The 72,089-nt window shown below is 36.0% G+C and overlaps 5 protein-coding genes across 6 annotated transcripts in view; 2 read left to right on the top strand and 3 right to left on the bottom strand.

The window, feature by feature from the left end:
- Positions 8,252-9,322, top strand: LOC18784683 (phospholipase A(1) DAD1, chloroplastic). The gene has a single exon (XM_007219309.2). The coding sequence runs from the start codon at positions 8,264-8,266 to the stop codon at positions 9,320-9,322; it is 1,059 nt and encodes a 352-aa protein (XP_007219371.1). The 5' UTR covers positions 8,252-8,263.
- On the bottom strand, positions 16,103-27,671 carry LOC18785048 (protein VASCULAR ASSOCIATED DEATH 1, chloroplastic). The gene is made up of 18 exons (XM_020557559.1): positions 26,948-27,671; positions 26,597-26,656; positions 24,481-24,531; positions 23,637-23,702; positions 23,189-23,284; positions 22,963-23,064; positions 21,225-21,322; positions 20,946-21,133; positions 20,454-20,494; positions 19,918-19,999; positions 19,700-19,786; positions 19,499-19,553; positions 19,100-19,166; positions 18,822-18,921; positions 17,597-17,658; positions 17,472-17,511; positions 16,909-17,213; positions 16,103-16,618 (listed from the first exon to the last, which is right to left on the bottom strand). The coding sequence occupies exons 1-18, from the start codon at positions 27,140-27,142 to the stop codon at positions 16,370-16,372; spliced, it is 1,944 nt and encodes a 647-aa protein (XP_020413148.1). The 5' UTR covers positions 27,143-27,671; the 3' UTR covers positions 16,103-16,369.
- LOC18786787 (hydroxyproline O-galactosyltransferase GALT3) lies at positions 28,414-29,427 on the bottom strand. The gene has a single exon (XM_007220992.2). The coding sequence runs from the start codon at positions 29,404-29,406 to the stop codon at positions 28,552-28,554; it is 855 nt and encodes a 284-aa protein (XP_007221054.2). The 5' UTR covers positions 29,407-29,427; the 3' UTR covers positions 28,414-28,551.
- Positions 38,922-44,497, top strand: LOC18786992 (serine/threonine-protein kinase D6PK). 2 transcript variants are annotated; one of them, XM_007220177.2, is made up of 3 exons: positions 38,922-39,319; positions 40,109-41,561; positions 42,959-44,003. In XM_007220177.2, exons 2-3 carry the CDS (start codon positions 40,156-40,158, stop codon positions 43,833-43,835), a joined length of 2,283 nt encoding a protein of 760 aa, XP_007220239.1. In that variant the 5' UTR covers positions 38,922-39,319; positions 40,109-40,155; the 3' UTR covers positions 43,836-44,003. The 2 variants fall into 2 exon arrangements, with proteins under 2 accessions (XP_007220239.1, XP_020413353.1); XM_020557764.1 differs by lacking the exon at positions 38,922-39,319 and adding an exon at positions 39,381-39,763 and having other exon boundaries at positions 42,959-44,497.
- LOC18784832 overlaps positions 67,018-72,089 on the bottom strand; it is a 5,769-nt gene continuing 697 nt past the window's right edge. The window contains exons 1-4 of the mRNA XM_007220199.2: positions 70,901-72,089; positions 70,479-70,663; positions 69,201-69,424; positions 67,018-68,076 (exon numbers count right to left, since the gene is read on the bottom strand). The exon at positions 70,901-72,089 is cut by the window's right edge and continues 697 nt beyond it. Of these exons, the coding sequence (XP_007220261.1) occupies positions 67,287-68,076; positions 69,201-69,424; positions 70,479-70,663; positions 70,901-72,089 (2,388 nt within the window). The 3' untranslated portion in view covers positions 67,018-67,286. The remainder of the gene's footprint in view (positions 68,077-69,200; positions 69,425-70,478; positions 70,664-70,900) is intronic.

Here is a 72,089-nt window from a genome sequence, read left to right as displayed (position 1 = left end):
TGGTAATCTACACCAACGACAGTTTCTATGAATGAACGCGTTCATTCTTGACTGATGGAAATGTCATACTCGGTTGCAACGTGCTTAATTAGCTAGCAAATATAGAAGTATAGCAACTTATTAAATTAATTCATCTTTTTTTCTCTCTATTATTTATCAAATAGAAAAAGAAAAAAAAAATCAATTCTACGTCCCGTAGCGATTGAAATTTTTATCCAACGATTTAAAACATGTCAAATGCGTGCGCTTCATTGAAATACTAACTGATAAGTGTCTGAACACTTTAGTGTACCTAGTTTATACTTGTTGGTCCTAACAAGAATATTTTCACATTCGAAACAAATTTTTTTTTTTTTAATGAACATTGGAAACATTTTTTGCAAAACACTGCAATTACATGTTCTTTAAGCAATTAAAACTACTTCAAAGAGGAAGCTACATGCTAGCTTCTCGGTATAGTGATTGGGCTCTACAATATCAATACAAATGCTGTTTAGGCTCATCGAAGAGTCACTTTAGAAAACTGACAAATATGCAAAGCATTGGTTTCAAATCAAGGACAGCTGCATAAAGAGATGTAAGATATGTTTGTACTACCAAAAAGAAACAGGAAATACAGTGGCTGACTTAATTGCGGCCCGTTTGATAATCATTTTAATTTTAGTTTTTAATTTTTATATTTTGTGTTAGAGTATAGAGGAAAATGAGAGTGAAGATGAGATTGAGAGAGAGAATGAAAGAAGAGGATGGGAGGGAAGAATAACAAAAGTGAAAATAATTTCAAATAGATTTCAATTTTTTTGTTTTTTTTTTGTTTTCATTTTTGTTATTTCTTCCTTCCATCCTCTCCTCATCTTCCCTCTCAATCTCATCTTCAGTCTCATTCTCACTTCCATTCTTCCTCTTTTTCTCTTTATATTATAATACAAAAAATTAAAAATTAAAATTGAAATGGTTATCAAACCGACCGTGTGTCTTCATCACAACTCAAACACAAGTTTTTGAAACCTAAATAGGTCTGTCAAGTTTCAACTATATATCAACTTTTTGATCAAATATTTACGCTCTCCACATATTTCAAAGCAAAGAACAAAAAAGAACTTAATTCAAAATTTCAACGCAAATATTTCAAGACTTTTCCAACTTCACGCCAACTTAATTTTCTTGTTATTAAGAACAAAATTCAGAACTCCATTCAAACGAAATATAATTAACTTAGAAACATTAATTATACTGAATATTCTTTAGCAATAAATAAAGCTATTAATTGTCAGGGTTACTTCAGAAAGTCATAAATGCTAATTGGAGAATTTTCGTAATTATTTTTAGAGTTGAGGAACGAAACATGTAACTACGGACATACCAAAAATGTTTGAAACAACAATAATCAAGAACATCCAAAGACTCCCGAAACCGGCAGACACGTGCTCAAAATACAAAGCAATCGCCGAGCAATTATAATTTTTTTATATTAATTATCTGCTATTGATTAAAGCTCCATGCCTAATATCACCTTCTTCTTGAAGTCATTAGTTACTTGTGTCATCCGGAGAATAATTTTTCAAAGTAAAGCTAACACGCATGAGTATGTAATGGAAAGTAACTGAAGCTCTCTGATAGGTTACATATATCTTGGGCTCAGGCTCAAAGTATTTATTGGGTCTAGAAAGAAGAAACTTTTAAGCGACTTAAGGACATAAGAAACTTTTAAAAAAGTTGAGGCTTCATCATAAAATCAATTGGCACGATTGGAGTAGCCAAACTTCTTCTAAATTCAGGCTAGGTCTCTTAACTTTTCAATGCGAGACAAACACTAATTATAAAGTAATTATAGTATAATTATACCGTAAAAGTGAAAAATCTCAGCTATTATACCACGTTGTATTCCAATATCATACAATAATTTCTCGCCATCATCATAGATCGAAAGAACTAATTGCTCTAGCCATTATACATCTCACTGTTCAATTAAACACTGGGCGGAAAAAGAATCATGTTGATTGAAACGTATATTCTTTAGGCTAAGAAATTATGAATCGGGCCCCATAAATAAGTGGGCCAAACTCAAACTTCCATCTGTAAGAATTGCTTTAACATTGGGTCACATTTTTGTTGCATGGTGCTTACGAATATATATCCACATCAACTTGATTTGAGTGGTTACTTTCTTTACCAAAACAGTTGGAAAGAGAAAAGAGAAAATTTTCCGGCACATTGAATATATATCACATGATACACATATCATGGAATGGAAAACAAAAAGGTCGAAGAGAAAAGACAAAAATAATATAAAAAAAGAGCTAATCAAACCTTATCAAATGTACATTTACTTTTGAGAAAATAATTTTTATATATCACTTTCCAGTACAAATAGTATCACATGAAATTTACTTTGGATATCCTCGTGGGATTCTCTTATTCTTTTCTTTTGTGGTTTGATGGTTGTTCGAAAACATTCACAGTAAAACTTTGGTTTTGACCCCTTACCATTCCATGATTCCCAAAAAAAAAAAAAAAAAAAAATTCGAACACCGGCATCTTGCCCTAAACTTTAGGGGAAAATCAATAAAAAGAGAAATTAGTAGCATGAGGATTCGAAAATAATATGTTTAGAGTTTGGAGGTAGTAGGAATTTTAGGGAGCAAGCTATTTGGACTGTGCACACGAGGAACATATGTAGCTGAGTTTCAAGTTCTTTAATTTGCCAGCGGCATATTATGTCACCATCAATTCAGAAATGCCCTTTCTTTCTCATGGGAATGGAGGCTCCATTTTGGGTATGATACATGATGCTAGGATTTTGGTGGAAAGTTCAAATCATGCATCGATGTCCATTCATTTTTCACGATTTGCATGCATGACGTAAACTGCAAACCTTTTCTTGGCTTGGCTGGTATAGTTTATCCCCATCCAATTCGTCCATCGTTTTCAAGTTCCTGTAATTAGTAGATGATGCTTATCATCATTAATCATTAGTAGCTTGGACTGTAAGTTAACCTAACAAATCTATGTGTGCACTTTTCTCGTAAGGTTTTGGTTTGAGATATCATTATTCAAGATCCTCATACAATTACGTGTCAGCTTATCTAATGCCAACATGCAAGTCAAGATTTTACATTTTAAACAAGGAAATGATTAGCCCAACTTACGATAAAGCAGAGACATTAAGGAAACGCATATACCAAAGATTGGGGCACACAACTAAAAATGTTTTTATTTTATTTTATATATAGAGAGAAGTGATAATCGTATTTATAAATTAAGCACAAAGATTATAAGTCATGAGTAGAGTCGGTTTTGAGATTTTGAAGGTTCCATGTAAAACTTAAATGGAACCCTAATCTAATCCAAAAACACTAAAAATAATCATTTTTCATAACTTAAGGTCATAAAACAATTTTTTTTTATAACTAAAATTCATCATCAACAATGGTAATCACAAATTTTGAGTGGTCTTTATGAATTTAGGAATTAGAATTTTCATGTTTTGGTGTTGAAATTCTTGAATTTCAAAGAAAAACAAAATTATCAAATGATTGAACAAAAGAGCCAAAGAGATTGATTAATGATGATGATTAAATTTTTTTATTTCCTTTTGGTGTTGAAGAAAGCGTGTGGGTATATATACTGTTGGATGCTAAGGGCTTAAATGAACAGACAGGTGTTAGATTTCCATATATGTGTTCATGGTCTGTCACATAACTTGAAATACATAGAAGACATATCTAACGTCATCTTCCTTGAGTACACGATCACAGAACTCATTCAGTCGTAGCAGCAGCACGAGCAAAAGGCTTAAGACTTCTGCTCTATCTCAGAAACTATTTCAGCTCTCTTTTTATGATGAGATTAGGGTTAGGCCATCTCCAACCCAAGGGGTGGAAACTCAAATTTTGAGTTTTGAGCCCAAAACTCATCTCCAACCCATGTATTTTGACGGGTGGAATCTGGAGTGGAATACCAGTCCAAGGTATAACCTAATTTAAACACTTATTGAACCTGATGTAAGTTAGTATCCAGTGCACCGATCTAAATAGGAATATAACATTCTCTCTCTAGATCAAGCACTAGAACACTAACTTCTGTATTGCAAAAGTTTAATAATCTTTATTGGCAATGAGTTTAAAACAGTTAAGTCCTTCCCTTCAAGTTACAGTGAAAAACGATTGGACAAAACGAACTATAGACAAGCACTGCTCCCCTTTGCTAAAAAAAACAGGCCATCTATAATCACATAATGCAATCTCAAAACACATGAAGCACCTACAAGTGCGAACCTTAACATGTACTGATCCGTAATGTGAATCTTTATGCTTTTCAATACATACACCCTTCCGCAATGTTATTAAAACAATAGTATCTCAAAAGAGACCATAAACTCACATACATAAATAAAATGCATAATAAGTTTAAACAACTAAGTAGTCAAAATGGTAGAAATTATTTAATAATAAAAACTATCAACCAAAATAACATCCTTAAATGCAAATCCATCAATCCAGAAAGACAACAAAATAAAACATACTAGAAATCTATCAGAATGGGAAAAAGACTCCCACGAGATTGCAGCATCAAAGCTAGGAAATAATCTCATGCTCTCAACATGTCTCATAAAATCTTATGAAGGCAAAAACTTTGTGAACAGATCTGCAATCATATCTTGAGTTCTGATATGATCAAAATTGACTAGTTTGTCTGCTACCTTCTCCCACACTATTAAATACTTTCTATCAATGTGCTGAAGTCCAGACGACATCTTGTTGTTCATGTAATGAAAAACAGCAGCAATGTTGTCATTGTATATCTGTACTAGTCTTGAAATCAAGTCCAACACCTTAATGTATTTGATACAATTCCTTAGCTATACTGCATGAGAAGTGGCTTCATAGCAAACTGTGTATTTTGAAAACATAGTTGAACCTAAAACACCAGATTGTTTAGCACTCTTCCAAGCAACAGTTGCTCTTGCCATCTTGAAAAGAAAACATGAAGTAAATATGTAATCATCCTTTGTTTTGCAAAGATTCGCATTAGCATAGCCAACAAGCTCCAATTCTCTGTACGTAAGTAAATCAACATATAAGCCTTTGTTCTCTGTAGGTACCTTAGAATTTTCTTTCTAGCTATCCAATGTTGCATTCCCGGATTTGACTGAAATCTCCATATCTTGCTGATGCACAAGGCTAGGTCTGGCCTTATACATACTTGTGCATACATAATGGTTCCAACTAGAGAAACATACAGCTTGTTCCTCATTTCAGCTTCTTCTTCTTTATTCTTGGAGCAATGCTCTTTCTTTAAGTCTCCTTTAGCTAATGAAACTTTCTGTCCAGGACACATACTCATGTCAAAACATTTGAGTACTCTTTCAATGTATGTTTTCCGAAACAAGCCTAGCAGACCTCGAGCTCGGTCTCTCTGAATTTCAATGCCTAACACAAAAGCAGCTTCTCTAAAATTCTTCATTTCAAAATTGTTTGAAAGTAACTCCTTACTGTCTTTCAATAAATTGTGATAATTTATAGCCAAAAGTATATCATCGACATACAACACCAGAAAAATAAATATGCTCCCACACTTCTATAGATAAATGCATTGATCAGCTATGATATTTTCAGAACCATAGGATGAGACGGTTTGATGGAATTTTAAATACCATCTCCTGCTTGCTTACTTTAGTCCATAAATCGCTTTGTCAAGTTTGCAAACCATATGGTCTTTTCCCTCCTTTGCAAACCCTTCAGGTTGCCTCATAAATTTGCTTCTTCAAGTTCATCATTCTGGAATGCAATTTTTACATCCATTTGATAGAAAAATAAGTCAAAATGCATCACCAATGCCATAATTATGGAAAAAGAATCTTTGGTGGAAACTGGAGGAAACGTTTTAGTGTAATCAATTCCCTCCCTTTGGGTAAATCCTTTTGCTACCAATCTAGCCTTAAATCTTTCGATTTTTCCATCCTTATCCTTCTTTGTTTTAAATATCTATTTTGAGCCTACTAATTTCTGGCTCTTATGAGGTTCAACTAATTCCTATACTTGATTCTTCTTCATGCTTTCGAGTTCATTCAACATTGCTTCCCTCTATTTTTCTACATTCTAACTCTTCATAGCTTCTTTAAAACTTGTTGGATTAGCCTCATCTCGAATGTCAAAATCTGCTTCCTATAAATACATATAATTTCATGCTTTCTTGGCTCCCTCCTTGTCATGACATGTTGTCATAAAAGTATTGATATCCTTAGCAGGGAATGGGTCAAGCACCACTATCTTCCTGCTAGTCGTGGTATTGAAATATCAACAAGTGATTCAGAATGGGGCGTAGGTTTCACAGACTGCACTAGGATATTCTTGTATCGAAGTAGCTTATTGATGTTTCGTCCTCTCCCAAAAGCGCATACATCGAGCTTTAAAGTGATCCTGAGACTTCTGAGACTGTCCTTTGTGGCCGTGTACCTCCATAAAGTCAACGTCGTGGCTGGGCCTTAACCTTTTTCTGCTCCAATTCATTTTCGTTCCGTTTCTTAATTTGCTCCATTATATTCTTTACTATAATTCCATTCATGATAAGTTAACATAAGTGGCACCTATTAAACGTCAAATGTTTCTCCTTGTTCCTAAGCCTTTGGAGTCATACTATAGGATACATAAACAAAATGACTAGCTTGAATTAAATACAATCATGAGTGAGATCATACTTGATCTCATTCATTCCAAGAATAACTTCAAAAAATCAAACTTCCATCGTTTGAAGTTTGATCCAGTGAGTATTTCAATTTGCAAGAAATTGATTGAGGAAGGATTCGATGCTGTAAGGATTTGCAAAAGAAAGTATAAGTACTTCCTAAAAAATCGATTCTCAATTTGTTAAGAGAAAACAATTTTTCAGTTTAACTTTAATTCACAAAACTAACAAATAACAGATGTAAGCTTTCATAATTAAGTATCACACCTTTGTGGCAAGAGATTACTTATAGCTTACATACAAATTACGTGTTATTTTGTGCCATCATAAACAAATTACAAGATAGATTCTATTTGTTGAAGAAACTTATCAAGTAATTTAGGTATGATGCAATTTTGGTTATTTCTTTAGGTTTGAGTATTTATGTTTGGTTTTGTTATGAAAAATTTGTTGATTCTTAGAACAAAAGCAAGTTCCTGTCTAGCACAAAAAATAATCAAACATAACACAATCTAAGAGAAACCCCTAAAATTACCGTGAATATTGTTTTAGGGGTTTTCGGTGTTCATTTTCGATCCATTATACCTCTCCGAATAGGGAATGACATAACTAATAGAAGTCACTGCTTTGCAGTGTCATAATGCCATTTTAGGGTTTTAAGGTCATCTAGTAAGTCAAAAATGAGTTCAAAGTTTTGAACAAATGAAAATAATCAATTAAAACATGCTTTTTTTTTCTTCAAGCATGAAGTTGTTCTTCAAGGGGCGTGCCTTCTTGGATAAGAATTTGAGCTCCTTTTAAGAGGTGAGATATGGTGGATAATCAGTTAGAATGAGAATAGGTTGATGATTTGATTTTCTCCATTATAATAAAAGAAATTGTAATTTTCTTTTGCACTTTAGTAAGCAAGAACTAAAAATATACCTAAAGCAACTGAATGCGAGACTTACCTATATATTATGCAATGAGAGCATCATCTTGGGCGGAAAGGAAGATTTGTCGTTATCAAATATTCTAATTTGATTCATTGAATGGGTTCCACCAGTCAATTTCTTTTCATTCCCAAGTCTCATATTCCTCTTTGCGCAGCCTTAGTCCTTTTACTTCAGTGACTTCATCTTTTATCTTTACCAATCTACCTCATCTCCCTACTTGTTTTAGTGCATGCACCATCGTCCATTCTCTCTCTCTCTCTCTCTCTCTCTCTCTCTCTCTCTCTCTGAGTTTGTGAGGCATGCAAGCTAGCTATAAAACCAAACCATGCATCTCTCGGGTCCTGACAAAACTTGCAAAAGAATCAAGCTTGACCAACCTCTATATTTGAGAAGAAAAACCCCAAAATATGAGGGTTGCTTTTGGTTTTAGAGCTTTTGCTAATTCACCCACCTCACCACCTCTTGATTCTCCAAACCTTTCTTTTGCCACCAAAACTGATCGTTCAGAGAAATTTAGGAAAAACTCCAACTTAGCATTCTCAGCTGCCACTTCATCGTCATTAAAGCAGCTTGATTCGACATTTATGCAATGCAGTAGTGTGGACACAACCCAGCCGTCACCAAAACTGGGGAAGAGGTGGATGGAATATCAAGGAAGCAATAACTGGGAGTGTTTGCTAGACCCTCTTGATCATACCCTTCGCTCTGAAATCCTTCGCTACGGTCAGTTTGTGGAGGCTGCCTATCGCTCTTTTGACTTTGATCCCATGTCTCCAACCTATGCCACATGTCGTTTTCCAAGAAATTCACTCTTGACCCGATCCGGGTTTGAGCAGACCGGATACCGGGTAACCAAAAATCTACGGGCCACGTGTGGAGTACAAATGCCGCGTTGGATTGGAGGAGTGCCAAGTTGGATGTCTACTCAGTCGAGCTGGATTGGCTACGTGGCAATTTGTCAAGATAAAGAGGAGATCGCAAGATTGGGACGTCGTGACGTTGTGATTGCTTTCCGGGGCACCATCACGTGCCTGGAATGGGTTGAAAATCTACGAGCCACCTTGACTGAGGTGCCGGATTATGTGGGACCCAAAAGTGGTGGGCCGATGGTAGAAAGAGGCTTTTTAAGCCTTTACACTTCGAGAACTGCCACTTCCTCTAGCTTGCAAGACATGATTAGGAGGGAGATTTCAAAAATCATCGAATTGTACGGTGATGAGCCACTTAGCTTAACTATAACAGGTCATAGCCTTGGAGCAGCACTCGCCATTCTGAGCGCGTATGATATAACCGCCACCTTTGCGAAAGCACCAATGGTCACAGTGGTATCGTTCGGTGGGCCCCGTGTGGGAAATAGGAGCTTGGGATGCCAGCTGGACAAAAGTGGAACCCGGATACTCCGAATTGTGAATTCGGACGATCCAATTCCCAAAGTACCTGGCTTTGTATTTGAAGACGGTGATGATGTGGAAAGCACAAAGAATGTCCACGTGGCAAACTTGCCAAGATGGATTCTTAAGTGTGTGGAAGACAGGCAATGGGTATATGCTGACATGGGACAGGAGCTGAGACTTAGCAGCAAGGAGTCACCGTATCTCAACAAAAGCAACCTCGCCACATGTCATGATCTGAAGACATACCTCCACTTGGTGAACGGCTTTGTTAGTTCCAAGTGTCCTTTTAATGAGATGATGGCATGATGTAATTGCTAAAGTTACCAGGGGCTATTGAGCAACTTGGTTTTGAATGGTGGACTTGTACACAACGGCACATAACACACATACAATGAATCACCCTTTAATGAAGTGTGGTGGGGGTGTTCTCATTTTTGTAGGGCACGAGTTTTTAACTTTTATATACAATTTCTGAAGTCTATTATTCTTCTAAGTGCTGCTTGGGAGTGCTTATGAAAATTTCAACATCTATATATATAAAGCAAAAGACAGAGAATGGTGAAACATTCAAAATACCAGAAAATACCCTTTGTTAATTCAAACATTAAGAATTGAAATTATTAATTAAATGAGGATAATATGGTAAATTCATATTTTTTAATATTAAACAAATTAAAATTAAAAACAAAATAAGATAATAGGTCCTACTTTTATAGAACATAACTACCCTGTTATCTTTTATTAATTCTAAAAATAAAATAAAAAAGAAAAAGAAAACCAATTGGCACATGCGTGAGCATGTGTCAAAGGGCTAGTTATTATAATAAATACGTTTTTACTAAAAATACTTATGAGCATAAATACTTCTTAAATAAGCAGTTTTGAACGAGTCCTTAATAAGAGGACTTCCATGTAAATAATCTCAAAGCACAATAATATTTTAATAAGAGGGCCCTAATTCTTTTCCACACGGAAGTGTCTCATTAAGACTTCCATGGTTCACGTGTGAAAGTTACTACCTCTTACTAGGCTTGTAGTTTAAGTAATTAAAAATATTTTTTTCCTGCACCCGAAGTTCTAGATTTCTCTTGTAAGAAATTTTAAAAATTTTAAAAAATTAGTTATTACCCAAAATCTCTTTTACAGAGGTTTTTTTTTTAAAAAAAAAAAAAAATCTTAATCTTTTCCTTTTCGAACTACCCCCTCCTCTCCGAGGTTTTCACACATACTTTAATGCTATATTATGCTGTGTTTTAAAAGGAAATTTTGTATTTGATTAAGCTCATGGCATTCTTGAATGTTACTCTGTTTCTAGTTTGTTGCGGTTATTTTGGCCTTTTGTTTTCTTATTAGGCCTTCTTTAGTTCTTTCTACCATTAGGCTTCTGTGTGTACTTGTTGTAAATACTTGTCTTGATATGTGTTTTAATTTTTAATATTTTTTTATTGGAGCTCTAAGTCCCCCAAAGTTATAAATTCTAGGTCTGCTTAGCAGGGTTTTGAAAAAAGTTACTTATCCTAGTTTTTCTCCCGTCTTATGTACACTCCATATCATGGTGAACAATAATCTCATATAACCTAATGTCATATAAGTTGGCAAAACAGTTAGGAAGAAATACTTATAGTGCTTTTGGATGAAGAAATTTAAAAGTACAAAGGATTTCATAAATGACGGAAATTAATGTTCAAGAATTTGTAAAATTTCTTGTTTGAGTAATGGATTTAAAACACGGAATTTAACCTTTATTTGTAAAGTTATCTTTTTTTTAAACTCAATCTCTCTTGGGATTTTAGAAATAAAGACTTTTAGATATAATTTAAAGTTGGGATTAATGACCTCCAAATTCCATGTTTTTTCCCCTCGAGGAATTTCTAAATTTCTATGTTTTGTTTATCCAAACATGGGAATTGGTTCATGTCAATTTAGAGATTCTGACTTTCGTCAAAATCTCAAGTTTATTTCCCTCATCCAAACACGGGCTTAAGGTGTATATCAATAGATTCTTTTTTGTTTTTTATTTTGTGAGTATTTAGTTCAAGATCCACATTATACGGATGGAGGACTTGAGTTTAAGTGGTAGAGCACTTATGAACATCAGTTTAATTAATAAACAAAAAATCGTGGACACTACCATGGGTTAGGAGGACATGCCACCATAGGCCTGAGGTGGCTGTGCCCTTGCCTTTGGCTCCATGGTTATGTCACTGGCACAAGTTGGTGCCATGCCTGCTATTGTCATGGCGAAATTCTATAGTGAGGGTGTCATATATGAACTTCTCATGTGGACCTTCATATTAGCCACATGATAATTTCATTAAACTTAAAGTGAAGGTATTATTCAGATGAATTCATGTGACTAATATAAAAGTTCACATCGATGACTCGTATATTGCACTCTCACCATAAAACGACTCTATAGCCATGACCATGACACTTTTAACGTATGTGTTGATAAATTAGGCCATTGCGGTCTTCACGAACCCAGACAATCATGATCATCAAAAAGAATTTATTCATATTGAGAAGCCAACAAAATAGGTCCCATATTATTTTTATGATTATGGGGTGTAGAAAAATCAAATAAAGAAAATTGATTTTTATAATTCCTTACTATAAATGTATAAAGAAACATTTTATGTATGCAAATAGAAGCATCCAATCACGTCCTCTTATTTTTGGCAAAACACACTCCACAAATGATGTGGACAGCCGCCGTTAAAATCCAGGAGACTAAAAATTTCAAATGTTGCACTATCAGGGTCTTTATCTTCTTCAGAAAATTTAATATCCTCTGCAAAAAAAAACAAAAAAACAAAACAAAACAAAAAAATGTGGAACATGCCAAACCAATCAAAACCTTGTTATGAAGAGATACAGCAGCTTTATCTTACCTTTGGCCCCTACTTCCCCCATCAATTTTGGAATCTTGGTACAGATCAGCAATTCTATTTTGTTTTTGGTGAGTATTTAGAGGATTTAATAATTCACCTACCCAGCAACAACAAGAATTCCATCTTGGGTTAGGAGCACCTGCCACCCGTGTGCCTGAGGTGGCTTCCCCCTTGCTCTGCAGTGATGGTACAATTTGCCAAAAAAAGAGCTGTCAGCTTGTCAGATTGGTCGATTTCGAGCATTCTAATCATGTCTCTCGATGCAAATGTATCTGGGAAATGCATATAAGCGTGAAAACACTTCAGATTCATGTTCTCAAACATTGAGTCACACTCTCCTACATGAAATGAGGTGACTCATATAAATTAATTGGTACCTCTTTGGTGAAGTGTACAATCCAAAAGATGCATAGATTCGAATAGGTGTAATGTAATACCTGTTCAGGAAAAGACTCAAATATCTGTACAAACAGAGATGGAATCTCTGCAAGTTTGATATAGATCAAGAAAACACAAGATTACCCAACATTGCTTCTCCATTATTCTCACAAATAAAAGTCTAGATTTTTTCGGCATCTTTGTACATCTCTTAGTGTGTTTGGGTTTGTCCTTGAGTGTGCAAAACATTCACAAGCACCTAATTCATACGTGCCTTAAAGCAATCTTTCATCCTCTCATAATCATTCCCACATGCTTCCATAATCCATTAAGAATTTATTCATGTTGAGAAACGAACAAAGCATGCCAATATTATTTGTATGATTATGGGGGTGAATAAAAAAATATATAAAAAATTTGATTTTTTTTAAAAAAAAAAAAAAGAGGAAGGAAAATGGAATAATGAAACATTTTATGTATGTAAATAGAAGCATCCAATCCACAAATGATGGTATCATTCTGGGAAAGACACCACCTCAAATCAGGTCAAGTCAACTCCACAAATGATGTGGACAGCGGCCGTTAAAAACCAGGAGACTAAAAATGTTCAGACACTATCAGGGCCTTTATCTTCTTCAGAAAATTCAATATCCTCTGCACAAAAAATAAGAACAATGTGGAACATTGCCAAACCAATCAAAACCTTGTTATGAAGAGGCTAAGAATAAATCTTAAAAAGATACAGCAGCTTTATTTTACCTTTGGCCCCTACTTTCCCAATCAATTTCAGAATCTTGGTAGTGTACCAACCAATCAGCAATTCTGTAGAACCAAAACAAGCAACCACAAAACACCAAAAAGGAGAGAGAGAGAGAGAGAGAGAGAGAGAGAGAGGGAGAGAGAGAACTTGTAGAAAATCCATTGGCTCTCTAACTTTAGAGGTCGGTGGTGGTCTTCACCAATTATGAGTGTCATTATGATATAATGAAAGGCCAAGCTTTTTCGGCTCATTCTTGTATATTTCATGTGCACTTATTCAATATCCAGAGTGCAATTCCTGAGAAAATCTCACAATGATGTCTGTTTTGAATTTTGGCACCACATCGTACAATTCCTGAGAAGATCAATGAATCATGATCAAAATGGTAGGGTACGTAGGTTTTTTGGATCTTTTGCAATGATCTTATTTGCACAATTTAAAGAAGGCTAAGTGGCAAGGCCGATAGGATTAGGGTAGGGTCTCTGTGATGTGCTTGTTGCTGTGACTCAAAGGCGTCGTTCTTTTGAACAGTATTGCCCGTTGGCTTATACATTCAAATTTCCATGATGAAAACAACATAAATATTTATCTAATTTGGGGTTACATCCATGAAATATATCATATCCATTTGTTTTGTTGTAGATAAAATGGGGAAGATTCATATCCACAAACAAAACCCACTTCTAGATCTCGCTTCTGCCTAACTATTCATAATTGCCCAGTAATTTACTAAATACTGAGAAAAGAAATATAGGAAAACCTAGGTGCATGAAAGGCATGCGCAAGATGGAAGGGGGCACCACATCATATTCTACCATGTTCTGTGAACCTGGATAGACCTACTGAAAATGCATGAAGAAGACAAAAAGATAAAAACAAAAACAAAAAAATTGTATGGAGATTTTTTTTACCATTAATTATGTCGTAGTGGAGTGTATAGCACGAACCAGGTTTCCTTGGCTTCATTTCACTGAGCACGTGAGGTTTGTTTTAGACTGTCCATATGGTGAATCAATCACATTTCCAGTTTTAATCATTTTTATTTTTATTTTAAAAAAACTGAAAACTTTGTTGGGATTAAATTGTGAATTTGATGTCGTAGAATGAAAGTGAATATTACAAAGAGTTTGTAATATTTTTCGTTGAATTTTGTGGAGTTACGATGAATTTTCAACGAATTTTGGATCAGGAGGTCTTGCAGCTAAACGCAAGAGTTGAGCGTCCATGTCCAAGTACCGAGTTTTGGTAACGGGAGTGCAATGTATATGTGGTAATGTAAAATTAGTGAATGAGAAAGGAGGACAAAAAAATAAAAACGAAAACTACAAACACTTTCACGTTGTTTCCAAAAATAATGGTGATGTTAAAAATTAGTTTCACTTTTTTAAAAACAGAAAATAAAATTTGTTACCAAACATGTTTTCAGTTTTTTTTTTTGAAAAACGGAATAAAAAGTGAAAACTTACAGGCTTGAAAGTTTTCTATAGCCTTTTCTTTTTTGGAAAATGATGGTGTTTTCTAGAGATGTGCATTCAAACTGGAAAATTGGAAGAGCAACCCGAACTGGGCCAAAAAAAATGTATTGACCAAAAATCGGATCAAATTGGTTTGGTCCAGTTTCGAGTCTTGTAGTGAAAAAATCAGATCAGACAGAATTGAATCAGCTGTGTATTTTTTAATTTTTCTAATAAAATATTTAAGCCCAATGCTAAATTTCTTAGCCCATAACTAATCTTTGTCCAAGTACAACTCCAAATCACCTTTTTTTTTTTGCCCTAATCACCTCTATTTGCATGAAAATTGGGTCATTTGTGAATTTTTAAGCCCAAAAAAATATTTATAAAAATTCAAACAAAAATATTCCAATTCAAACCCAAAAAACCGGGAATCAAACCAGATTTTGGGCAAATCAGACCGGACCGATTTTTTTTAAAAAATTCCATCAAAAGCAAACCAAACAAGACCGGATGAATAATGTCAATTTCAGTTCAAATTTGAGGTGAAAACCGAACAGTACCCACCCTATTGTTTTTCATTCAAGTGATTTTTCTAGTATTAGCACATAAAATAGAGTAGAGGATTATATCATGTGGGATTCTTATTGGGTAAGCTTCACAGCTTCATAAGGAAGTTTTACCCAGCATTAGTGCTCAAGGAATTGGGAACACCCACCCAGAGTAAATACTAATTTTAAGCTGAATGCTACAAATAGAACAAGAAATTAGAATGGAAGGATAGAAGCTGTGATCCGAAATTGATTGCAACGGCCCTTCCTTCCAGAGGGTGCTTGCCTACCACTGGAGCAGATTGAAGTTTTGGCTGTTCCAATTGGGATGAAAAAGGCAGCACCGGACCGGTAGTCTCCCAATGATTTCAAGAATAAATAAATAAATAAATAAAAAGATTTTCTATTTAAACCCTGCACTTCTCTTTGTTCACCCCAATACTTAAATCATTAAGCTGTATGTTTTATTATTGTGTAAAAAAACAAAAAAAGTCATCCAACTTAATAATTAACCCAGTACATCTATACACACACCCCACCACTCTTCATATTAAGTTCTAAAAACCTCCTTCCAACTTCTTGTTTACAAACTCTCTCTCTCTCTCTCTCTCTCTCTCTCTCTCTCTCTCAACAATGCCCAGGTGTTAGAATTCCAGTTACATTTCTTGGAGAGAGGTAAAGCTTTTCTCTTTTCTAGAAAGTATTAAATTTCAGATTTGGGGATTCATTTGTGTTTTTTTCTTTGGCTGGGAACAAAGAAAATTGTTGAATTTAAATAGAAAATCTCTTTTAGTTCTTATTTTTTCTGTTTGGGATAGTTTGGAAAGATAGCAGAGTTTTCTTAAAAATTATAAAGATTTAAATTAAAAGTTAGGGTAAACTTAGAACACGGGGTGAACTAAGAGAAGTGTGGGGTTTAAATAGAAAGTCTCTAAATAATAGCCTACACAGTAACTTATCTTACTCTAGATTTTCCAATGAACAATTAAAGGTTATGATAATAAGCACCCCATCTATTAATTTGAAAACACCTAACAAAACATACGATGTGAAGAACAAAGAAAAACCGAAGCGATGTGCTCTTTAATTAACTACTTTGAATCAATTGAAAACATTTGACAAGCCGTGGATCGCCATTCCAATCCCAAGAGGAATGAAGAATATAGATTTCTATCAAGAGTTTCTCTACAAGTTTATTGATTTTACAGGACAGAACAACATACATTTCTCTATGAGAAAACCAGAGGAAAAGAAAAAAAGAAAGGGTAATAATAAACTCATTTATCGTCGCTAGAATGAGAAGGATATACAATTGGATATTACCTACGCTTACTAAGATGCTTAAAGTCCTCAAGTTGAGCTTTTAAGAGAGCATGCTCATGCCGCATGCTCTCAAGCCGAGTCTCAACAAAGTGCATCTCATCTTTAAGGTGGTGGATTCGCTTCTCCAGCCAATTGGCGACTTCAGACGATCTTTCGCCTACTACACTGCCCAAGCTGCTCGTGTAGTCTGCAGGAGAGTGCACATGGATGTGTTGGGGTCTAGCTAGCAGCACGAGTATGCTCAACTGCAATCAAAGAAACAAAACACATATTACCAACAGCAAAGAAGGATTAAGAAAGCTGATACAATGCAAATTCCCACCGATTGTCACATTATGCATCGTGCAACATCATGTAAACAAATTAGTGCAACGAAAAACAAAGGTCAAACTAGCAGCAACTCAGTCCAACATGACAGCAATTCCAAGGAAATATGTAATACTCTCTATTTATTTGGTACGTAATTGTAGATTCCAGAGACCCAAAGTCAACATATAATTATAAATAATTGACCAATCTGGTTGAGATTAAATACCTGCATGATAAAAATCACGACAAAAACGATAACTAAGATTAAGGGAAGATGGCTGCTTTGACTTCTCAAAGATGACCGGAATTTCATCACAGATTCTCTTAACCATGATGTAAGAGGGGAAGCATCAATCAGATTTCCTCGCAACAGATTGCCAACTCGCTGGTTTGCATCCATGGTTTCAGATATGTGTTGCATCGTACTATTTTCACTGGGCTCATAAAACATTTCTGTAGATTCACCCATCTCTGCTTCAATTTCAGAATGAACTTCACATTTCTGAATGATGCTAACCACAGGAATCCTCTCTGATTATCAAAATAAAGACATGTATTAATCACAGTAACCATATTGAAGATTGTTGCATGAATCATTGTACATTGTAGTAACGTCAGCATCTACATCACCAACGAATAAAATATTGTTCAAAAACCCAATTAATTACGTGTCTACACCAACTAGCTATTGGTCCAGTGGTACTTCTCTTCCCGATGTTGGAAGAGGTCCCAAGTTCGAATCCTCCCTCTCCCTCATTGATCAAAATTATGTGTCTGCAACAGTCCTACCTTTTCTTTCAAGATTCTTCGCCTTCAACAGTTCATGTGCCTGAAAGAGACATTAATGTGCACAATCTTAAGTAACTCTGACAAACTCCAAATTCAACATAGATGCGTAAAGAAATAAATGATACCATGTTTATCCAGGTTTCAAAAACTTCTCGACATTCTTCCATGGTAGACTGTACTATTTTGCCTGTGATCACAAACGCTCACTTCATATCAGATCAAGCTTAATCTTAAGTCTCTGATGTCAAGACAGTACAGCAAACACACAAGCACGCTTTCAGAATCTGAATCTTGTAATTGAAATAAAAATACTTTAAACTTTAATGCTTGCAAAGCGTATAAACCCTGAAGCCAGACCAAGGCAAAGACTCAAATGCCTCGAGCCTCAATGGGCTCAAATTCCCTGGGGATACAGCACCCTCACCAGGCTTTCAGGGCCAAAACAAGCCCAAAACATGCTCATGACACCATACTTGGAATTTGTCTATGATATCTAAGAAAAGAAACCTTTTTGATTGATTTTACTCTTCATATTTTAACTTCTATTTATTGAGCAAAGAATCTAGGACTTGTGTCAGTATCCAACTCCTGAAAGAAAGACCAGATCAATAAATCCATTTCAGCCCCAACCTTTAAATTTTATGATTGTACAACACAGGCTTGAAACCCCAAAAAAAACTTTAAAGGGTATAATGGTCCTTACAAAAATAGGATAACTACCCACAGGAGTTTGCTTTGTACAGTACTACCCAAACAAAAACAAAAATTTACAGAGAACCGGAAAGGGGTGTGTGTGTGTGAGGCCTCCGGGCTATGAGCCAAACCCCTTAGTCTCATGATCAAAAGAGTTACATGTAAACCTATAACGATAGATTGTCATTACACTGAATCAGTGAGAGAAAAAAAAATACTTATTCAAAAATGCCTAGGGGGTGCAACCAATGTTATGCTCTCCATCAGTACTTCCCTAAGAGACAATGTCCCTGTGAACAAAATGTACATGTATAATCTAAAATTATTTATTTTGTCAGACATGGCTTGGACGCTACAGAATCATACTCTTGAAACCTTCCGAAAGCAAGTAGCTCATTTTATAACTGAACTTCAATAGTTGCCACTATCATTTATATTCCATTTTGCTAGAAAGTACAGAATTGTATATTCATATGACATTTTACTACATCTGGATTACACATGCCTGTCATTGCCTGTTGTCTACTTTTCGTTGAAAACTGTGACGTTTGCCATGTTCTCATCAAATCATTTTTCATGTCACTTGTTCATATCCATGATTGACCAACACAAACCAAGATAAATTCAAAAAATAAACAAGTGTTGTCCAAGGCACACCTTTCCAAACAGTTCTCTTTGAAAATGCCACATTCACATAAATCTTTAAATTGCAGCAGTCCTTTGATCCATCAGGATCTCTCTCAATGTCCCAAAGCCCCTGACATGGCCAAATATGAATTAAGTATTATAAAAGTAGTATTTGGTTAGAAATAAAGTGACTTGATATACAAAGACTAAGGTTTAACAAGGTAATCAATAAATTATGAAGATAATTTGTGTTAAGACATATAACACGTAACGTGGAAATGTGAAATTGGATGAAATGTAGCTTATACCTCAACCCGGAAATAATCCGCATAAGGCACATCGCTGATTTCTTGTGATGTCTCAATAACTAAATGGCTGGCAAGAGTCAAAGTAAATGTGTCAAGAAAATAACAGACACACTCATTGGATCATTTATGCTAAAGATACAAAAATATAAGGTAGAAGAATTGAAGAACAGATGTAAGAGAAGTAGAAGTTTAAGAAAATAGCTTGTTGAAAGTTCACAAGACAGAAGGATAATACATGAGTTAATTTGCCAGCAAAAACCGGATCTGCATGTGTGCGATCTCAAATTGACATGGTACCTAAGTTAATTTGCCATACCTTCCTGACAATAATAATCACAATTTATGGAAACCAATTCAAGAAACATTTTAAAATGGCATAATAAACAACATATCAGAAACCTGTTTCTGTGAACTCGAAATTTCTGGAGCTCCTGGCAGCTACCAAATTTTGCACCTTTATGACAACACAAAACGTTATTTCAAGTGCAAAAATGAGTGAAATGTAAAATAGAATCAACCTACAAAGCATGTAAGCCCGTGTAATAAATTCATGAAGAAAATGACAATGTAAAAATGCAAAAACATATAACGCAGCCATACCGAAATAAAGTTTTATTGGATGCTGAAATGAAACATCACGGGTATGCCCAAACGTTTCATGAAGATGCCATGGAGTACACTTTAACTCTGAGAAAGGCATAAAACCATCCAAACAAAGAGCAGATAAAAAATTAGACTTTTCCCTCTATATTCTAAAACCATCAAGAAACCTGAATAATGCAATAAATAGAGGAATTCCTCCAGTTCCAGGTATTTACCTTTATCGCCACAACTTCTATGAAATGATTCGGTGAACACGTCATCAGAAAAAAATAAACTAAAGAAATCTTCAACCTTTATCTGCACTTCATGGATTGGATGTTAATTCAAATCAAACTTTCCCATAATGGAATCACTATTCAAAACAAATAAATAAATAAACATGTCGCAGAACATAAAAGAGTAAGTTACATTCCTCTCCCTCAAGCTCTGTTCTAATTACAAAAACCTCCCCTCTAGATTCTACAATTACAGTTTATAATATGAATGCTTGTCATGTAGACATACATTAGACAATAGGGTATATTCAGTATAATATAATCAATCTATCATATCAACCCATCATAACATATGGGGTAAAATGTCATGTAGACATCAAACATTACAAAGATGGAGTGTTATGTTCCACTCAAGAAAGCTTACTGTTATTATACCAAACTTTAAGGGAGACGAATGTATTTACTCAACATAAAAACAATCAATTTGAAAAAATCGTAAATATAATGTGATTATTCCAAAAAGAAAAGAAAACTACCGGAAACTGCGACTCCGCAACCTTTGTATAACATTCTGGAACTGCATATCATAAATAACCAGCTCAGTTAACAAGACATAAATTGGAATTGATGGATTCAATATTGCTCAAACAATGAAATTTGAAGAATCAAAATTATAGAAGATCAATTAAATCACCCAAAGCCAGTCGCCAAGCAACACGCACATACACACGCGTTAGAAAGATTTGAACCCATGACCAACTTCAACCCACCCTACCCTTTTAGAACCTAAACCAAAACCTAGGGACTTATCCATGTATGATTGTGTCAATCTGAAATAAATCCACAGATCAACTGACCCCAAATACTACTTTTAGAAAGTGTGTGGTAAAGTAGAGATTGTGTTCCACAGGTACATGGCGCAGCACAAAGATGATTATAACACACACAGGAATCCAAGTTTGATCAAAGCTCGACCTTGAAAAATTAAGAAACATCAGCAATGATCCCAGATTGTAGAATGAACTTACTATTTGGGGCATCATAACTTTCCTCCTTCCAGATCAAAGAGTCTTTCGAACATGAAGGGCCACCATTCAGAGATGGTTCTAGATCCCCTTCTGCAATATCTTGTGGCTCTGGAAGTGACGTCAACACAGAATCATCTCCAACATTGGATGCAGGCTTAGAATCTTGTGAAATATGAGCGTCCTCATTCCTGATCCATGCATGTGCAATAAACATAGTTGAGTCACAGTCAAAACATCACATATCAGACTAAAATGTTAAAGATATTTCAAATGAAGTACCTGTCAGTGGAATCCAATTCATTAACTAAGCATTTGGAGCTTTCCACGCTTTCAATTACAACTCCATTCTCTTGGCTGCCGGTCTCAGATATTGAGTCCTGAGAGAAAAATCAGCAGATAAGAGAGTGGAGGAGGCGGAAGGTGGGAGAAAGAAAAGGATGATGTTATATTTTTGGTTAAGCACATATAAAATGTAATATACCATGGTTGGCAAGCAATAGAGATAAATAACTGTTCAAACTTAACAAACTGCTGAAGTCTCATGCGCACATGTAAAGCTCATGAGTAACCAAAAGACTGATCATACATAAACACGTGTTACACGCAGCTCAAGTTAACATAGAGAATGTGACACATATATGATAAACTCCACAGTTGAGCTAGTTTTACCCTTTCAAAACTACAATTGCAAAGTACAAGTGACCCATAACAGAAGTTCACTTTATCCTGGTTTCTGACAAACATCAAGAATCACTAACATCCGTACGTAACAGATATTCAGTCATCCCCATAACTCAAAATACCAGAATTCACACTCATGTAGACATACACTTCAAACTGTAAATCTAAAGTTTAAAGATTAAGCAGAGAAACAGGTGAGATTCTTCATGTAAACAGGATTTTGTTGTTGACATGTAACACAAAAGCACTTACAACAGCAACTACAGGGAAGAATTAATAATAAGTAAAGCTTACAGAAATTCATTTTTTTTTCTTTTTTTGACTTAAAAGTTGCATTCATAGACCAAGTATTTTATACTCACATCAGCAGCAACAACAATAACAATTATAAAATGCAGATATGAAAATAACTAATTACCAAGCATCCTTTCATGAATCCTCTCAGCCACCAGAGATGATAAGTTAATACAATCAAATCAGTGGTCGCTAAACCAAATTGAGTGGAAAACCTTATACAACTAGACTGGATTTCTACTTAGTACTAGACATTATGGACATCCCTTCATGATCAAGGAGCAGTCTAAAATCCAACATTAGGGACAAAACCACAACAATCTAAAACACAAGACTACATCTGCATTGTCATTTCGAATTTCAATCGATTTAATGTATGCACTATATCAGCATTGGCCTCGTGCGTGGAGAGTATAATATCAAGCATTAGAGTAATTTTCAGAAAAAGTAAATAAAGATAATAATATGATATTTAAAAATCAAGTTCATTATAAAAGCATAAATTGAATGCTGGGTAAATGGATACCTAGTTGAAGTTAAGAAGAGGAAACAAAAAATGACATCATAAACTATGGATTAGGTAGCCTCCCCTAGTTGTCGCTCAGTGTCAAATGTACTTTTGGCTTAGTTCTTTACTTGCCTTTCACAATGTTCTGTAACTATTATTAGACCTTAACACATTCTTGTAATTATTAGTTCCATTTACCTGTAACTATTAATTAGGCTCTTACACTTCCCTATGATTCTATGACTATTAATTAGGCCTTCACATTTTCCTGTAACTATATATACTGAGATGAATAGAATCACTCACAAATTCTCAAAGCCTTACACTATAAAAAATTATGTCCTGTTATGTATGGTTCCTTTTTAAAAAACAAAAAGAAGGAAAAACGAGTTATGCACATACTAATTAGGAAACACAATGAAAGCTTCTTTCATGAAATTCTGTAGAGGTAAAAGCAGAAGTTATCAATGAATTAATACATTTAAACAGAACAAAATTTATCACCACTAAGTAATACAATTAAATTTACAACACCTGCTGTTCTGTATTCACTTTGGCACCATCCACATATTGTGCCCATCCATCATTTATGATCCTAAGAGCTTCGTCACGGGACAGAAAGGATGCAAAGAAGTACTGCCAAATCAATAAGTGGTGTAAGACACTGGTGATACTGAAATGGCATTGAACGCAAGGTGTTTACAAGATATCATCAGTACAAAGCAAAAAGATGGAATACAAACATCAGATTTGGCACTACCTTCTTGGCTCCGGCAAAAATTTCTATGGCATTGGGGAAGATCCCTGCTGTCTTCGCTCTTTTTACACTTGTGACTTCTTGTAATGGGATTATTTTCTGAAGTGGAATTTACTTTTAGTACATAATCTATTTTTTTAGTCTAAAGCAAAATTGAAAACATAATGTTACACAGAAAGTGAATCAGTTTTAAGTCTCCTGAAATAATTTATGGAACCATTTGGATCCATGGGAAACAGTTGCATTCATTTCTATGCATAACCACCCTTTTCAGGTTCTTCCTGACTACAAATCACTCAACAAATGTCCTAGGAACAAAATTGGAAAAAGAACTGTGTCTGCCTAATGTCCTATGAAAATGAAACAAAGGAATACACGACATATAGCACTCAGTTCGCAACAATTGTAAAATTCATTAAAATAGAAGTTTAGAACAAGTTGAACACCATACCTTTGTCTCATATCCAAATATATTTGAGTAAAAGCAAATATAATGAATAAACAGGTACATGTGACCCTACAAAATACATAAAATTAAAGTTAGCAACACCAAGCAGAACTTTATTCATTAAAGATTGCCATTCGATCAAGATGCTAAAAAGAATATATAAAAGTAAAATTTTAGCCAAAATATACTATGGTAAAACATAACCTGCCAAACAATGAGAAGCAGTACAACGGTTTAACTATAAGATAGATACTTGATGCAGGACGCGTAGGACCTAAATTTATTAGTTTCCTAATGTATTTGTTAGTTTCCTAGACTGATACCAATTGATGTAGTACAGCCCGTAGTAGATTAAGCACTAAAACAATAGAACAGAGAAGAATATAAGAGACCAAGGAGAAGAAATAGAGATCGAAAAGACGAGATAAAGGACAGAAACAGTAGAACAAAGAAGAATATCGGAGATCGAGGAGAAGAAATATGGATCGAAGGGACGAAATCAGAGAGTTCTAGGAAAAGGATTACTCAACATTCAAATCTCCATTTTAAAGAACTACATGGGGGTATTTATAGCAAACTAAAACCTAGACAAATAGTATACAAATCCCTTGCTTAAACAGAAATCATAACCCAAATAAATTAGGAAACTTAAAACTAGAAATCTGGAAATCTGGAAAAGTAGAAATCCTACTAGAATTTGGAAAACTAGAGTATCTAGGAAACTAACAAATACATTAGGAAACTAATAAATTTAGGTCCTACGCGTCCTGCATCAATACTGCAACTCCTGACATAAAACTTAATATTCAAAATAATAACCTATAAAACGTATCAAATGAACCTGAACCTGAATAAGTATGTTCTCCTGGAATGCACAGTTGAAATCTTCAATGAGGGCCTATAGTGAAAAGGAAAAAGTGAAAATGTCAAAAAATAAATGTCAAAAGATATACTCAAATAACATAGAAGTTATAGTCAACTCTGTGCATACATGTATGTGAGTGACTCTGCATGTGTGTGTGTGTGTGAGAGAGAGAGAGAGAGAGAGAAAGAAGCAAATCTTGCTCTACTCATCATCACATTGAAATCTTTATAACTATACTAATATTAATAAATATGTAATGGCATGTTCCTCTGTGCAGAGTACATATAATATGTGCCATAAGTGTTACATTGAACAGAGTACACTTCAATATACAGATGGACTAAATGTCATCCAAGAAGCCTATAATCTGTGTATTCTTGCAGGCCACAATCAAGCTTTCTTTTCTGAGAAGTAAAAGATAGAATAAGCTTTAGTAGTCCTTTCAATTACAACTTTACAACTTAACTATAAAGTGAAGATATCCAGGGACAACCAGGCGTCTTAACTCCTATCATTCATTGCAATGTCTTACAGCCCACACGCTACTCCCAAGCTAACTATTCACATTATAGGTTACTGGAAAAGTGGATTTCCACTCATGCTCTATGGTATTAGTCATCAACATCAATAAACAGGATACATCAGAATTATCCGATCGTGTTCATATATTTGTAACATTCAGTAGAATGAAGTCACCTGGGGAGTGTAAGCTCAACAATGATTTCGACATATATTAACTCTTCTTTTTTTTCTTTTTTTTACATAAGGCTCCTAAGCCAAATTTAACAGGTAATTTTGTCCAAAACTGACGATGCTGCTCAACTCTGCATCTGATTTCTCCACCAATGCATTTGTGAAAGTGAACAGACACTTGAATTTCTAACATTGTTCATAAACGTGATGGATGTTTCAATGCCAAAAGTGGGTTAGCGGTCGGAAAACACATCCCTTTCTAAGTAGCTAAACATACAATAAGGATTATGCTAACAACTCTGACGACAGTAAGACAGAATTAAATGTTTAAATTAGGATTGTCTTAGTGATACAGAATCAGAAAAGCAAGTTAACAAGGAAAACTAAAGAATTGAAGATCAATAAGAACCGACCCAAAAGGGTGGGAATACTGTGTATATCTAGTTGATACTTAGTGACAAAGGATCTTAGTGCTTTCAAAATCAGGTAGAGCCTGCTCACAAATTCCTGGGTACTTACTGTGATTTTCAAGTCAAGAAATATGTTATTTCTAATTATATATATATGACATAGTATATTTACTGCAATGTTTAAAGGAAGAGAGATTGAAATGTGAGCAACTATGTTAGATTTTGATGCGTCCTTCTCTGTGTGATGCTTAAGTACTCTAGGTGTAGTTCCTAGGTACTCCTTTGCTATTCTTTGTCTTTTATCTACTACTATTCTTCCAATACGTCAGTAAGCTATTAAGGTTTAGCTCTAGCAAACTTCCTGCATCTAAATACAATCAAATACTAATCTTTTTCTTACTAATCACAGGTCCAACCTTTCTTATCCTAGAATAGTCTCAAAGACATTATTTTTCTTCTTAATTTTCTGCCATAGTCTGGTCATTATTGCTCTCAGATCTACACCAAATCAGTTTATACTCAAATGATAAACTTGTCCCATATCGAACCTAGCCCTCTTTGTCATGCATTGAACCTATAAGTAGTTGTGCATCAGTAAATAAGCATAAGGTTTCCTCAAATTTTGGTTGACAGAAACGATTGCCTTCCTATTTGATATATATCGATAGAATAAGGCTGTGGTAACATTCTTTCTGCTTCTATACCAATTAAAGAGAGAATGAAGATGGAGATATCCATATATATCCTTGCCATCTAGCAAAAATTTGATTTGAGGCTAGGTTCTTAACATCTTTAAATAAAATATCTTTGGCGGCCTTACAATCCACCCTAATCAGGAATTCTTTATTTAAAAGATCACTTTCGAATTTCGTGACTGCATGAACAATGGCTAGGATTTCCTTATTCAAGGTTGAGTAATTTTTTTGAGCATATAAATTTGTATTAAAAGGGAAAAATAAAAACTTTGGATAAAACCCAAAATCTTGATCACTCACTTCATCAGGTGGAAGACGAAACAACTGGCGATACTCTTCACTCTTCAATGATGCTGCAGACTGTAATATTAAAGAAAATAAATCAAAACAATTTTCACAAGTTTCCTCAGTTTATACTAAAAATCATTTCTCCAGCAAACCAAATCTTATTTTCTTTATTTTCTTTACAAATAAACCAAATTCATTCATTTCTTCTTCCTAAATTGGCATGTAAAAACTAACTAATAAAGAAACAAGAATTTAAAGTTAGAAAGCCTGTATTGCCAAATTGGGAGACCAAAATACGAACATTCCAGAACTGTAGCACAACACAAGTACATAAGCTAAGTGCGTTAAATGCGAGAAGAGGACCTGAGCATCGACGGTGGGAGAAGAATTGCAAGGCTCGCTGCGATCGGGTGTGTCGGCAGAGTATGAGAGAACCGGCGACGACGAGCCTTCAGCTTCGGAGGCCGGTCCGGCGGTGGAGAGCCTAGACGGCGAAGGCTCCATGATCGGGCTCTGCGGAGCTTGGATCCTCTCCGGGCTCGCGGAGGCCACGGACATGGCGGACGGGGCTTCGGGTAGGGATTTCGGGTCCGGAGTCCGAGAACGACCAATGGACTTTTCTGATTCGGAGGGGGAAGAGGGGAGGGGGGTTTAGAATAAAAAAAAGTGTCGGTTAGGTTGTTTGTTTGGTGGGTGGAGTTTCAGTCTACGTCAGAGTGAATTTTGAAAACGAGGGAAAGTTAAGGGAGAGGTCTGAAGAGAGTCAGTCGGCGACGTTGACGTTTTTACACGTGGCTTTATCAGTCGGCTGCTTTTCTACGTTTTTTTGTTGTTCTTCTTTTTCTTTTTGGAAACGACGTTATGTTTGGGGGTTTTTTCGGTTTTTTCAACGGATTAAGTATTTGTCAGGTCGGTAGGTTGGTACTTTGAGCTGAGCCCGGCCCGAATGACAAGGTAAAATGGAGCTAGAGGCCCAAATAGCTTGTGCTAAACTAACCAACTTCGAGACCAAGTTCAAGTTGCTAATTTGTGATCTGCTACCCACTTCTTGTTGGGGCAACAACACCAACTTATTAGTATTATCACGTCATACTCAATATGGTTACACCAATTAGGATTTATTTAGAAGTTTTTTTAAAAAATGCATTCAAAATAACTAAAAGTGTTTTGATACAACGAACTTATAGCTCAAATGATTAAGAGCATTTGTTCTTGTATTCGAGGTCCTAAATTTTATTCCATCATCTGCCAATAATCACTTGTATCAAAAAGTATTTCTAACAACACTTGTTAAAAGTGCCAATGGTATACTATTTGAAGTGCTTTTCCACAAGAAACTTTAATTTTTAACCACTTTCTAGAGAAGCATTTTTCAAACAAACCGTTAGTAAGATTAGTTCAATAATTAATACATCACTTACAGGATTAATTCACTACTATGATCTAAATACGTGGTCCATCTAGAATTATTGTTCTAGAGAAAAATGTAACGCACCAAAAAGTTTGAGTGTTATTCCTATGTTGTCATAGGTTTGAAAGTTTTTCACATGACTCAACTTGATATGAATTTAGCATGTTTGGTTGATAGTTGATTGACACGATCTCGAATATGACACGGCCCCTAAACACGAATAATAAACAGATTGAGTTAGTATTAAAATAAATAATCTGAATTTGACATGAACCATGATAAACACCTTTAAAATGATTGTCCTTTTCATTTCTTTATATGTATTGTATAAATATATATTTTTTTAATGTGTATTCTAAGTGAAGTTGTATAATTATAAGATTTTTCTTTATGGGTATGTCTCAAAGTAGGAATCCGCAATAAGGAACTTGCTTGGATATAGAATGATACAAAGAATGTCCACAGCAATACTAATTAATTTATATAGCAAAGTAAGAAACTAATTCTAGCTAATTTCCTAATTAATTGTTGAATCAAAGATGGTAGCGATAATTAATTAGAGAACTTGTTTGGTTACATTGAAAAATTCAAGCACGTGCAACCAACGATCCCATCTCTTGAGCCTGTGAACAGCCACAGTTTCTGGTATAAGCTCATGTGAGCACTTCCCATTTGTTCCTGGATAATCATACATTGCTGGCTTATTGGAAAACCTGTTCCTTGCCTTTCTTCCCATCTTCAACCATTTTCCCACCATCTTATCCTCGGGACCAAACATCTCCTTTCTAGGAATGTCAGATTCTCCAATCCATTCAACCAAATCCCAGGACAACAAAAACCCCATACCGGACATGTACTCCACAAATGGGTTCATGCTAGCACATGGGATTACAAATCCGTAGTACATGTCCACCCTAGGCAATGGTTTGAGGGACAAGGCAAGTGGCTTGAGCCTAATGAAAACATCGTCATCCGCCTTCATGACATAGTCGTATTTGCGGGGAAGGATGCCCGGGAGCGAAGAGAAATAGGTGTAGGTTTTGCCATTGTTCATGTTTTCGGTACAATTGAGGATGATAATGTCGTTGAATCGAAGGATTTCTAGAGAAATTAGTATGCGTTGCTCGGGTTTGGTGAGGTTACAAAAGATGAACTTGACGTCTATTTTGGCAATGGGAGAGGATTGGATGCCATATATAAGACGGAGAAAATGGCGACGATCGTAGTTGTCGGCACGAGTTAAAATCCCAATCAAGAGGCTGAATTGGGTTTGCAAGATGGTTGTTTTGGAGGAAGGAATTGATGGGGATCTTATTACTTGAACATTGAAGAAGATGATGAATAACAAGAGGGGGATAACAAGTGAGGGTAATGCGACTAACATCATCCTCTTCCTATGCATTGTATGCATTGATCTAATTTTGGAACTTTTTTTTTCAATTTGGGTTTGGAAAGAAATTATAAATATAACATATAAAAGTATGCTATTCATGCTTTTCTTGCGTTTTGGTTTGTAACTTCTTTTCAAAGTGACCATAAACTCAAGTTCTACATGTTTCATTCATGCCTTCTAATTCATGTGAGAAGAGAGCTTAAGTGGTCTTTGGCTAATTCTCGTGCTTCCTCTGGAATTATTAGGGTAATTGTCGTGAATTGGAAGGCAATGTCATGTGCAGCGGAAGTGATGGCCACTAATGTTCATTTGGGTTTGACCCATTTTGTCTGGATTAGATGATCCCACACACATCATGAATGGGCATGTGGGTCCATTGAATATGGTATATTCGGCATATGATCTGAAACTAGGTTTGGATCCTTTTGGGCAAGCCCCTATAGCCTATAGGCCTAGGTTTGGACCTAACTCCACCTAACTTAGCTTTTGGCGTTCAACAACAACAAAAAAGAAAAAAAACATGCTTTTGGTTTTTCTGTCAATACATACCAAAATGGGTCTACAAAACCCACAAAGGAAAGTAGAATTCCCATTAGAACTATGGAGCGTAAAAAATTCAAAGCACATGATCTTATTATTATCAGAGTGGAGAATTGTAGTTACCATCAGAATTCGACTTCCGTCTTTCTCTTAGGTCTATTTTAGTTCGGTAATTTCTTATTCTCGTGTTTGAATTAATAGAAAAATTGAATTCTACATCATCTTTATTGAGTAAGATGTTCACATGCCTAGTTGAATATTTTGTCATTCAGATCCCAATCTTCTCTCTCTCTCCTCCATAGAGAAGAACAAAAAGGTAAGCTCTATGTGCAGCTATGCTCCTTATTTAGTGCAGGATTCAAAGGTAACAACTGGGAACGCTCAATGAGAGAGGAAAAAAAAAAAAAAAAGTCTTTGGTCCACTAAAGACCAACTGAGGGAATGGGAATCATGAAAGAACCCACTTTGAATGCCCTGCCCTTTTCCTAATTCCAATGCCCAAAACCCACACTTTCAAACCTCTAATTTGCCAACTTTTCAAAAAGCAAGGAACAAATTCAAGGCCCACAAAAGATTACAAAACACTTCTTTTTGGGTTAGTGTGTTTTTGTTTGTATGAAATTTTAGCATGTGAGTGGTAAAATATTGAAAACTAATCATTTTAATCACCAAGTATAATTAAAAAAAAAGCTTAATGGGATTGGTGCTTCACATGACAACTTGCCTGCCCAATTTGATCGTCGCCATCGACGACAAAAGTTTTGCCAATCATGATCCACATCATCCAATACAACTTGCCTGCCCAATTATAATATTTCTCTGTGATTCAAGGGTTCAAATTTTCACAACTGACGAGTAACTTTGGAATTTACCACAGTGAATTCATATGCTTTTTTATTTTTGCCTTGTACGTATTCTGCAGAAAGTACTGAAAATGTTGCACTCTAACCCCAATATTAATAGAGTAAAAGAAACTAGGATAGAGACTTGGTTGTCTGTCTTCTTAACATGTGATCAACCTTTAGGAAAAGTTTGTAGGGATGAGAGTTGAATATTGAACTCACAATGACACCCCCACTTTTATGTCTTGCCAAATTGTGATGAATTTGATCCTTTTCTTCAATGATAATTCATCACATCAATATCAGTGCACCAAAAAGATAAATGACAACCAAATATATATGTGTGTGTGTTGATCCTTTCAGTCTAAAATAGAACTATTAGTCTATACATCCATTGTTAGTTGATAGTTTGGAGAAGTTATATAAATGATAAACTTGAATTTGTTATAAGATAAATAAGGATATTGCTTGATCAAAGAAATTAATAATGTTTAATTTTAACTTTCGACGCGTGATTATCAACTAGCTCTTAGTTTAGTGGTACTTATCTTCTCAATATTAAAAAAAATTTCGAATTCGAATTCCCCTATATATAATCAATTTTTAATTAAAATATAATTTTCTCACTTGTATGCACATTTGTACCATGAAGTTCTTTAAATACACTTTTTATTCCATGACAAGAAGTTATATATGATACCAATTATGCAAGCAATTTCTTTATGTTTTTTGCTTCTCCATGTCACTAAATTACCTCCCACAAATGTCGGTATTTGGGTCAGGATATGAGTCAAAATCTGAGTCGAGATCTGGGTCAGAGTCTGATTCAAGGTATGGGTTGGATCTAAGTCTTGGTCAGTATCGGGGTCTGAATCGGGATCGGGATCTAGGTCTAAGTTTGATTCGAGGTTTTTTTCAGTAACTGGGTCATTCTTGACATCAATTCTTCTAAGATTGGGGTCGGGGTTGAGGCTTGGTTCTGTATCTTCAAAAATTGGGTCATCTGGGTCATCAATTCTTCAAGATTCTTGGTCGGGACCTAATTTTGGATCTTCAAAAATTAGGTCATTTGGGTATTCAATTCTTCTAATTTCTAGGTCTGGGTGGTAGAGGAATTGGTGGTGCTACCTCCATGGGGGATGATTGGATCTTAGTCCCCCATGGCAGCATCAACATGTGGTTGGTTAGGGTTTAGCAACAATCTCAAGATCGCCACTTTGATACCATGCTAAAATATGAGAAACTATGAGAGAATATTGTTTGTAGGAATTTTCTGTGAATTTTTCTCCTTTTATGAGGTCATACTTACACTAGTACAATAAAATCTTGAAGGTTAAGGAGAGTAATAACTCATAATTTTATTTACGATAGAAAATCAGAAATAAAAACAAAATCAAATACAATTAATATAAAAATTCTTAATTTGCCAAAAAAGTCACAAATCATGCCAACATATATATATACTAGCCCCTTGACACATGCTCACGCATGTGCCAATTGGTTTTCTTTTTCTTTTTTATTTTATTTTTAGAATTAAGAAAAGATAACAGGGTAGTTATGTTCCATAAAAGTAGGACATATTATCTTATTTTGTTTTTAATTTTAATTTTTTTAATATTAAAAAATATGAATTTACCATATTATCCTCATTTAATTAATAATTTCAATTCTTAATATTTGAATTAACAAATGACATTTTCTAATATTTTGAATGTTTCACCATTCTCTGCGTTTTGCTTTATATATATAGATATATGTTTACAGAGAGCTTCCATTGAGGGATCCCTCAAATAAGCTTATTTGAGGGACACCCCTTGTAGGCCCCACTCCGGATTGTATTTCACTAATCCAAACCGTCTATTTTGTAGATACTCATTCAAAGATCATCTCTACAAAAAATCACTTGAATCCGATATCATTTGACCACTCAATTAAGTTATTGAAATTTTAGCATTTTCTTGAAGCACCGTGTTCATTGATTTTGTAAGACACAATTGGATGTCGAAACGGTTTCCGATTTGTCTAATTTTTTGTAAGGATGATCTATAAATGAAGACCTAAAAAATAAATGGTCTGGATCATTGGGAAAAAAATTGTAGGGTACCTTAAAGGGCGTCCCTCAAATAAAATTATTTGAGGGATCCCTCAATAGAAGGGGACTGTATATGTTTATATATTATCTTTTGGCATGAAAAGGAAAACTATTAATTCTTGACAAGTCTATCTCTTCCGCGTGTGTGAAGTGTCCTTTTCATTTGACTAAGAGAAAACAGAGAAATGAAGTCCTTGAATTCTTCATGAATCATATGAATGTGACATATCATGATGGTGTGGCTCCATTATGTTGGACATAAACTGATAAAAATACTATAGACTATGACTTATAATGCCCTTGCCCTATGCAAATGTCTTCTAGTTTCGACAAACTCAAAAAATTATTGTAGCAAGAGTTTCAATCTTTTACACAAAATATCTCCTCTCCCCCTTTTAAAGCATAGATAGAACATCAAAAGTTGATGTTGCCAACACGAGAAACAGAAGAAGAAAAAAAAATAAAAATTTGGCAAGTACAGAGATTCATTGGTATAATCATACAAAAGATTGTGAAAGTACATGAATTTAGCCCCATTGGCAAGTTGAGATGGTGGGAGAAGAGTTACTGTAAATATATAGACCATATGATCAATTCAATCTTGTTCAACATAAATGAGAAAAGAATATTGGAATTAAACAAATCATTTCATTTTCTGATTAGGCTTGTCGTCAAATTCAAATAAATTCTTTTAAATCCCTCTATCCCAATGAAGCCTAATAATTTTTATTTATTTATTTTCTGTTAATAGAACAAAGCGTGGCACGAAACAGTTCCAAGGGGGACTACAAATTTACAGACTGGGAGGAGCAGCAGAGAAGAGCAGAAGCGGGCCACTCACTGACTTGGTTTTACTTGGTCTCTCAGTCTCTTCATTATTCCCCCAGTCGTCGTCGTAACCCCGAAACCCTTCTTAACGCTATTGTAAATTATTGACTTGAAGAAACGCCATGCACGTACACTAGTTCTGAATCCATCGACATCCTCATGCACGCCAAGGCTGCCTCATTCGTCGTTTTCTTCTTTCTCCAACCTTCTTCTTAACTTATCATATGGTTTATTTATTATCACTTGGTTTGATTTAAACTGATTAAAACTTGCTTCATTCTTGTGTGTAGGTGTGTGTGAATGTCTTGGTGAGATATATTGAGATGGGATCTTTCTTCCCACGCCCCATTCTTATGCTTTCATTTTGCTATTTGTCATATCATGTTCGAACTCGTTTGAGACTGTTTTTGTAGGAACGATATAAAGGTTTTTATTGGAAGTACGTCAAAATTTTAATTGAAAATTCACATGTTTATTGGAAAAACACTTGAAAGTCACTATGCCAAATTTCACTTTCAGCAACACTACATAGGCATCGGTAAATGCCCAAGACTTCTCATAAAGAATTTTTTTCTTCCTAATAATGACTACTATTGATCAATAATATATACAAACAAGACCATAACAACACCACAAAGAAATTGTATTAGCAAGAAGTTTGTAGCTCAAATGATCAGATGAATATATTCATGCACCCGAGATTGTGGAAAAGTTGAGGCCAAAACATTTATCTTGATAATCAATTAATATTAAACAGGAAATTACTTCATATAGTAACAAGTAAACTTTTCTCTATTTAACTTGTACACACATGATATATGCTTACAGATAAATTATATAATATAATGTAGGTATACTTTTTAGTTTGATCATCGCTGCATTATTTCTAGGAATAATACCTTTCATCAGAATTTCCAAATAACAAACTACGTATGGTGTGGTAGACCCTATGCCCTTCTTTTTTTAAATTCTTTTGGTGCACTACTGGCCCAAAGGCCGCCCCAACCATCATTTTCACATCATACATGAATATATATATATATATATATATGAAAAGAAAAGAAAGAGATTTTGTTTATATACAAAAGAAAAAACGAGAATTTGTATGAGGTCAATATTGTTGGCATTATATGGATATCTAAACCCAAGAGGAAAATAAAAATCCATCTTTTATGTTGGGAGAAAATCAATCACCAAGGGCATACATTTTTTAAAATTTTTAGTTTTCAATCTTTGAAGTTAAGATTGAGTTTAGGTCCGTTTAGTTTGTGGAAAAGATGTGATGAGAAATAATTTCTCATGTCTTTTCCAAGGGATGAGAAATAGAAGATTCATTTCTCATATTTGGTAATGCTGGGAAAGTAACCAGAAAATATCACTTTATTTCCTTTCACATGTTTGGTTTGCATAGGAATATAAAACAAAGTTCGTTTAATTTTCCAATTATAGCCATATGAAATCAAATAAAAAAAGGATGCAGTTAATGCTATATTGTAATTCTAAATTGTTAATGGGGACAAAATGGTAATGAAAAATGTGCATTTAATGTTGGCTCATTTTCCCAAAATTTTCAATGAGAAGGAAAACAAAACCAAGGGGGGAGGAGGACTTCACTTTTCCCCTTACTTTTCCATGTGTCAGGTAACCATTTCTCATGTATGGACTTACCAAACATGGGAAAGTAATTGATTTTCCACCCCAAGCCTCCTTTCTCATGAACTAAACGTAGCCTTAAAGTTTTACTAGAATTGATTGCTAGCAATAGTAGGATTGTAAACATTAGAGTAGGTTAGTGATGAAAATTCTATTCCAATTTCAATAAAAAAAAAAATTCATAATTTCAATATCCATTTCAATTCGGAAAACTCGGAACTTTCAAAATTTTTGGAAAATTTCAAAGCTCATATCGAACACTTGAAAAAAAAAAATTATATTCTAGTACTTGGAATAATTTGACCATATCTTTTTTGGTAATTAAATTATATTTAGTTTAGAAAGCATTTTTGCTCACCACTTTAACCAAGGTGTAACCTGACCACCATTCTCAATATTTGACATGTGTCCATTGACATAACCATGGTTCCATAAATACAAAGTAAAGAGTTAACTATGGTTATACCAATGAACACGTGTCAAGTGTTAAGAAGGGTGGTGATGGTACACTTTGGGTTAAAGTGGTGAGCAAAAATATTTTCCTATTATTTTTTAACATGAAATTAATAATTTTATGTAGTCTAAGCTTGAAACCCCAATATATTTTGAAATCTCGAGATCCATTCCAATTACAATCCAACTTTTTCTGAATTTTCTGAATTTGGAACTTTCACATGACAAAATTGATTTAGACTTGCCAAAATTGAAAATTTTTGAATCGAATTTTCCAATCTAACTTGCATTATATAAATGAAAATTCCATAACGAAAAGATCTGGTATTGCCTAAAATATCCTCATTAATTGTTAAGATATTTGAAATGGAAAATTCTTTTCCTTTCAATTTCATATTCAAATAGGGAGGGGGGACAATACAAGGGATCTTGAGCCTCTGCATTTAGCATCCATACATTTATACGCATTTAAGAGAATGTTAACCATTAGATTAATCTAACGAACTTTAATAAGTCCACATCATCATAATTGTATTGAACCAAAAATAACAATTATTTGCATCTTATATTTATCCCAATAACTCTGAAAATGATAATAATAATTAAAAGGTATCCCAACAAGCAGCAACCATCTTCTCCGCAGGAAAATAAAAACCCATCTTCCCCGACCTAGCCTCTTACTCCCACTGCCAGCCATGGTAGCCATCCCTCACTCTCTTTTCCTCACACACACACACACACACACCTTTTTTTTACCAAGTTCTATAGTTGGCAGACACATACAAGATTTTCATATGCAGTATTTGTGGCCAATTAATTTTCATTTATGAATTTGCATACTTAATTGCAGTATTATGTTAAAAAGATTTGGGGTTCATAAAATCTCTTATTAGGCCTGGTTGAGAGTTAGTGATCCCAAATCGAAGGAGAGAAAGAGGGAGATAGAGAGAGAGAGAGAGAGCAAGAGAGGCGACCATGGCTGTTCTTTGGGGTAGGGTGTTGCGTGGTGGGGTATTTTATTTTTTTATATCTTTTATTTCAAAGTTATTGGACAGATATGATAAGGTGCAAATGGTTATTTTTAGTTTAATATAAGTATGATGATGTGGACATACTAAAATTCATCAGATTAATTTAATGGTTAATATTATCTTAAATGTGTGTAAATATACGAATGCTAAATGCAGAGGCTCGGGATCCTAATACAATCAAAGTGATGGATAATAATAATTTCCTTAACTCCCATATCAATAGGTAGATTTTTTTAAAGACATTTTCTATTGAGAGGGCGGTAATATATTAAATTCACACACACTAACCCAGGACCTTTCCTGGCAGAGCAATTACTCTAAACCACTACACTAGTGAGTCCTTTGCTCTATTGGTATATTTAAGTTTCTTATTTTTGGCAAAGAAAAAAAATGAATTTATGTTTCTTAAATTCATTTTATTAAAAAAGAGGAATTCAAACTCAGAAGTTCTAAAAAAAAATTTGAGAAAAAAAACCACCAATCAAGTGAGTTGGTATTTCTTAATGGGATCATTTTTCTTATCACTTTAACCCAAAGTGTATCTTTTCACCACCCTTCTCAACACTTGACACGAGTCCAAGGATGAGAATTTTCCTCATAGGTAAGGATTTTTTCAGGGATTCGATCTTAATGGGTCAGGTATGAATGATAAAAAACGGGTATAGGGACGAGTATGGGGAATTTTTTGAGTATAGTGTTCGGGGAAGGGTGGGGATGATATTTGAATCCCCGACTCAAAACCTCCCCGTTTATAATATATATTATAGTATATATAAATAGGATATTAAAGTGATTGTGTGCTAACTAAGTTTTACATTTCCTATTATTATATTAAATATTTATATAATTTATACGAATATTAAGACACACTATTTATATATTTAATTAATTCCCAGTCAATATGTAAACATTCTTATATTGTCTTTATACGCATATATTATCATATATTCATTATCTTTTGCTAAATCTATTCCTTTTCTGTTAACAAAATAGTTTTATATTGATTTTTTCTTCTGCAATGGGGTGGGTCAAGGAATCCATTTCACAACGAAGGTGGGGACAAGAAATTCCTGATATGAATATTACGGGTATGAAGATGTGGATGGGGAAAAAAAACTTAACGAGGATGGGGATGGGAATGACATGGCCACCCCCGATTCGACCCATTATCATCCCCTAACCATGGTTCCATAAATACAAAACAAAAAGTTAACTATAATTATACCAATGAACACGTGTTAAGAATAATAGTATAAGTACACATTGAATTAAAGTAATTTCATTTCTTAATTAGTTCACCATTCAATAAAAGAGTGATATAATATGCCTTTACTAGATTATAGACGAAAATTTCATTAGCTCCAAATTATATGTCAAATTCCTCATATCACGTGTAGATAAAAATGTAATTTTAATTTTCCGTGAAATTATTGCATCCTTCATTCTTCAACATTGATTGGATTGTGCATACCCATCAGCCATCACAACATGAAAATCATTCCAATAAGAAAAGAGAAATCATGACATGACTGCAGCACTCCCAAATTATCAAATCAATAAAATGGAAAAAAAAAAATTATTATTATCGACTAGCTCTAAGTTGAGTGTTACTTCTCCTTTTATAAAATTAAAATTTAAGGTTTTTTTAGTATAAGTAATAGCCTAAATTAATTTGAGTTGAGTATTATCAACTAACTCTGAGTTAAGTGTTACTAACTATTTAGTTCTGTCAAAAAAAAAGGATAGTTTAAACTACTTAATTCACATTTGAAAACAGAAAAGAAAAGGAAAACACCATTATTATCCAAAATGAAAAAAGTCCAAACCTGATATACACGCGCCAAAAAAAAGCGTCTGCTGATTTTCACACACCCAAAGAGGAGGCTGATGAGTGACGAGTCTGATGACTCTGTAACACACTAGACAGAGTGAGAGGCGCGAGAAGAGAGAGAGTCACCATCTTTGAAAAGAAGTGTAGCGTAAAGCAGGAACACGCGCGGGCCCTACGTGTTGGGGTCCACTTTCCTCTCTTCCGGTGGGTCCCATTCTAGCTCTCTCTGTCTCTCTCCTCATCTGGTCTCTCTTTCTCTTTCTCTCTCTCTCTCTCTCTCAGAGGCTCAGCTTACTAATAAAGTGCGCGCAGCCCATAAAAAAAAAGCAAAAGCTGTAAACAAGCCTGTAATTACAACCACCATAATCGCTTAATAAAGCTTTTGTGGTTTCAGTCTTTCACAGAGACAGACAGAGCTCTAGAGAGAGAAAAGTTAGAGAGAGAGAGCTCTGGTCGCTTTGGCTCTGGAAAATTGAACAAAAAGAAGAAAAAAAACCTCGACATTTCATTTATAGCTTTTAGTTTTTCGGAGAAAAAAAGAGGTACGAGAGAGAGCTCTGTGAAAACCCTAAATTGTGAAGCTGACGCTTTAGATTTTCGTTGCTCTTATTGTGCACAGGGATCGTCCGTACGAATTCGTGTTCTGCTTCGTTTTGCTCTGGTGCGTTGTCCTTTCGGTTCTTTTTCTGCTGGGAATTTCCTCTGATTATTTTATTTATCTTTTAAATTTGGTTGCGGGGAGTGGGCTGTCTCGCGATCTTTCTCTACTCTCACTGTCTATGGATTCCACATTCTCTGTCTCAGTTACTTTCTTTTGAAAGAAAAAATGTTGGTTTTATAATGGTGTGGCTTGGAAATGAAGGTTTTGCTTCTTTGACCTTGTGGGTTCTGCTTTTTATATCTTTTGTTAGGTTTTAATATGCTATATATGTACCATTTCCGTAATTGTAGTGGACTGTGAGTGAAGTTAGGAATTTGAGGAGCCACTGATTGATTCTTAATTTTCTCTGATCAGGTTGGGTTTCTAGAAACTTTGACAATTGCAGTTTCGTGGTTGAAGGGTTTTGTGGTTTGAGTTACTGATTGTGGGAAGGGCTATGCAACTGTAGACATTTCATATTTCAACTTTTTATTTTCTTCCTATTTTCTGTTCAAATTGGTGCTAGTTTACATCATATTTAGGTAGAAAAAGAAAATGAACACCAGGCATTTCAATTTCTTGTCCTTGTTGTGGGTTGGTGGTATCTGGGTGCATTATTTTTTAAATGAATCTTTATTATTTTTAATATTATTTCTATTAGTGCTGCCGTCAAAGACTTGGAGTGCTGTTTGTTTGCTGATTAAGATGGAATAGAATTAAGTACTGTTTAGTGGACTACCTACACATTAAGATCTGACCATATATGTGAAGAATCCTGTAAGCTAAATCTTGATTTACTTTACTTTGCAGAATTGTTTCGATTCGGAGATTTTCTATGAGATACACAGTTGGTGGATATGGAGAGGGTTTCAGAATCAAAGGTGCTTCCTGGGAAATTGCCCCTCGTAGGTGAGGTACCATATACTCGTTCGACATCAACAAGAGTAGTGGGTCACGTGTCAAGTGTGCGCTCTGGTTTGGTGAGAGAAGATGTTGCTTCTGCAAGAGACAGAGGTCATTTATCCAACGGGCGCTTGGGCTTGGTGAGAGAAGAAATTGCATTGGCAAGGCAAATGGCTGAGTTATCGAATGTGCATTCTCTTATGGTAAAAGATGTAAGATCTAATGCACGGGAGTCGCAAGATTCAGACTCGCCAATTCCTCTAAGAACAAGGAAAGGAAAGATCTCTTTCCCAGAAGAGGAAGAACTTATGTCTGACTCTCTTACATTTAAGGGAAGTGGAGATTCATTTGATGAAGGGGGCCCTAGTTCTTTCTCTGGGGTTAGTCACCCTCCAGAACCTGTTGATATGGATTTAATGAAAACAGTGTATGTACCTATTGGTCAGAATAAGTCTGAGGCTGGATGCTTGATGAAGAGCTTATCTAGGAAAGGCCCTTTCCTCGAAGATCTTTCCCTCCGGGTTCCTGCTAAGAAACCAAATCCAATTGTCCTTTCCCCTTCAGAAAGCTTGGTTGAAGAACCCAATGACTTAGGTGCATTGTCTCCACCGTTTGCAGTTCCCCGTGCATCACAAAATACAGATAATTCACTCCCTCCAGATTCTGAGGAGAAGGAGTGTGTTTGGGATGCTTCTTTGCCTCCGAGTGGCAATGTAAGTCCTCTTAGTAGCATCGATAGTACTGGTGTTGTCACTGCTATGAGCATTGTCAATAGCTGCACCGGTACATACAGGAGTGACGCAATCACAAGTGATGGCATGCTTAGCATTGATAGGAATTGTGAAAGTACCAAAGGGAGTGTTAGAGGGGATTCACTTGAGAGTGCAAAAACTAGCGTTAGTCGAGCAAGTGATAGTAGTGGCCTTAGTGATGACAGCAACTGGAGCAACATTACTGGGAGTGCCAATAAGCCCCATAAAGGAAATGACCCTAGATGGAAGGCTATTCTTGCAATTCGAGTTCGGGATGGGATTTTGGGTATGAGCCATTTTAGATTACTCAAACGGCTTGGTTGCGGGGATATTGGCAGTGTCTATCTTTCAGAACTGAGTGGAACACGCTGTTATTTTGCAATGAAAGTAATGGACAAGGCATCCCTTGCAAGCAGGAAGAAGTTGACTAGGGCTCAGACGGAAAGGGAGATTTTGCAACTGCTGGACCATCCATTCCTTCCAACTTTATATACACATTTTGAGACCGACAGGTTCTCATGTTTGGTCATGGAATATTGTCCAGGTGGTGATTTGCACACTCTGAGGCAACGGCAACCTGGAAAACATTTCTCGGAGTATGCTGCGAGGTATGCTTTCTATTTCAGATGCATTCTTTCAGCTGTCTAAAGTATTAGACTGTTAGTAATTTTGATGACGAAGGGAGCCTCCTATCTAAATGACTGTAATCTTTCTTTCTTTGTGTTGATCTATATCTTTTTGCATTTACGATGTTGCATTTTTGAAGGTTTTCCAACATGGTAATTGTTAAGCGAAACTAAATTAGCAAGTGAGCACTCTGTTTGCCATCCACGAAGTCCTTTTTTATATGCTTATCTGGACAAACTGTTGCGATTTTTTTCTAAAAGATCATTTAGATTTAGAGACACGGTTTCATCTCTTTGATATTTCTCGTACTTTGAGACATGTTGGTTTCGGAAAATACTTTTCTGTATTTTACACTAATACAATACAAACTCAACTAATATGTTCATTAGTTAGAAAAACTTCATAATGGGCTTACAGCCAGTGTAAACTTTCGACTGAAGGAGCTGGATGTCCATTCTCTGATAAATATGATACTTCTATTTGCTGCTTTAGTCCATTTTCATATTCAGTTAAGGTCCTTCACACTCATTTGCTATCGCCTTTGTCTGTTTTGGAAAACTTCACAATGTGATTTATCTCTATCACACTGTTTGGATTTGTTCCCCACTTTATAAAAATGATAAGAGTGTAAAGTCACATGCTAGTTCTAGATGTTATTAACTCACTATATTTTATTCATCCAGTTCATCTACTCTGAGTTTGAATTCAAATACTGTGTATGAAACTGGTCAACCTGTCAACAATAAAAACTATGTTATGGGAAGAAGAGGCTGAGTAACATATTGAAGTATTAGGCTTTGGAAGTTGGGCTATTTATGCTGGAGACCTTTTTGAGTGTTCACAAAAATGATGAAAATATCAATCAACAATTAAAAATGTACCATGAACAAGGAACTGCAACACACATCAAAATATTAAGCTTTGAAAGTGTCGCTGTTTGTTCTTGCTTGGACCTTTTGTCATTGTATAATAAAATTTTTGTGCCTTCATTTTACATAATTTTTCTACTACCTTGGCTATCCAAGCTAGAAACACTCGGAGCAATGATTTGCAAGTTGGACCATCCATTCGAATATTTTTCCCTTTTGTCCCCTTTGAAAGGTTGTTACTGCATTGGAGCGTCTTTCTTTAAAACCTGATTTCCAAATACAACCAACAATTACTTCATCTACCAGGATTAAATGGAAAATAGATTGCACAGTTATTCAATAATGCGCTGATTCAATGCAGTATAGATCATTCATTTTTGAGAATTTCATTCTGTTTTCCTTTTGTGTGGAAGATTAGATGCTGCTGCTTTACCAATCTGCTATACTAAGCTAATCCTTACTTAAAGTAGGCAGGCGAGTGATATACTCATCCATCTTTGCTCTTGCAGATTCTATGCTGCTGAGGTTCTGTTGGCACTAGAGTATTTACACATGCTTGGAGTTGTCTACAGGGACTTGAAACCTGAAAACGTGCTTGTTCGTGACGACGGCCACATAATGCTTTCAGATTTTGACCTTTCCCTGAGATGCGCTGTTTCACCAACCCTGATAAGAACTTCATTTGATTCTGATCCTTCAAAACGAGGAGCAGGTGGTGCATTCTGTGTCCAACCTGCATGTATTGAGCCCTCATCAGTGTGCATTCAACCTGCTTGTTTTATCCCTAGGTTCTTTCCTCAGAAAAGCAAGAAGAACCGAAAACCTCGAGCTGAGCCTGGGTTTGCCACCAATGCACTTCCGGAGCTTGTTGCAGAGCCTACTCAAGCTCGGTCTATGTCCTTTGTTGGAACCCATGAATACCTAGCCCCTGAAATTATTAAGGGAGAAGGCCATGGAAGTGCAGTCGATTGGTGGACGTTTGGTATATTCTTGCATGAATTACTGTATGGTAAAACTCCTTTTAAAGGCTCAGGAAACCGTGCTACATTGTTCAATGTGGTGGGGCAGCAACTAAAATTCCCAGATTCACCAGCAACTAGTTATGCAGGCCGCGATCTAATTCGGGGATTGCTAGTGAAAGAGCCACAACACCGGCTTGGGGTGAAAAGGGGTGCAACTGAGATCAAGCAGCATCCCTTCTTTGAAGGTGTGAACTGGGCTCTGATACGATGCAGCACACCACCAGAAGTACCAAGACCAATGGAAGCTGAGCTGCCAGGGAAATTTGGGGCAGTTGACACTGTTGGTGTCGGAAGCAACAGTAAAAGGATGGTTGGGGCAGACGTGAAGTCCGGGGGTAAATATCTAGACTTTGAGTTCTTTTAGTTTGGATCACATCACAGGATTATTGTTCTGTCATGTATTGGTACCCATCATTTAAATCGTAAAAGAGTATGCCTGATTTACTTAACTGTGTTCTCTGCTAATGAACTTGAGCTTACCTAGCTTATAAAAGAAAATCCCCATTTTAATGGGGAAAACTGTTCAGTAAAATTTTATGTAGCGATAGACTTCACCTGGTTCCTTCATGATGGTCCCTTTTCAAGTTATCTGGATGTTACCAATTTTAAGGATGAGCTGTACGAGAAACCATTCTTGCGAAGGACCAATGAAATGAGCAAGCAACAATGGATTAAACTCGAAAACTATATGAACTTAATGCAATGCTTGACGCGGAGGAGTCTCTTATGAGACGAAAATCTCGGGCCCTGTGGTTGAAAAATGGAGATAGAAAGACGAGATGGAGATAGAAAGACAAAAACTATATGAGCTGCTTATCTTGAAGGTCGAGTGAGTTTCATGGACTAGAACCTGGCATATATGCAGGAAAGTAGGAAATTTTCATATTCATTTTATTTCTATGTTTCCGGGTTGTGGTTTAAAGGACGCCACAGTCCTCATATGAAGCAAAGCAACCAAGATTATGGTGATGCAGGATTTTTGTATTTTTTTAACTAATGAGGCCAATGGAATTCGAATTTGGGACATCTTCAACCGAGCTTGTTATGGTTAATGCTAAAGTCCGATATTGTTTTTGACATTACATTAGTTAAGAAAATCTCTCATCATAATATACTACTTCATGTTTTCACATGGAATTTACAAAAAGAAAAACACAATACAAGTCCGTACTTTTCTTGAACTTTCAAGGTTGTCTACCAAGAAAGAAAATTCAGAACAAAGATATTTGAAAATGCTTGTGCTATTAGCAAAAGCAATCCAAAACAGACCCATCTCTGTAAATCCAAGTTACTGTTATAAACTAGAGAGAAAATAGAGAGAATTGAGATAGAAACTGAAGAGAATGTTTCTCATTCATATGTTCTGAAAATGTGTATCTTCATTGTAGGGGAGATGCCTTACTTGTAGGCAAGCATCTCCTAAATGGAGGTGGGCTCCACTATAGTTATTTTACAACACTCCCCCTTAGAGACCACAAATGATACAGAATATGTCTCGTTAAAAACCTTGCCAGTAAAAACCCAGTGGGACAAAAACTGGTCGAAGGGAAAAAGAGTACATAATCATGTGTAACATAAAATTCTAAGTATATTGACGCGCGTGCGACACTGCCTCGTTAAAACCTTGCCAGGAAAAACCCAGTGGGATAAAAACCTGGACAAAGGAAAAAGAGTACAGTGTTTGAAGATCTTTATTGGTAGCGCGCTCCCCCCTGATGCTTGGCAAAATATCTTTAAGTCATACTGTTGATCAGCTTTCTGAATATCGTAGTTGACACTGCTTCTGTGAGTCAATCTTGAGCGACACTGCCTCGTTAAAACCTTACCAGAAAAAATCCAGTGGGATAAAAACCTGGATGAAGGAAAAAGAGTACAGTGTATGAAGGTCTTTATTAAAACCATGCTCCCCCTGATGAATATCTCCCCCTGGAAAATTTAGGACTAGCTTTTGTCCAGTAAGCGACCATAAAAATTTTCATAGTATACTCTAAACCCTTGAGCGACACTGCCTCGTTAAAACCTTACCAGGAAAAACCCAATGGGATAAAAACCTGGATAAAGGAAAAAGAGTACAGTGTTGAGCTGAGCTCTATCTGGTCTAGTATATTTCCAGAAAAACATTTAAGGACCAACGGATAAGACTCTCTTAGTATAAGCAAGAATCTCGTTGGTATAATGCTCGATCGAGACAAATATTTCATGAATTCTGCAGAAGCTTTAATGTGTTGCAATCACATTATAATCAATGTATTCACTGAGGTAATTTATGCATATTAATATTGAGTACAAATTTTGTGCTTCAAGCACATGTCCTTTAGGGACTTGCTTTATGCAATTGTCAATCCTCTCAACGGATTTTGTCTAAAAGGGATTAAACTTTATGACACATTATATAGCTTTAACCCAGCTATTTATACATCTTTAGGGAATCGTTTCTGGCGATATGCTCCGTGCATTTAATAACCCTTAAAGATAATATGTTGGTCTCCGTAATTGTGTAGTAAGGGGGGGCACAATTGAATCTGTAAATATGGAGAAAACCCATCATTCCTTGTTTCTGCTAGAAAACAGTGTGTCATACAAAGTAGGTATATTCCCTTTTATTCCGAACACCCAAGTATAAATTCAGTATTAACAAATTTTTGGGGTTCGTATTGTGGGTTTGTTCTTTCACGTTCATTCTCATTTATAATGGAATTACCTCGTTCCATTTTGGCCAATGATATTGTCGACATTTAATAATTGAACGTGGTTCCAATCAACACAGCCCATTGATGATTTGAGTAGCTACTCCAAAACCAAAAATTGTCATTCATCAATTCATAATCTCACAATTCTCATGTGCATGCGCATGCATCAATTATAAGCATTTCTTTTGCTTTTGGGTACCCAAGCCACTTCATGGGGCTTTTATTATGTGAGAATGTGGATTATAACCTCCATTGGAGCGTTATTTTACATAGGGCGTGGAAAATCTCCATTTAGGGAGTTGGAACATTTAGAACCCATATATCTGTCATGCTGCAGGCATGCCACAGATTAATACATACATGTCAATGAATTTCTGGGACTTTAACCCATATAATTTGCTACGCATTAGGCGTGCATAATATCAATATTGACATGTCAAAGGATTGTCCTTTCGGGACTTCAATCCATATCATTTGCTACGCAACAGGCGTGCATCATATTGATCACTGCTATACCCATATTCTGTTCTTATGGTACATTAATCTGTGCAGTGTATTATCAATGTATCCAACTTGCAATCTGTAAAATTTGCATTAATAATTCATGGATACATACAAGCCATTCTTTTGGAACGGACTTATCTCCCCATTTGGTTACCTTTCAAGATAAAATATCAAATAAGTATATAAGCATAAAATAACACAAGTATTGCTTACGTCCTTAGGTGGGAGAAACTTTTCTCAAGTATCATTCAAGCTTGTATCGGCCCAGTAAATGTAGCGCTTGATGATCTAGTTATATCCTGCAAGAGTAAAATCACAAACTCTTTTCTCTGTTAAAATAAATAACCTACAAAAATTGTGATATTGATTGCAAGAGAAGGTAAACAATCAGGGAAGCAAGCTGGTGGGAGCAGACAACAAGCTCAGCAATCAAGGAAGGAAGCTGGTGGGAGCAAACAACAAGCTCTCATTTCTTCTAGTCTAGAAGAACTTCCGGAGATTAGAGCATAAGGTTGCCTTCACAGTTCCCTGATGTGGCGGAAACGTGATCAGGGATAGTCTCGCTTCCTGAATGGATGATCAGAGATAGTCTTGCTTCTCGGGCATATTAAGTGCTCACTGATAAGAAAAACAAGTAGATATCGCATCACTAGGTATGGAGAAAACTGGATGTCTTCTGCAAAGAAAATTTCGTTAGTAACACATTTATACACAAATAAGAGGAATAGGTAGAACCGGTGAATTTCAAATTAACCATAAGAAAATTGCGAGATTCTCGGGGCACTTTTGAAAAAGTAGCTCCGTGAAATCCGTAAAGCAAGATCGGCTTTTGACGAAAATAATACTTGAAAACGCCGAAAGTGCCGACATGCATTATCGGAGGCCACTTGAAGTTTTGGACTCTGTGAAAGAAAAAGACAATATAGGGATCTGAGATAATATTGGGATCTTGGAAACTGTAGCCATATTTCCTCCTATAGATATTGCCTTTGCAAAACTTGATTGGAGCAACTGCGTTTCAACTTGCTCCTTTCCTGTTATAATAATTGCGCACATTCTTAAAATTTGCACCTGTGGTTTTTACGTCTTTTCAAAATGACGGTTTGGAACCTTGTGCCTTATAGGTTCAAATAACCACATCGACTCTCCCAAATTTCATATTTCAACGTATGAGAGCCCGGAACTTTTGGCCTGGGCTAAACACAAACTCAGAATTTATTTGCCCTTTTCAAAATGGACATGAAATATGAATTGAGTAAAAGCCACGCTAATATCTCATATATTTGGGTTCATGAGCTTCCGGCCCAGATATAACAAAATATGTGGGGAGCCTCAATTCATCATTCTCTTATGCCAAAGAGATATGTGGCGTACCACAATTTGCAATAATACCTCAAGGGTTGTCCATTTAATTGTTGGAACTTCAGGTTCTCAATACTGTTAGATTTTGAACTTATGGCCAAAATCACATATTCTCATGGTATGGACATTCAATCCCCTTAGATTTTGAACTTCGGGCCAAAATCACATATTCTCATGGTATGAACATTTTTACAATTTTCTGTACATATTTCTGGACTTCAAGCCCTTACATAATTGTCCATATTTTGAGGAACTTCTGGCATCTCATTTAATTGCTCATCCATGAGTTTAAGGAACTACAGGTTCCCTTTTTGAATGGTGATAGTTTACCCAAAATGGTAAATATTTATGCATACATCACAATTCATGTATACGGCACTATTCATGTGTACAGTACATTTGCCAGTACAGTTATCATCCATGTGTACGGCATTATGAACCAATACGGTACTGTTACATCATTAAGGAACCCCATGTCCTTATTTACATGTCAGAGATCAAGGACCCTCAAGTCCGATCACATGTTTACAAATATAGTACCGGAGAGACTGCCAGCTCTCATATTAACATCATCATCAAGGATCTTCAAGTCCTGATGTAATTGTATGATGAGGATCAAGGAACTTCTGGTCCTGATCTGTATACTGTAAAAAACTCATCATACAACACATTTAATCCATAAAATAAATTGCTGGTAAATAAATTACCGGTATGGACGATAAACCCGCACCACACTTTAAATAAATGTAAATGTGCGGTAAATTAAATTCATAAAGTTAAGGTGCTCGTATGGGCATTAATTCTGCTCCATACATTTAAATAAAAGTAAAGGCGTGGACGATAAACCCGCACCACCCTTTTAAATAAATGTAAACGTGCGGTAAATTAAATGCCTTGCTGTATGGACGTTAATCCCGCACCATACTTTAAATAAAATTAAATGTGCGGTAAAGTAAATTGTGCTTGTATGGGCACTAATTCTGCTCTATACATTTAAATAAAATTAAAGGCGTGGACGATAAACCCGCACCACCCTTTTAAATAAATACTGTTGTATGGGTAATAAACCTACAGCATACAGTAAATAAAATAAATGTGGGAATAAAAACCACCACTGAACAGGATAAGGAAAGTGTTAGTGTTAGTAACGGTCTCCCACTGATAATATGTTTAGTATTACCAAGGGTCCATTTTTGTTAATGGTTAGTAAAAGAAAAGCAGATAAATATAATAGGAAATAATAGGAAAGATAAGGGAGTAGAGATCTTTATCGCTTATTCTTTCGCTTATGCCATTGCTGAGTGATCCTTTTTTTTTAAAAAAAAAAAAAAAAAAATTTTTATTTTAAATGTTTCGGTGGGTTTTCACATGTGCAGCAGAATGTGGGTGGGACTGTAATCATGCGCACTCGACAACATGTGCTGTCCAGCCAACTTGTGTTTATCGCGTGGCCCGCCATTAGACCTAAGTCATCATTTCCATCTGCACTCAGCCCGTCACCAGTGTCACCATCAACCTGGAGAGAGTTGACGGAGCCTCGGTGAGACCAACCCAGATGATGAAATCGGGTTTAAACAAATCCCAAATGGAAAGTTTGGGAAAATATGTGAGAAATCAGAGGAGCCAAAGTTCTGTGTTTGACTCGTCATCAAAATTGTATCTATAAGTTTGAGGAAGGCTGTCAACGCAGCCAACACAGCCGTTACATGGGACCCAAGTAGCATCATTGCTAGTGTCGACAGCCATGAGCAAGGTCTGAGTGGAGCCACGTGATGTTGTCTACCAATTATATTGTGAGGTGAACAACCAATGTCTTAGGCCTATAAATAGATACCTCCATCAAGAGAAGTACACACATATAGAAGAGGAAGAGAAGGAAGAATGAGGGTGAGTGAGTTGAGAGGAAAGAGAGCAAGAGAGAAATTCTCTAAGAGAGAAAATTGAGTGAGCCATACATATTGTAAACACAAAGTTGTAACCCTATTATTTTACATAGTGGAAAAGTTACTACTGCTGCTCTCCATAAATATCTGAAGAGAGAATCCATGATGTGATCCTAACTCTGAGGGTTATTTGTTTTTGACTGAGAAAAGAGTTGTGATTTTTGCTCTTGCAGGATATAACTAGATCATCAAGCGCTACATTATATTTACTGGGCCGATACGAGCTTGAATGATACTTGAGAAAAGTTTCTCCCACCTAAGGATGTAAGCAATACTTGTGTTATTTTATGCTTATATACTTATTTGATATTTTATCTTGAAAGGTAACCAAATGGGAAGATAAGTCCGTTCCAAAAGAATGGCTTGTATGTATCCATGAATTATTAATGCAAATTTTACAGATTGTAAGTTGGATACATTGATAATACACTGCACAGATTAAAATCCCATATGGGTATAGCAGTGATCAATATGATGCACGCCTGTTGCGTAGCAAATGATGTGGATTGAAGTCCCGGAAGGACAATCCTTTGACATGTCAATATTGATATTATGCACGCCTAATGCGTAGCAAATTATATGGGTTAAAGTCCCATAATATGGGTTAAGGTCCCAGAAATTAATTGACATGTATGTATTAATCTGTGGCATGCCTGCAGCATGACAGATATATGGGTTCTAAATGTTCCAACTCCCTAAATGGAGATTTTCCACGCCCTATGTAAAATAACACTCCATTGGAGGTTATAATCCACATTCTCACATAATAAAAGCCCCCTGAAGTGGCTTGGGTACCCAAAAGCAAAGAAATGCTTATAATTGATGCATGCGCATGTACATGAGAATTGTGAGATTATGAATTGATGAATGACAATTTTTGGTTTTGGAGTAGCTACTCGAATCATCAATGGGCCGTGTTGATTGGAACCACGTTCAATTATTAAATGTCGACAATATCATTGGCCAAAATGGAACGAGGTAATTCCATTATAAATGAGAATGAACGTGAAAGAACAAACCCACAATACGAACCCCAAAATTTGTTAATACTGAATTTATACTTGGGTGTTCGGAATAAAAGGGAATATACCTACTTTGTATGACACACTGTTTTCTAGCAGAAACAAGGAATGTTGGGTTTTCTCTATAATTACAGATTCAATTGTGCCCCCCCTTATTACACAATTACGGAGACCAACATATTATCTTTAAGGGTTATTAAATGCACGGAGCATATCGCCAGAAGCGATTCCCTAAAGATGTATAAATAGCTGGGTTAAAGCTATATAATGTGTCATAAAGTTTAATCCCTTTTAGACAAAATCCGTTGAGAAGATTGACAATTGCATAAAGCAAGTCCCTAAAGGACATGTGCTTGAAGCACAAAATTTGTACTCAATATTAATATGCATAAATTACCTCAGTGAGTACATTGATTATAATGTGATTGCAACACATTAAAGCTTCTGCAGAATTCACGAAATATTTGTCTCGACTTAAGGATCGAGCATTATGCCAACGAGATTCTTGCTTATACTAAGAAAGTATTAAAGCATTTTTATGAGTATTATCCGTTGGACACCTTAATGATTTTCCGGAAGTATATTGGACCGGACATCATATTTTCCAAATAGGGCTCAACTCCATCACCATCATTTTGGGATGATGTGAGGTATATTTGATGCTATCTCCGCATAACACCATGTACGGGCATATTCTTTCAAGTGAACTTACAAATAGCCCAAGTTTTGTTAGAAACGCGGACTCTGAAAATTTCTATGATTTACATAGAGATAGCTCACTGGAAATATATTTACTTACTCAACTACGAGAATTATTAATGGCTATATCCTCCACTCACTCCGAAAGATTCTCACTCCAAAAGATAGTCATGAAGACATCAGGGGGAGATATTAATCAGGGGGAGCATCCAGAAGTATGCTATACAGATTGCTGTACTCTTTTTTCTTCCTTCCATCAGTTTTCTACCTCACTGGGTTTTTCTCCAAGCAAGGTTTTAATGAGGCAACTAATCTAGGGACATGTGGTCTCCAAGGGGGAGTGTTGTAAAGAAGAATAAGTAAAGAAGAATAGGTGAAGCCCACATAGCCAACTAACACCCACTAAACCTAACCACACACCCACCAAACCAAACCACTACCCAATTGATTGAAGAATATTAATGATGTTGTTGATTGAAGAATATTAATGATGTTGTTGATTGAAGAATATTAATGATGTTGTCTACCAATTATATTGTGAGGTGAACAACCAATGTCTTATGCCTATAAATAGATACCTCCATCAAGAGAAGTTCACACATAGAGAAGAGGAAGAGAAGGAAGAATGAGGGTGAGTGAGTTGAGAGGAAAGAGAGCAAGAGAGAAATTCTCCAAGAGAGAAAATTGAGTGAGCCATACATATTGTAAACACTAAAGTTGTAGCCCTATTATTTCATATAGTGAAAAGTTACTGCTGTTGCTCTCCGAGGACGTAGGCATAGCCGAACCTCGTTAAATACTGTGTCTCATCTACTTTACGTGCAGCTCAATATTCGCACATATCCCAGTTCATTCTATAACACGAAGGCCTTAAATCGGGTTCGCTGACCGGCCCGTGTTTGCTTCTGGACCGGCATAATCTTCATCACCTCGTCCTTGAGGCTACCGGAGGCGACGAGAGCGTCGATGATCTGGTGCTCCTTGATGGGTAGAGAGTGGAGGTAGATTTGCTCCAGGCTCCTTGATGGGTAGAGAGTGGAGGCTGTGCACGAGGCGGCCGAGCTTGGTCACTGGGACCCACTTCTCTTCCTCCTCGCGGCGCCCGGGGCGGCGTCGGCCTCCTCCGCGGCCGCGGTCGCCTCCGCGCCCGCTGAAGCCTCGACTGAATCCACCACGGCCTTTCTCTGCTGGTCTCTCTGCCATGGTTCTGTGAGAAGGGATGAGATGGAGAAGGGAGAAGAGTAACGGCTGGAGTGAGAGGGTTACTCTGACTCTTCAAAAAAAAAAATGGGATTTTGGACAAGGACCGCCCATCTTTCTTCCTTTGCCTTCTGTGGTTTTGGTTTTGGGGTGAGAGAGAGGGGTGGCTGGGCGCAAGTATGAATATGAGTTTTTGGCTTTGGGTGTTTTGATTCTGATAACATATTCTGCAGGTCTCTGGAAGCAAAAAGGCCAAGCTTAAGTGCTTCTAGCTTGATGGCCTCAAGAACTGCTGTTTTCAACAGATTAGGCTGTATGTTGTCAGAGAGACAGAGAGACTTTGTGAGAGAAAGTATTGAAGCAGATGGAATTCATCCGAGAATTCAGCTGGTATTTTCGAAAGCGAATTCGTGCTGATAACGTGTTATAAACTAGAGAGAAAATAGAGAGAATTGAGATAGAAACTGAAGAGAATGTTTCTCATTCATATGTTCTGAAAATGTGTATCTTCATTGTAGGGGAGATGCCTTACTTATAGGCAAGCATCTCCTAAATGGAGGTGGGCTCCACTATAGTTATTTTACAACAGTTACAAGTATAATATATTTGTTCCAGATAAAACTTTGGCCATTGACTTCTGGTTTCCAATTAAGCAGAAAAGTGCTTCCTTTGTCCAAAACAAGCAACAACAAAAAAAGAAGCTTTAGTCATATCTTGTTCTCCGCCTAACAGTTAAAAAGTGTTTCCATTAGCACCCCATAATGATCATACTCATCTAGGATAATAATAAAAACATCTTGAAATTAACTACGGTGGGCTATCTATCATGTTTATAAAATCATTCTGAAAAAAAAGAGGTGTACGAAAAAAATAAAAAAATCGTGTAAAACTTTTTAAAATTTAAAATATTATTAGTATTATTATTATTTATGAACGGTTATGATACACAGAGAAAATTAGAGCAGAGGATCCGGATCCCAACTTAAAACCCACACCCATAAATACACACACAATTTCTTATGGGAAAATTTTCTAAGTCATACCCGTACGAAACTTAATGCGAAAGAAAGAACTAGTTTGGACCTCTTTCACAATTGGTTTCATGATCTAGATGGTTCATTCTTCGGGTTACCTTCAAATATTATCCCAAAAAATAAGCAAAATTGAAAATCAATTAGTTATGTAACTATAATCAAATAGAAAGATAAACAATCATGAAGATATCAATGGTCAATTTTTGAACGATTAATCTTTCAAGAGATGTTTAAACAAAGAACGCTTTGAATCATGAAACCTACAAGATCAAACCAGATATTATAGAACAAGATTGATAAGTAATAGTCAATAAATTGGAATTCATTTATCGACAGATTTTTTTTTTCTTCCGTTTGAATTCATTTCGATAATTCTTCTAGCCTTATTGGGTGCAGCAAAACCTCATGTCCAGCAAAAATGGAAGTCTCTCAAGAGCCATGTGCTCAATTTATTCCTTTGAAGATACCAAATTTGAATTTCTTTTTCTTCATACTGAATTTGAGATTCCTTGTAATGGATCGTCTTTACTGTGTATTTGCAATTGTTAGGGTTAGTCTAGATCCTTTTTAATCGTCTTTGCTTAAAGTTACAGAAAGAAAAAGGCTTTAATTATATATATATATATATATTTTAAACGTGGCTATGTAAACGGGTTATTTTATGAGGAACTGAGGAAGTAAACAAATTAAAATTGCACATGGAATGCTTCACGTTTTACATGTACATGGAACAAAATACATTTTTCTGAAATTACAAAAGCTTGTATCGACAAAGAAGAAAAACACCCATCCATTGAAAAATAATAAGATTTACAATTCTCAAACGTATGACTTCTCGGAAGTTAAAACTTCAATACATATGAAACAAGAACTAAACTTCCATGCATGCAATGTTCCACGCATGCAATATAATCAACAGATCAAAGCGATCGGTTGGGCATGATGAAAGCATAATAGGCCCCTCAATCTTGACATCCAACACATCCGGCAACGACTCGATGATCAGTTCTTGGAAAGCTGGACAAGGGAGACACTTCAAAGAAACTTTATATTTTCTTCGCTCTTCCCCCACGTACACAGCCACAAAACCTTCTGGAACTTGAACTTGATCTCCATGCTTATGCTTATTCTTGGAGCTCTCAGAGGCGTGCTCCAACTTTTTGTATGCTTTCTTGGAATGGAAAACCTTTGCCTAATTTTTGGACGAACAGCCTGATTTTCTGCTGGACAAGACTTGCAGCAGGGCTCATGATGATGAGGATCTTTAGACTGCGTGAAGAAGAAGGAAGGTTTCTCCTGAAAAAAAAAAAAGAAGAAGAAGAAGGAAGGTTTCCAATTAGAAGCTAGTAGGGAACGAGGGTTTCTAACTAGAAGCTAATAGGGAACGAGGGTTTCTAATTCGAAACTAGTAGGGAACGAGGGTTTCTAATTAGAAGCTAGTAGGGCAAGAGAGAGTATGAAATTACTTGGAAGAGAAGGAAGGCAAAAGGCAATAGAATTAAGCGAGTGTAAGAATAATAGATGTTACTGGTTACTTATTTATAGGGAAAGTGATTGTGGTGGCGGTTCCAATTAGTCCAATCGAAAAATGAGATTGGTATTTGGAAACTTGGCGTGTTGCTTAAGTTTCAAGTTTATAATCTTCTGCCCACTTAACCACGTTAATTAAGGAAATTATATATGTTTTCCAATAGCTACCTGGTTTTGTATTAGTGCTTGAATAATGTTTATCAGCCATTTATTGAAAAAAAAGAAAAAAAAAGGAGATGTATCCAACGATTTACACTGAAAAATAGGTTAGGACAGGGAGAGAGAGAGAGAGAGAGAGAGAGAGAGAGAGAGAGAGAGAGAGAGAGAGAGAGAGAGAGAGAGAGAGAGAAAAAGGTCCAGACTTATCTGATGTTTTTGTTGAAGATCAGATGTAATACCTTATCAATATCTTTTCAAAAAAAGGAAAAAAAAAAAAAAACTTATCTTGAGTACAGAAATGAAAGGAAATAATGAAAAAATAGACACAGATGCAGACCTTGCACATGAAATGTAATCCTACTCCTTGGCGCGATCTCCATCATCAGCAAATCCTCAAAGAACTAGGTTGAACATGCGAAGGCCCATATCACAAAATAACCCCAACATCAATAAAAACATGATTTTGTATACCCAAAATTTAATTTTATGTTTATTTATTTTATTTTATTTTTTATATAAAAGTCATATTCTACTTTAATCTAATATAAATTACGGGGAGAGAGATTTGAAATCGAGTGTAGAGAGGAGCATATTTGCTATAGCCAACTTGGCTAAGCCCATGTCTCCTAACTTTTTTTTTCCTTTTCCGATCCTAGTATAACAACTAAAATTTGGGTTATTCTCATGTTATTTTCATTATTATCGAGTTCAATTGACGTTATTTTCTTTCTCATCTAATAAAATATTAAATTATTTTCATTATCAGCCATTGATTGAAAAAAAGGAGATGGCTCCAACGATTTAAACTGAAAAATAGGTTAGGAGAGAGAGAGAGAGAGAGAGAGAGAGAGAGAGAGAGAGAGAGAGAGAGAGAGAGAGAGAGAGAGGGACGGCTGGACTTATCTTATGAGTTCAAATTTTTTGTAAAGAATAAGTCCATCTTTGATTTTTTGTTGAAGATCAGATGTAATCCCTTATTTTATCAATATATCATCGTTTCTTTTGGAAAAAAAAAAAAAAAAAACCCTAACAATAACTTACAATTTTTTGTGTGAATCATAATCCTTGGCAATCTCCATCATCAACAGATCCTCAAGAACTAGGTTGAACATGCGATTCCTTGTAATAGATGGCCTTTACTATGTATTTGTTAGGGTTTCTAGTCCAGATCCTAATTGCCTTCGTTTGAAGTTCAAAAGAGAAAAAAGGTATTTGTTAGGGTTGCTATGCAAACAGGTTATTTTACAAGATAGTGAGGAAGATGTATAAGTTAAAATTGCACTACTTCAAATTTTTCTGAAATTACAAAAGGTTGTGTATCAACAAAGAAGAAAAACAACCATCCATTGAAAAATAATGATGAGATTTACAATTCTCAAACCAAACGTATGACTTCCGGGAAGTTAAAAACTTCGATCCATATGAAAAAGAACTAAACTTCCATGCATGCAATATCCCATGCATGCAATCTAATAAACACATCAAAGCGCTCGGTTGGGTATGATGAAAGCATAATAGGCCCTTCAATCTTGACATCCAACACATCTGACATCGACTCGATGATCAGTTCTTGGAAAGCTGGACAAGAGAGACACTTCAAAGAAACTTTATACTTTCTTCGCTCTTCCCCCACGTACACAGCCACATAACCTTCTGGAACTTGAACTTGATCTCCATCCTTACGCTTATTCTTGGAGCTCTCAGAGGCATGCTCCAACTTTTTGTATGCTTTCTTGGAATGGAAACCTTTGCCTAATTTTTGGACGAACAGCCTGATTTTCTGCTGGACAAGACTTGCAGCAGGGCTCATGGTGATGATGATCTTTAGACTGCGTGAAGAAGGCAGGTTTCCAATTAGAAGCTAGTAGTGAACGAGGGTTTCTAACTAGAAGCTAATAGGGAACGAGGGTTTCTAATTAGAAGCTAGTAGGGAACGAGGATTTCTAATTAGAAGCTAGTAGGGCAAGAGAGAGATAAAATTACTTGGAAGAGAAGGAAGGCAAACGGCAATAGAATTAAGTAAGTGTAGGAACAATAGAAGTTATTGGCTACTTATTTATAGTGAAAGTGATAGTGGTGGCGGTTCCAATCAGTCCAATCGAAAAATGAGATTGGTATTGGAAACTTGGCGTGTTGTTAGAGTTTTAAGTTAACAAGGCAACGGGTATAGCCCAATGAAAAAGGGTCTTAATTTGCAGACAAGAGGTCTCAGGTTCGAACCTCAATGACATCATTTGTATGTGTGTGTGTGAGAAATCCACCTCCCCTCTAGTTTAGACACTATTGCTTGTACTAAAAAAAAGTTTATTGCCCACTTAACCACGTTAATTAATTAGGAAAATTAATCATATATGTTTGCCAATAGCTATACCTGGTTTTGTAAATTATAGGAAAAGAAAGAAAAAGGGTTGGACTTGTCTTATGAGTTTAAATTTTATAGAAAAGTTGATATAGATCCAAACTGCTATTGAGGAGTTGTGTTTAATCCTTGGATTTGGTGACTTTGATCCAAGTCCTTTGACTTTTGTGCCACATAGAATTATATTCTTTTTTGAATATTTTATGATGTAATCTTTTTATTATTTTATTTTAAAATCATTTTGTGTTCCAATATTGCCCCTTATGACTTGAATCAGGTAATAGTCATTTATGTCATATTGCCTATTGCCTATTGCATAGGTATATATATGTTTTTTCATATTTTCGACAATGTGTAATAGTATTTTATGTACCTTTTTTTTTTAAAATAGGTAACATACAATTTATTTTGTCTATTTTTAAATCTGACTTATAGGTAGTCTTCTAATTTATGTTCCTAACTTATAGGTAACACGATTTATCACTAAGTATTTTTTGTTGCTAATAATAACACTATTTACCTGTATGTCAGGTACATAATTTAATGTGAATATTTGTCTCATCGATTGGTATAATATGTGGATCTTTACTTTTCATTGATATAGTATAGATCCTAATAATCTGCAAGTCCATCAGCTTACTTGACTTTGCTTAAAGTTTGGAAAAAATACAAGTATAAATTGAAATTGCATTATGTTTTTACACATCGAATAATTAGTTCCTTACTTTTCTTCAATTTACAAATCGTTGATGTTCCTCGGCGATCTTTAGAACCCTATCAAAGTAGTCGGTTTTACATGAATAAAGCCAAATAGGCCCTGCATCAAACACATGCCAGCATCAGTTCTTGCAAAGCTGGACAAGAGAGATACTCCAAAGGAACCCAATACAATTCTTTCTTCATCCCCACTTCAAAAGTACATAACGTTTAAATTGATGAACTGCTCCATGCTCGTGCTCCTCGTATGTCTCATAGTCGGAGTCATCATGGACCAACTTTTTGTATGGATTCTTGAAAGAGCGGACTTTGCCTAATTTCTTGATGATCAACCTGATTTTCTGCAGGACAAGACTTGCAGGGTTCATGCTGATGATCTCTACTTCTCTTCGACTACGTGAAGAAGGAGGGTTTCAATTAGGGCAAGAGAGAGTTTGAATTACTTGGAAGAGAAAAGGAAGGAAATCATGTTTTGGTATAATAGATATACCTGGTTTTCTAATGCATCAGGAGATCCAAGTCCTTGTACCGACTAGGAATTCGAGCAAGACAAAGTCCTCTGGTACTAGGAGATCAGTTGTGTTGCGGTCGTAATCCAAGTGTCAAAGGGTTTCCTGTCTTTAGTTTTCTATAGAACTTCTAATACTAATGCAAAAGCAACCAAGAGTATAGTGCTGAAGGATTTTTGTGATCTTTTTGGGTACTTTTTATCCAATGAGGCCGAGGCGATTCGAATTTGTGAAATCTTCAACCTAGTTCTTTGGTACTTTATAAAATATGTTAAAATATGTGCCATGTAAAATTATTATTTTTATATTTTCAATATGCTGCAGGGAGAGCTAATAATATGGTGGGACCCAACCTTCCATTGGCCACAGACCCTGGTTGTCGTGGGCCAATATCAATGGCAATACTATGCTTGGACCATTATCATGCGATCCGAGGCCAATACTCTATGGCCAAGGGTGGGTCTCTGGCTCACATTTAGCAGAAACCATGGGTGTGTATCAGTGGCATATATAGAGGTTTCCAAGTAGTGCAGCACAACAGAAGAAAAAGACTTTCTAGTTCAAGAAGTGAAGTTGTGAATGCATATATCGAGCTACTCTTGATGCATGTGCTTACTGAAAGATGCAGATTCAAAAAAATGAGATGATGAAGTAGTACACCTTTGGGTTAGAATTATTATCGATGTTGCTTATGACATTTGGAGAATGTCTTTCAATCTTTTGCCTTGAAAGTGGCTTCCAAGAGGGAAAGAAGTTTGCTGAAAAGGTCTGCTGACATCTTCAATGAGCGAACTGGACTTCACAAGATCAAGTCATAGATTGAGAACATTATTGCCAAACTTTTTAAGTTGAGGTCGAGTTTACAAAGTTATAACAGCTTCCGAGTTGGTGAAACAAGAAAAACAAAACCGAGTTCTATCTGTTTTGGGGATGGGAGGTTCGGGAAAGACCACCCTTGCAAAACAGGTTTATCATCACTCGTAAATTAGGCATCATTTGAACTTTTTACTCGGGTCTGTGTATCTCAAAAATGCCAAGCAAGAAAGGTCTTCGAACATATTTTACTTCAATTTAATCAACAACGTTATCCCCTTCCTATAGAGTATATAGATGTTTCAGAAATGGGAACGACAACAATAGTGTGAAACCTTTGCATCACAATTATACCCGTAGGTATATAAGATCACCAAAATTTCATACGAAAGAAACCACTAGTTTGGGCCTATTTCACAATTGTTTTCATGATCTAGATTGTTCATGATTCTTAGCTTGACCACACAAAAAAAAAAAAGAAAAAAAAAAAAGATTGTTCATTCTTAGGGTTACCTTCAAATACATAAAAAAATAATAATATAATAAGTAATTGAGAATCAACTAGTCCTGTAACTATTATCAAATCAATTAATCATGTACGTATAATCAAATAGATAGATGAATACAATGAAGATATCAATTTGTAGAAAAAACCGCGTATAGCCACACGACTATAGTACTTCTTAAAAAAAAAATTGGAAAAAACCGAGTATAACCGTACTATTTCTTTTTAAAATTTTTCTAAAAATCGAGTACAGACACGTGGGTATACTATTTATTTTTAAAAAAATTTGGAAAAAAACCGAGTATAACCGCACGGCTATACTATTTCTTTTTTAAAAAGGTAGAAAAAACCTCGTATAGCCAAGCGATTATACTATTTCTTTTCAAAAAAAATTCTAAAAACCAAGTATAGCCGCGCGACTATACTATTTTTTTTTAAAGCTATACTATTTCGTTTTTTTTTTAAAAAGGAAAAAACCTACTATAGCCGAGCGGTTATACTATTTATTTAAATTAAAAAATAATAATCCGAGTAAAGCCGCGTGGATATACCATTTTAAAAAAAATTAGAAAAAAACAGAGTTTAGATTATTCCATTTAAGAAAATTGGAAAACCGAGTATCGCCTTGTGGCTATACTATTTCTTTTTAAGAAATTGGAAAAAACCGAGTATAGCAGCTAAACTATTTCTTTTCTTTTTTTTTTTAAAAAAAAACCCCAGTATAGCCACGCAACTATACTATTTTTTTTAAAAAATTTCCAGAGTATATCCGCTTGGCTAAACTATTTAATAATAATAAATAAATATGAGAAAGGAACCCTCCTAGTTGCATTTGTTTATACTTTATAGATATTAATTGGTATAGTAGCGTGGCTATATGAATAAAATACGTACGTATTTTATTTGTTAAAATTTTGGCATAAAAAATTATGAAAAAAAGACCCTCCTGGTTTTATTAGTTTATCCTTTATAAATATTAATTTGGTACACGAACGTGTTTTATTCGGCAAAATTTTAGCAAACTACATATTAAAAGTTCGGCTACTATATAATATTTTAATTGAATTGAATTTATTTTTAATATATAATATTTGTATTCAATAATGTGTAATAATTATGTCTATAATATGTGAATCTTATGTGTATTATTGAAAATTTTAAAAATAATGTGTATTAAACATAAAAATTACGTAAGTACATATTCAATACAAGTATTGTACGTTTGCTTTTTGAAAAAGGTGAATTTTACCACAACAAGGTAAATATTATTTGTGTCTCATCATCTATCTGCGTTCTAACACGACAAGGTAAGCCACACTCTTGCGTTATCCCTTTGAGGAGCCTCATGTCTGCACTTCGATTAAAAGTCAGCTACGTTTTATTTTTAATATAATTCACAAGGTTGTCTATCAAGAAAAAACAATTCAGAACAGAGAATTGAACATTGTCATTAAGTAATAATAATTAAGAACAGAGAATTGAACATTGTTATCTAAATTAATTATAATCCTTGGCAGTCAATCTTCATCATCAGAAAAACTCATCAAACAACTCGATTGTATAAGCAAGCAAAAACAAATAATACGGTGACAAATGATACAGTGAATTCCTATCTAGTGAAATCATTCTGGAAAAAAAAGAAAAGAAAAAAGGGTATACTAAAAAAGAAGAAAAAGTGTGTACACCTTTTTTTAAAATAAATTTTTTTTATATTTATGTTATCAACAGTCATGATATAACTTAAAACCTACCAGTGGCGGATCTAGAGTTATAAGATTGGAGGGGCCGAAATAGAAAATAAAGTATATCAAATACGTATGATTTAAAACTTACATGTTATAGTTAAATATTTCGAACTTAATAATGTCTAATTTATTTTAAAGAGACCATTAATTTAAATTACAAGTTGGCAATTATTAAGTGTATATAATATTATATATAATATATAATATAGTAAAGGAGGAAGGTTAAAAAATTCGGGGTCCAAGGCCAGGAGCGGTTCCGCCCCTGAAACCTACACACTAAATTTCTTAGAGGAAAATATACAAACTTATACCCGTAGGTAAGATCACCAAAATTTCATACGAAAGAAACCACTAGTTTGGGCCTATTTTAACTTCATGATGTAGATCGTTCATGCTTAGGGTTACCTTCAAATACATAAAAAATAAAAATAAAAAGCAAAATTGAGAATCAATTAGTCGTGTAACTATAATCAAAACATCACGTGCAGCAAAGATCAAAAGCAAAACATACAATATATGATATATAGTATATCGCTTTCTGTGAGATCTTATTAAGATGAAGGTACCAAATTTGAATTCTTTTCTCCATACAGAATTTGAGATTCCCTGTAATGACCTTTGTGTTCGGAAAAAAACAACCATTCATTTGAAAAATAATAAGATTTACAATTCTCACGGACCTCCCGAATGTTTAAAACTTCAATCCATGATCACAAGAAATGAAAGGAACTTCAAGAGTGAACAAATAATAAACAACAAAGAAGTCCATGCTGCATGCATGCAATCTAATGACCCTCCTTCTTGATCTTCGACATCAGCTTATGAAAGTCCTCGGTTGTACACGATAAAAGCTCAATAGGCCCTTCAATCTTGACATCGAACACATCCGGCTGCGACTCGACCATCGCTTCTTCGAAAGCTGGACAAGAGAGACACTTCAAAGAAACTGTATACCGCTTTCGCTCTTCCCCCACATACAAAAACACATAACCTTTTGGAGCTACTTGAATATCTCCATGCTTATGCTTATTCTTGGAGCTCTCAGAGGCATGCTCCAACTTTGTGTATGTGTTCTTGGAATGGAAACCTTTGCCTAATTTCTTGACGAACAGCCTGATTTTCTGCTGGACAAGACTTGCAGCAGGGCTCATGGTGATGATGATCTCTTAGACTGCGTGAAGAAGGAGAGGAGGGTTTCTAACTAGAAGCTAGTAGGGAACGAGGGTTTCTTAATAGAAGCTATTAGGTAACTAGGGTTTCTAATTAGAAGCTAGCAAGTAGGGCAAGAGAGAGTTAAAATTACTTGGAAGAGAAGGAAGGCAAAGGGCAATAGAATTAACTGAGTGTAAGAATAATAGATGTTATACTGGCTACTTATTTATAGTGAAAGTGAGAGTGGAGGCGGTTCCAATTAGTCCAGTCGAGAAATGAGATTGGCATTGGAAACTTGCGTGTTGCTTAAGTTTCAAGTTTATAATCTTATGCCCACTTAACCACGTAATTAAATTAGGGAAATTATAAATGTTAGTGATTGAATAATGTTTATCAGCCGTTGATTGGAAAAAAGAAAAGAAAAAAGGAGATGGATCCAACGATAATGAAAAAAAAGGGTTAGGATAGGGAAAAAGAGAGAGAAAAAAGGGTCGGACTTATCTTATGAGTTTGAAGATGAGATGTAATCCCTTATTTATTAATATCTTTAAATAAATAAAAAAACTTATCTTAAGTACAGAAACGAAAGGAAAGAATGAAAATATATAAAAAGATAAAAGCAGATCATGCACATGCAATGTAATCCTACTCCTTGGTTGAACATGCAAGGCTCATATGACAAAATAACCCCAACATCAATAAAAACATGATTTTGTATACCCAAAATGTTAATTTTTTTTTAAATTTTATAAAAACGATATTGTATTTTAATCTAATATAAATTACGAGAAGAGAGATTCGAACTTGAATGTCGAGTGAGAAGCATATCCGCTCCAGCCAACTTGACTAAGACCATGTTTGTTAACTTCTTTTTTTCCGATACTAGTATAACAACTAGAATTTGGGTTTCTCATGTTATTTTCCTCATTGAGTTCAATTGACGTTATTTTCTTTCTCATCTAATAAAATATTAAATTATTTTCATTATCAGCCTTTGATTGAAAAAAAAGGAGATGTATCCAACAATTTAAACTGAAAAATAGGTAAGAATAGGGAGAGAGAGAGAGAGAGAGAGAGAGAGGGCTGGACTTATCTTATGAGTTCCATTTTTTTGTAAACAAGAAGTCCGTCTCTGATTTTTTGTTGAAGATCAGATGTAATCCCTTATTTTATCAATATATCATCGTTTCTTTTGAAAAAAAAAACATAATAGTTTTTTTTGGTCAAGAAACAATAGTTTACTTTTTTTTTGTAAATCATAATCCTTGGCAATCTCCATCGTCAACAAATCCTCAAGAACTAGGTTGAGCATGAGATTCCTTGTAATGGATGGCCTTTACTATGTATTTGTTAGGATTACGAGTCTAGATCCTAATTGCCTTCATTTAAAGTTCAAAAGAGAAAAAAGGTATTTGTTAGGGTTGCTATGCAAACGGGTTATTTTACTAGATAGTAAGGAAGATGTATAAATTAAAATTGCACTTCTTCAGAATTTTCTGAAATTACAAAAGATTGTGTATCAACAAAGAAGAAAAACAACCATCCATTGAAAAATAATGAGATTTACAATTCTCAAACCAAACGTATGTCCGGGAAGTTAAAACTTCAATCCACATGAAACAATAAGAACTAAACTTCCATGCATGCAATATCCCATGCATGCAATCTAATCAACACATCAAAGCGCTCGGTTGGGCATGATGAAAGCATAATAGGCCCTTCAATCTTGACATCCAACACATCTGGCATCGACTCGATGATCAGTTCTTGGAAAGCTGGACAAGAGACACACTTCAAAGAAACTTTATACTTTCTTAGCTCTTCCCCCACGTACACAGCCACATAACCTTCTGGAACTTGAACTTGATCTCTATCCTTATGCTTATTCTTGGAGCTCTCAGAGGCATGCTCCAACTTTTTGTATGCTTTCTTGGAATGGAAACCCTTGCCTAATTTTTGGACGAACAGCCTGATTTTCTGCTGGACAAGACTTGCAGCAGGGCTCATTGTGATGATGATCTTTAGACTGTGTGAAGAAGAAGGCAGGTTTCCAATTAGAAGCTAGGGTTTCTAACTAGAAGCAAATAGGGAACGAGGGTTTCTAATTAGAAACTAGTAGGGAACGAGGGTTTCTAATTAGAAGCTCGTAGGGCAAGAGAGAGTTAAACGTACTTGGAAGAGAAAGAAGGCAAAAGGCAATAGAATTAAGTGAGTGTACGAAGAATAGATGTTATTGGCTACTTATTTATAGTGAAAGGGATAGTGGTGGCGGTTCCAATCAGTCCAATCGAAAAATGAGATTGGTATTTGGAAACTTAGCGTGTTGCTTAAGTTTCAAGTTCATAATCTTCTGCCCATTTAACCACGTTAATTAGGGAAATTATAAATTCTTGCCAATAGCTACCTGATTTTGTATTAGTGCTTGAATAATGTTTATCAGCCATTGATTGAAAAAAAAGGAGATGGATCCAACGATTTAAATGAAAGATAAAAAAGGTTAGGATAGGGAAAAAGAGAGAGAAAAAAGGGCCGGGTACTTATCTTGTGAGTTCAAATTTTCTGTAAACATGAAGTCTATATCTGATGTTTTTTGTTGAAGATGATATGTAATCCCTTATTTATCAATATCTTTTCATAAAAAAGAACAAAAAAGACTTATCTTGAGTACAGAAATGAAAGGAAATAATGAAAAAATAGACAAAGATTAAGGCAGGAAATGCACACGCAATGTAATCCTACTCCTTGGCGATCTCCATCATCAGCAAATCCTCAAAGAACTAGGCTGAACATGCGAAGGCCCATATCACAAAATAACCCCAACATCAATAAAAACATGATTTTGTATACCCTATAAAAGCGATATTATACTTTAATCTAAAATAAATTACGGGAAGAGAGACTCAAATTTAAGTGCAGAGTAGGGAGCATATTCGCTCTTGTCAACTTTGCTAAGCATATATTTGCTAACTTTTTTTTTTCGGTATTAATATAACAACTAGAATTTAAGTTATTCTCATGTTATTTTCATTATCGAGTTCAATTGACGTCATTTTCTCTCATCTAATAACATATTAAATTATTTTCAGAAGCTGTTTTTTTAAAAAAAAAATAGAAAAATAGCTAAAGAAAATTATTTAATCAACTTTGCTGTGTAGGATTTCTGACTACAAGCAAATACATTAGAGGCATGAGGCATCAGACCCTAGATCATTACACAATATAATATTAATTTTACATGATGAAACCATGATTTGAAATGAGCAACACACTCTAGCTGGACCCTAATTTGCAGCCGGCTTAGCCAACATATCTAACTTGGCAACCGACTCCAAATTGCCTTCTGAATCTCATCTTAATTTTATTTTTTATTTTTATAACTAATGCCTGAAGATGTATTCATGTCATGGAGAAACGTTTTGAATGCTCACACCATCACGTAGTGTTATATTATAGATTAAAGTATAGTTATAATGAGTAAATGCATGGATTACAATACGAGTATATTTGTAACACCACATCGTCACACTGGAAAATTACTCCATGTCATGGTTGTTTCTTAAATTGTATGTTACTCAAAAAATGGTAATGGCGAGCTATACGAAAGGAAGACAAAATAGGCTAAGCATGTATATTTATTGGTATGCTGAAAACAGCGAAGCTCGGGTTACAACAATCTAAGCATTTTCCTGTACAGGCATTTTCCTTCCTCCCAAAAAAAAACCAAAGGATTGCAAAATCACAAAATTCCATATATTTACATGTTGTAACCCCCCAAAAGAATACTACCAACAATCTGAGCCCACTGCCAAAAAATCCCAGCTCTAATAAATTCCAACTTACCACAAAAACAGACACCAAAATTACGTATCTATCTATTTGATAGCGTACGAACGAGTACAAACTGTCTCAAGTGCCTCTGTAAATAAGCCAGAAAAACTGGTCAGTGCCTGAAAAACCCCCGGTAAGCCTGTTTGAAGATTGTTTAGTGTCATGGCTCTTGTCACCTCCACTGCCTTTGAGTGCCTCATCATCTCATCTTCGACCCGCCTCTGGCAGGTTGTAAGTTCAGATTTCTTCTCAGCAAGCGGGTCTCGAGCATCCAAAACCTGCCTGTTTTCAGGCCCCGAGTCAGGAAGCCCTATACCAACCATGGAGTAGGAGTGGTAGAACTTCTTTTCAATGTTCCGGAGAGAAGAAGCCTTCTTCTCAAGCTCCTTCGATGCAGTTTCAGTGCGTTTTCTTATCTTGAGCTCCTCACTCTGTTTTATAGAGATTACATGGACAACATTGATAAAGCTCTTGATAGCCTCAGAAGCCACTGTGTCAGGGACACGCTCAAGTGCAAGCTTCCACTCATCACAGAAGGAATATACATCAGAAGATTCGCTGTGCACATTGAATGTCATGTCATTGTTTACGGGTTGAAGGGTGAGCTTGAACCAACCATGAACAGACCGGATGAAGTCCCGTTTGAACTTTATTAAGCGGCAGAAACTGGAGTGCCAGGCAGAGACAGCAGATTCAAGGTCACGAGTTGCCTGTCGGTGCAGTTCCGAGGTTGAGTCACCCTTGGCTGACCGGTTCACAAGTCCCCTAACCTGTTGTACAATGTCGTTTTGGACTTCATGGTACTGGTGCATTGATCTCCACATGTACATGAACCTGTATTCAGTATAAGTAAGACATTTTGACAAAACAGGGTCATTGGAAGAATTCAACTACTTATTCTACAGTTCCATATATCTGATGGCGACAATTTACCCAAAAATGGTGCCAATACTCCCATCAAAAGTTTATCTGATGGAAGATAATACTCAAGTGTACCCTAGCTTGTCCACATTTGTTACTTTTTTACTAAGACTGCATGCCCCTCCCACTTTCCAATCAATATCATTACTACAAAGAAAAATCTACATACAGGTTTGAGCTTTTGTAAAACACCTAACACATAAAAGTTTACCTACCCCCATCTCATTCACTCATTTTAGCCTGTAAGCTTTAAAACAAAACCTGAAATTGCACAGAGACAAGCATGTCCACTCAGTCAGAAAAGCAAATATGTGTTGGACCTTTTGGTAATTTACCTTAGCAAGATACTAACACAAATAGATCATTATTTTCTGACCAGAACTATGCCACTCAAGATTGATCCCACAACCATGATGATGCTTACATTGTCGATTTATCATAATGACCCCAATTAACTTGCAATTAAAGATTCAAAAATAATAATAATGTTCTTGACTTAGTTAATAATCACAGCTACAAATGGATCCGGAAACATACCGTGGTGGGTCATGCGATCATATCATAGTTAAGTCCAATCTACCTAACTCCGCCTACAATAACTGTTATAAAAAAGGTCTGCAGATATGAGCAAACATAACCACCGGAGACGAAGTTTTGGGGCCACGGCTAGTTTTAAGAGGTGACAGTCCAGGACAACAAAACAAGGCCCATGCAGTTCCAGAGGGGAAGAAGCAAGTGGCATATGGCAGAGCGGGGACTCATAATGCTTTCAACTACCAAGTCAAAAGGCCAGCGATCTACAGTCACACTTTTCACGTGGGAGAATATCTAATATCCTAAATTAAGTACACCAACCCAATATCTCAGATATATGTCTACACCAACTAAGAAGTGTTGTTGATATGTCATGTTCAATCTGTATTTTTATGCCAAAGCTGATTTGTGCACAGCCATTATGTGTCATGGTTTGTGCAGAAGAACAAATAATCTTACTATCATCTTTTCTACAGTAACTAATCAAAAGAGATGAGAATTACCCATGGCACAGTTCAACAAGCTGAGGCACAAGATCAGAGTCTCTAAGATCAACGATGGCGGTGGAGGTCGTTGAGACAGCTTGAGATGTGACAATAATTAGTGATTGCAGCCTCTTTATCGAAGCCTTGGTCTTGTCTACCTTGGTTTCGTCCTCCCCCTTGTACTCCTGATGTTGCAGCGCAGACAACTTCTTCTCATGCTCAATCTTGACACCTTCTCTAGCCTAAAATTCATAACAATTTGTTGCCTGCATCAGCACTTGCTAAATTTGAAACCATATGGTCTCCACATAAATACAACAGCAGAAACTTATTTTCTCAATCCACCCAAAATTGGGCAAATGACCCTCAAGCCAATCATTGATGCCACTCTAGAAATTACTATGTTTCCACAGTAGCACAACTAGGACACATTATTCCCTTCTATTGCTGTATTCAAATGTTTCCACAGTAGGCATGAATAGTTAAAAGTGCACCAAATTTAAATGTACCAAAAAGAAAAAGTACATCCATATAAACAAAAGTTGAATAAATTTTGAACAAGAGAATGACAGAGGATGCATATTTTCTCCCATGAAAACCCTTTTTCTAGCAAAAAGGTGTTTTTATCTTTGGCATTTATGTTGCGGGTGGAAAGAGGCAAAAAGCAAAAAAGAATTGGTAAAATTTATGAGATTGCAAAGGCAACGAAAATATTATATACAAACATTCCTAAGAATATGAAGCCTTATCTGTTAAGATGTCAAAATTTTCCAACCAATAATAATGGAGTAGATTTTGCCTCTAGGTTCTACAAAATGCATCCACTTTACCATAGAGTCTAGGAGCCTACTACTAAGATAAGGTCGGTCCAATTTCACAGGCTGTCAAGGGTATATGAGTCATTTTGACCAGCATTGAAAAAGGCCTTCATTACAGCGACCGATGCCACCATTGGGGGCAAAGACGACCATCCAAATCACAACTATATACAAAAAGATACACCCGGAAAAAGGCCACTTTATTTTGTGAACAGCACCGACCATGGGCAGTTTCGTCATTTCGCGCTTTTGACGTTATGGTCAAAACTTGCGGTGGATCATCAGAGCATCAACAAACACTGTCACTGATGGGTACCCTTTTTTGTCCTAAACTTAAAAGCCTAACTAGATTTATTTAACTTCTTTCCCCAAAAAACCAGATTTATTTAACTACAAAAATTATTATTTTTCATGAAAAAAACCAAATAAAATAATAAAAATTACAATTTGTTCGAATTTTTTTATAAAAAAATTGTACCTTGACTTCCTCATAGAGCTTCTTCTCCCAAGCCAAAAGGCGTTCGAAAGTGGAGCAGAGGCTCTTCGAACCGCCGGTGTCGACCAGCGAACCGGCATCGAGCCGGTACTTCACCGCCAGCGGAGGTTTTGAAGTCCAACTGGAGCTCAAGGTGCTCAGCACACTATTGGAGTGATACACTGTCTCTGTAAAATACAAGAACAGAATCAGAGTTAATTACTATTGAAACGAAATTCAAAACCAAAATTTAATCAACCCCAAAGATTCAAAAATTTCAATGTAATTCGATAAAAATAGAATTTAAGGAACAGAACCCAGTTTCCAGCTGGGTGTAAATCGTTTGAATTATGATCCCATCCCAAAAGATTTGATTTCTTTTTCTTCCCACAAATTTTCTCAGCAACCAAACACACAGCACATACTCTTGAGCTGCCTGAAGCTCCGATCAAGCTGGGCCCTGCTGGTCTCGAGCATCTCTGAAACCTGGTCTCCAGCCATGGCAGCCTTGTCGAAATTCTCCTTAATGGCCTCCACAATCTCCTTCAAATCCTTGTGCCTCACCACCATCTTCATATTCGAGATCTCACTGCTCCTATAAGTACTCCCCCCCTCCGACCTCTCCGACTTGCTCGTACTCGGCGCAAACCTGGGCATTGCCTGAGCCGCCGGAAAAGTACCTGTACCGGCCACCGATTCCGCCCGAACCGACACCGACTCGAAATTCGACTGGGTACCCATCTCGGATCTCGACTCCCGCTCGTCATCCCCTTCATGGTCCGACGACGAGCTCGTCGTGCTGTAATGGTCGTGGTCATGGTCGCCCCACTCACTGCACTGCACCTCCTCTCTCTCAGATTGAGCATACTTCTCCGACTGAGCATACTTCTCCGATTGAGCATACTTCTCGGACGGAGCATACTTCTCAGACCGAGCATACTGCTCAGATTGAGCATACTTCCCGGACGGAGCATACTTCTCGGACCGAGCATACTGCTCAGATTGAGCATACTCGTGCCTTTTCTGGTGATGGGTGTTCTGAGCTTTCGGGTTTGGGTGGTTGAGGAAGAAATCGTACTCTGATCTCTCGTTTTCGGTCTCGGGGTCGGCTTCTTCGGCCTCTGTCTCTGTATTGTCGTCGTCGAAATCTTCTGGGTCGGGGGATTGTTGTTGGTGATTAGATTGGTGGGATTGGGATTGTGCTTTTTTGCGCTCGAAGAACTCAGAGTCTGGAGGCGAAGGAGGGTAGAAATTTTCCCAGTTCCACATGGACGAGGCCTGCGAGGGCGTGCTCGAGTATGTCGAGTCCGCTTGAAAAGCCGATGGAAACCCAAAGGGATTATTGAAATTTGATTTCGGGCTTCGCGGGGAAGAAGCAAGGCTCGATTCCGACAGTATGTGAGGGAGCTTCGGCCCCGACGGACGGCGCCGACGCTGTTGGCGCGTGGCGGTGGAGGAGGAGCGGGAAGAAGCGGAGAGAATGTGTGGGAGGTTGGAGCTGTTGATGGTGGGAGAGAGAGGGGGTGGCGGAGGTGGAGGGTGGAGGGAGGAGGGCGCGGGGGAAGGGGGGACACGTGGAGGGAGGGGATTGGTTGGAGGGGGAGAGGGATGGTG

Source organism: Prunus persica, chromosome G2 (genome assembly GCF_000346465.2).
Source record: "Prunus persica cultivar Lovell chromosome G2, Prunus_persica_NCBIv2, whole genome shotgun sequence".
Taxonomy (NCBI): Eukaryota; Viridiplantae; Streptophyta; class Magnoliopsida; order Rosales; family Rosaceae; genus Prunus; species Prunus persica.
The sequence above is the reverse complement of the archived record's forward strand: the minus strand, read 5'-3'. Positions and strand labels throughout refer to the sequence as shown.

Excerpts from the sequence above, each read along its gene's own strand:
- LOC18784683 (XM_007219309.2), top strand. The coding sequence starts at position 8,264 with ATGGAATATCAAGGAAGCAATAACTGGGAGTGTTTGCTAGACCCTCTT.
- LOC18785048 (XM_020557559.1), bottom strand. The coding sequence starts at position 27,142 with ATGTCCGTGGCCTCCGCGAGCCCGGAGAGGATCCAAGCTCCGCAGAGC. Across the intron at positions 23,065-23,188 it reads TTTTTGCCGGAGCCAAGAAG|TACTTCTTTGCATCCTTTCT; the intron begins GTAGTGCCAAAT and ends TTGATTTGGCAG. Across the intron at positions 19,167-19,498 it reads TTTCGAGTTCACAGAAACAG|CCATTTAGTTATTGAGACAT; the intron begins GTTTCTGATATG and ends GACTCTTGCCAG.
- LOC18786787 (XM_007220992.2), bottom strand. The coding sequence starts at position 29,406 with ATGCATACAATGCATAGGAAGAGGATGATGTTAGTCGCATTACCCTCA.
- LOC18786992 (XM_020557764.1), top strand. The coding sequence starts at position 40,156 with ATGGAGAGGGTTTCAGAATCAAAGGTGCTTCCTGGGAAATTGCCCCTC. Across the intron at positions 41,562-42,958 it reads TTCTCGGAGTATGCTGCGAG|ATTCTATGCTGCTGAGGTTC; the intron begins GTATGCTTTCTA and ends TTGCTCTTGCAG.